Consider the following 61,868-nt stretch of genomic DNA (forward strand, 5'->3'; position numbering starts at 1 on the left):
CAGGGCACTGGTCAAGCTACACACATCTGTGAGTGATATCAATGAGCCATTTTGATATGGCTTATAATGCTACATATCGACTCTTATAATGCTACATATCGACTGTACTGTCAACAATGTGTTATGCTACTGTAGCTGTGAAACTCAACTAGCTCTCACAGTCTCACGTCACAATTAGACTTGCATCCATGTTTCTCAAACGTCACGTGAGTTGTGGCGTGTTTTTATTTTTCCTCAGACATGGACGGACGTCGAATACTGACTTGTATCACAGGTGACCTGGCTGGTAACAGGGTAGAACTGTAGTGTATTATATGCTTAACTTACTTACTGACTTTATTGTTCCCATGGGGAAATTTTGTTGCAGTGTCAGGTATATGTTTAAAGGGATGTTTAAATACAAAAACAAAATTGACAGTAAAACTCTCATAACAGTTACATACCAATAAAACGTAGGTAGGTAATAGGTAATAACCACTCTTCTGTCCATGAGGAGGACAGGTAGAACAGAGATACCAAGTGTTTCCTTGAGACAGTATTTTTTTAGATACTGAAATAATAAAGATTTACTTAAGAGTTGTACAAATGATGGATGGTCACCTTTTTCTTTTTAAAGGTCCTTTTATATATCAAATAGTGTCTGTTATGTAAGAGTTTGGAAACGGCCTTTAGAATGAATAGGATGGTAACAGGACTTAAAGTCACAATCAGTAGACAGTGCAGCAGGGACCGGAAGCCGGTAGGAAGCTAGACTACGAACTGAATAGTAGCCTAGTGGAGGGAACTACCTCTAAACTGCCCTGAGTGACAATAATTATCCTGTGAGAGGACAATTGGCTAACAGTTCTCAAACGAGTCAATGATAAAGTCCATATGTTAGGACAAACTTTTTTCAACACATCTTATTTTGCAACTTGGACTTCTACACTTCTATTTCAAGCCTTGTTACAGCAGGCTCTGTACGCTCAATCAATAAGCAATTACCTTCAAGTCCATGAGAATTCATTACAGGACCAGTCATTGGAGATGGAGCTGTACATCAGTGTTTTATTGGCTGATATTAAACAGCTTACAGCACACTGGAAGAGGGACAGGCTAGTTTTAAAGTATCTGGAGTAGGCCTACAACTTGGGAGTATTTACTAGTAACCAAACAGAACCAAACAGAACCAAACAGAACCAAACAAAAGCGAGCAGAACCGAGCAGAACCAAACAGAACCAAACAGAACCGAGCAGAACCAAACAGAACCAAACAGAAGTGAGCAGAACCAAACAGAACCAAACAGAACCAAACAGAACCAAACAGAAGCGAGCAGAAAAAACGGGGGAGTGACCTACCTTTGAAGTAAACTGTTTCCGTTGCAAAATGTTTTGCAACTGTTTGATACGGTCTTGGTCTAATGAATACACCCATTGTGTATGGTATCTGTGTGGTTTTTAGAGACGACCAGCAAGGTCATTATTGTGTTGTGATACTAACAGTGCCTTGCAAAAGTATTCATCCCCCTTGGCGTTTTTCCTATTTTGTTGCATTACAACCTGTAATTTAAATAGATTTTTATTTGGATTTCATGTAATGGATATAAACAAAATAGTCCAAATTGGTGAAGTGAAATTAAAATTAAAAAATTAAAAAATTAAATTCTACTGAAAAGTGGGGCGTGCATACAGTGGCTTATGAAAGGACGCACCCCCTTGGCAGTTTTCCTATTTTGTTGACTTACAACCTAGAATTTAAAAAAAATTATTAAGGGATTGTATCATTTGATTTACACAACCTGCCTACCACTTTGTAGATGCAAAATATTTCGGATTGTAAAACAAACAAGAAATAAGACAAAAAAAATGAAAACTTGAGCGAGCCATAATATTCACCACCCCCCCCCCCCAAAGTCAATACTTCATATTTAAGAACACTATACCAATATGGAAGAAAATTAAACAGAATATATAAGAACAAATATCACTCCCTAAACAACCCAACCTTATGGAACAATCATTGGATAACAATCCTTGGATAGCCCTAACCCTTGGATAGCCATAACCCTTGGTTGGATAGCCCTAACCCTTGGATAGCCCTAACCCTCAGATAGCCTAACCCTTGGATAGCCCTAACCCTTGGATAGCCATAACCCTTGGATAGCCCTAACCCTTGATAGCCATAACCCTTGGTTGGTTAGCACTAACCCTTAGATAGCCCTAACCCTTGGATAGCCCTAACCCTTGGATAGCCCTACCCTTGGATAGACCTAACCCTTGGATAGCCCTAACCCTTGGATAGCCCTAACCCTTAGATAGCCCTAACCCTTGGATAGCCATAACCCTTGATAGCCCTAACCCTTGGATAGCCATAACCCTTGGATAGCCCTAACCCTTGGATAGCCCTAACCTTAGATAGCCCTAACCCTTAGATAGCCCTAACCCTTGGAGAGCCCCTAACCCTTGGATAGCCATAACCCTTGGATAGCCCTAACCCTTGGATAGCCCTAACCCTTAGATAGCCCTAACCCTTGGATAGCCCTAACCCTTAGATAGCCCTAACTAGATAGCCCTAAACCCTTGGATAGCCCTAACCCTTGGATAGCCCTAAACCCTTAGATAGCCCTAACCCTTAGATAGCCCTAACCCTTAGATAGCCCTAACACTTGGATAGCCCTAACCCTTGGATAGCCCTAACCCTTAGATAGCCCTAAACCCTTGAAAGCCCTAACCCTTGGATAGCCCTAACCCTTGGATAGCCCTAACCTTAGATAGCCCTAACCCTTAGATAGCCCTAACCTTAGTAGTAGCCCTAACACTTGGATAGCCCTAACCCTTGGATAGCCCTAACCCTTAGATAGCCTAACCCTTAGATAGCCCTAACCTTGGATAGCCCTAACCTTGATAGCCCTAACCCTTGGATTAGCCCAACCCTTAGATAGCCCTAACCCTTGGATAGCCCTAACCATTGGATAGCCCTAACCCTTGGATAGCCTAACCCTTAGATAGCCCTAACCCTTAGATAGCCCTAACCCTTGGATAGCCCTAACCCTTGGATAGCCCTAACCCTTGGATAGCCCTAACCATTGGATAGCCCTAACCCTTGGATAGCCCTAACCCTTGGATAGCCCTAACCCTTAGATAGCCCTAACCCTTAGATAGCCCTAACCCTTAGATAGCCCTAACCCTTGGATAGCCCTAACCCTTAGATAGCCCTAACCCTTGTTGGATAGCCCTAACCCTTAGATAGCCCTAACCCTTGGTTGGATAGCCCTAACCCTTAGATAGCCTAACTATCAACTATCAACCCTTAGATAGCCCTAACCCTTGGATTAGTCCCTAACCCTTGATAGCCCTAACCCTTGGATAGCCCTAACCCTAGACCCTTAGAAGCCCTAACCCTTGGATAGCCCTAACCCTTGGATAGCCCTAACCCTTGGAAATAGCCCTAACCCTTGGATGCCCTAATCCTTGATAGCCCTAACCCTTGGATAGCCCTAACCCTTAGATAGCCCTAACCCTTAGATAGCCCTAACCCTTGGATAGCCCTAACCCTTAGATAGCCCTAACCCTTGGTTAGATTGGCCCACTTGGAAAGCTAAAAGCATAGAAACTGTAAATGATGTGGGACTAGGAAATAATTCCATTATATCATTAATTAAAAAGCAATTCTGGACTGAACAATGTAGACATTTTAAAATGTTTGCAACTTCAAAGTCTTATATCACAACATGTTGATCTGTTCCAATTTGTGTCAGAAAAGATACTGAGACTAGATTTTTTCTTAACTATTGGAACCAATACCGGAAAATAATTAATACTAGCACAAGGTGGAGGGAGTGTTGGAACATAACAGACAAAATTACAGTTCATGAAAACGTAACCTTAATCCAGTATAAATTAATGTATAGAATGTATAATACTGATGCCATTTAACTCTGTCAACGTGTCTGCCTGATGCCATTCTAACTGTCACGTGTCTGCCTGAATGCCATTTCTAACTGTCAACGTGTCTGCCTGATGCCATTCTAACTGTCAACTTGTCTGCCTGATGCCATTCTAACTGTCAACGTGTTGCCTGATGCCGTTCTAACTGTCAACGTGTCTGCCTGATGCGATCTAACTGTCAACTGTCGTGCTGCTGATGCCGTTCTAAACTGTCAACGTGTCTGCCTGATGCCATTCTAACTGTCAACGTGTCTGCCTGATGCCGTTCTAACTGTCAACGTGTCTGCTGATGCCTTTCTAACTGTCAACGTGTCTGCCTGATGCCATTCTAACTCTGTCAACGGTCTGCCTGAATGCCTTTCTAACTGTCAACGTGTCTGCCTGATGCCATTCTAACTGTCAACGTGTCTGCCTGATGCCGTTCTAACTGTCAACGTGTCTGCCTGATGCCGTTCTAACTGTCAACGTGTCTGCCTGATGCCGTTCTAACTGTCAACGTGTCTGCCTGATGCCTTCTAATGTCAACGTGTCTGCCTGATGCCTTTCTAACTGTCAACGTGTCTGCCTGATGCTTCTAACTGTCAACGTTCTGCCTGATGCCGTTCTAACTGTCAACGTGTCTGCCTGATGCCATTCTAACTGTCAACGTGTTCTGCCTGATGCCATTCTAACTGTCAACGTGTCTGCCTGATGCCGTTCTAACTGTCAACGTGTCTGCCTGATGCCGTTTCTACTGTCAACGTGTCTGCCTGATGCCGTTCTAACTGTCAACGTGTCTGCCTGATGCCATTCCAACTGTCAACGTGTCTGCCTGATGCCATCCAACTGTCAACGTGTCTGCCTGATGCCATTCTAACTGTCAACGTGTCTGCCTGATGCCGTTCTAACTGTCAACGTGTCTTGCCTGATGCCATTCTAACTGTCAACGTGTCTGCCTGATGCCGTTCTAACTGTCAACGTGTCTGCCTGATGCCGTTCTAACTGTCAACGTGTCTGCCTGATGCCGATCTAACTGTCAACGTTGTCTGCCTGATGCCATTCTAACTGTCAACGTGTCTGCCTGATGCCATTCTAACTGTCAACTTGTCTGCCTGATGACGTTCTAACTGTCAACGTGTCTGCCTGATGGCCATTCTAACTGTCAACCGTGTCTGCCTGATGACGTTCTAACTGTCAACGTGTCTGCCTGATGACGTTCTAACTGTCAACGTGTCTGCCTGATGACGTTCTAAAAACTGTCAACGTGTCTGCCTGATGACGTTCTAACTGTCAACGTGTCTGCCTGATGCCAGTTTTGAGCACAGGACACAGTCTGCTCCTAATCTGCAGCTTGGTCGGTCTATAAACCTGCATGTTTACGAGTATGGCCAGGTTGCCACACGGTCACGCCCCATAATAACACACTGAATCTGATAGGCTTAACGAGGTGCCCTGACAGTGCGTTCCGTAGAGCGGGTATTTGGAGGCTGAGACACCAAGAGTTAACACATTAACACAGACATTGCGACTGAAGAAAGGATTTGCCAACTGTGACTGGAGGTTGGTTGGCCTGCTAGGTCTGGTGGGGAACTAGGAGACAGTAGCAGCTCTGTCGATTGGATGAGTCCCAGCTTTTCTTTTCTCCCAGACGTAAGGATTGTTATTGATTAGGAAATGCACCACCATTTTGTAGGAAAACAGGTGAAGGTGCATTCTCGTCACACCTGCTGAAACTAATGAGAGAGCACAAAACGTTTACTATAAACAGGCCAATAGGAAAGCATACCCAGTTCACGTGATTACCATAGTTACTTTATTACGAGCGCACTTAGCCTGTTACATTACAGAGCAACTGATTCTCTCTAAACTTCCTGTAGTTACATTTAACATTACAAATAACATTGAATGTTCAGATCACATTTTTTTGTAGATTCAGAATGAAAAGTCTGTGATGGATATGTTCGCTCGCTGTGTTCCGTCCATTTTGAAGGATACAAATTCAAATGTGAAACAAAAATCCATATTTTCTTCTATAAAATTGTAATAAAAAAACATCACGCACATACAGATGAACACAAAACAATAACAAACACAGGGTTTTAATTTCCCTTTTCTTTTTTAATTTAATTATACTGAATTATATCAACAAGTCATCTGCAACCTCAGGTAGTACTGCAATACTTCCACTAGATGGCGGTAGATACAAAGTAATGCGACTGAATCTGACGCTGCTTTGTCAGGGATTGTTCTGTTGTCTACTTGTTAGATAACTCGTACATTCACACCATGTTGTGTGTATCACGACAACTTTGTTAATGAAGACTTAAATTGAGCTGTTATACAATTCACAATGTGACACGTAGATAATGACCAATTGAGGTATTATACATGTATACTGTGAAACAGAGAATTACCAAATAAAGAGGGAATCACTAAACAGCAAAACATTTAAATTCTATTCATTAAATCGCTTTTTTTTCTTCTTCCAGAAGGACCTCCCCATAAATGGATTGCTTGTCCATGATTTCCATAGAAATACATGATATTCCCATTGTGTTCCGCCACATTAAAGCCTGGGTACATAGCCTGTCACGAGATAATGGTACGGGGCATTATGTGTGGAGCATTTAAAAGACCCAGCCACCCACATTTCCAGAAGTTCATCTGGCCTGGGTACAAAATATCTCCAATCACCATTTCAACACAATTAAAGACAGGAGATTAGAAAAGACAGACACCAAAACCACAGAAACAAACAAACCAACAAAATGTTAGTTGGCCATAAAATGTACGAGCCTCTATAGCGTAGAATCCCATTCCTCCCAAAGCACAGGGATCAAACTAGAACAAGGCTCATATAGAACCCAATTAAAGATACAAAGCCTGGTTCTCTGGTTCTCTCTACATCCCCTCGGTTCTCTCTACATTCCCCTGGTTCTCTGGTTCTCTCTACATTCCCATGGTTCTCTGGTTCTCTCTACATACCCCTGGTTCTCTGGTTCTCTCTACATCCCCCTGGTTCTCTCTACATTAACCTGGTTCCCCTGGTTCTCTCTACATTACCCTGGTTCTCTGGTTCTCTTTACATTCCCCTGGTTCTCTGGTTCTCTATACATTCCCATGGTTCTCTGGTTCTCTCTACATTCCCCTGGTTCTCTGGTTCTCTATACATCCCCTCGGTTATCTCTACATTCCCCTGGTTCTCTGGTTCTCTCTACGTTCATTTGGTTCTCTGGTTCTCTCTACATTCTCCTGGTTCTCTGGGTTCTCTCTACATTCCCCTGGTTCTCTCTACATTCCCCTGGTTCTCTCTACATCCCTCTGGTTCTCTGGGTTCTCTCTACATTCCCCTGGTTCTCTCTACATTCCCCTGGTTCTCTGGGTTCTCTCTACATTCCCCTGGTTCTCTGGGTTCTCTCTAACATTCCCCTGGTTCTCTGGGTCCTGCTCTGACATTCCTCTGGTTCTCTAGTTATCTCTACATTCCCCTGGTTCTCTCTGTTCTCTCTACATCCCCTGTTCTCTGGGTTCTCTCTCCATTCCCGTTCTCTAGTTCTCTCTACATTCCCCTGGTTCTCTGGTCTCTACTACATTCCCTCTGGTTCTCATACTTCTCTCTACATTCCCCCTGTTCTCTGGGTTCTCTCTACATTCCCCTGTTCCTATTATCGGTTTCTCTCTACATTCCCCTGGTTCTCTACATCGGTTCTCTCCTCACATCCCCTGTTCTCTGGTCTCTCCATTCCCCTGTTCTCTAGTTCTCTCTACATTTCCCCTGGTTCTCTACGTTCGTCCTCACATTCCCCTGGTTCTCTGGTTCTCTCTACATCCCCTGTGTACTCTAGTTCTCTCTACATTCCCCTGGTCTCTATTACCCTCTACATCCTGTTCTCTATGGGTCTTCTACATTCCCGTGTTCTCTGTTCTCTCTACATTCCCCTGTTCTCTGGTTCTCCTAACATTCCCCACTGGTTCCTTCTCTACATTCCCCTGGTTCTCTAGTTCTCTCTACAGTTCCCTGGTTCTCTGGGTTCTCTCTACATTCCCCCTGGTTCTCTGGGTTCTCTCTACATTCCCCTGGTTCTCTCTACATTCCCCTGGTTCTTCTCTGGGTGTCCTCTACATCCCCCTGGTTCTCTGGGTGTCTCTACATTCCCTGGTTCTCTGGTTCTCTCTACATCCCCGTTCTCTGGTTCTCTACATTCCTCCTGGTTTCTCTCTACATTCCCCTGGTTCTCTGGTTCTCTCTACATCCCCCTGTCTCCTGGGTGTCTCTACATTCCCCTGGTTCCTCTGTTCTCTCTACAATCCCCCTGTTCTCTGGTGTCTCTACATTTTCCCCTGTCTCTCTACATTCCCTGGTTCCCTCCACACAGATGTTACTATTTCTGCAGAATGGCCTCCCTTCCATCAATTAGAATGTTTCCATCTCTGCCTCTCCAGATTCAGGCACAGTTTCCTGCATCATCAGCCACGTGCCTCCACAGCCCTCACACTGTCAGGGAATACGCAAGCAGGAAGACACATACAGCTCATTGCCCTATGCAGCTCTTCCATGCAGTTCAATGCCCCATTGCAGCTCATTGGCCCATGCAGTCATTGCCCCTGACTCATGCCATGCAGCTCATTGCCCCATCAGTCATTGCCCCATGCAAGTTCAATGCCCATGCAGCTCATTGCCCCATGCAGCTCATTGCACCATGCAGTTCATTGCCCCATTCAGTTCAATGCCCCATTGCAGCTCATTGCCCCATGCAGTTCATTGCCCCATGCAGCTCATTGCCCATGCAGCTCATTGCCCCAAGCAGTTCATTGCCCCATGCAGTTCAATGCCCCATTGCAGCTCATTGCCCCATTGCAGTTCAATTCCCCATTGCAGCTCATTGCCCAATGCAGTTCATTGCCCCATGCAGCTCATTGCCCCATGCAGCTCATTGCCCCATGCAGCTCATTGTCCCATTGCAGTTCCATTGCCCATGCAGTTCATTGCCCGTGCTTGTAACTGTTTCGGGTAATGCAAGTTCTTGTGCTGTTAGGGGAATAACCTATGTGTAATGTAATAATCTGCTGCTGTATTTTAGATTCTACAAGTAGCCACCCTTTGCCTTGATGACAGCTTTGCAAACGCTTGGCATTTTCTCAACCAGCTTCACCTGAATGCTTTCCAACAGTCTTGAATGAGTTCACACATATGCTGAGCACTTGTTGGCTGCTTTTCCTTCACTCTGCGGTCCAACTCATCCCAAACCATCTCAATTGGATTGAGGTTGGTGTGATTGTGGAGGCCAGGTCATCTGATGCAGCACTCCATCACTCTCCATCTTGGTCAAATAGCCCTTACACAGCCTGGAGGTGTGTTGGGTCATTGTCCTGTTGAAGAACAAATTATTGTCCCACTAAGTGCAAACCAGATGGGATGGCGTATCGCTGCAGAATGCTGTGGTAGCCATGCTGGTTAAGTGTGCCTTGAATTCTAAATCAATCAATGACAGTGTCACCAGCAAAGCACCCCCACACCATCACACCTCCTCCTCCATGCTTCACAGTGGGAACCACACAAGCAGAGATCATCCGTTCACCTACTCTGCGTCTCACAAAGATACGGCGGTTGGAACCAAAAATCCCAAATTTGGACTCATCAGACCAAAGGACAGATTTCCACTGGTCTAATGTCCATTGCTCATGTTTCTTGGCCCAAGCAAGTCTCTTCTTCTTATTGGTGTCATTTAGTAGTGGTTTCTTTGCAGCAATTCAACCATGAAGGACTGATTCACACAGTCTCCTCTGAACAGTTGATGTTGAGATGTGTTTGTTAATTGAAGTCTGTGAAGCATTTATTTGGGCTTCCATTTCTGAGGCTGGTAACTCTAATGAACATATTATTTATCCGTTATTTTTACCAGGTAAGTTGACTGAGAACACATTCTCATTTGCAGCAACGACCTGGGGAATAGTTACAGGGGAGAGGAGGGGGAGGAATGAGCCAATTGTAAACTGGGGATTATTAGGTGACCGTGATGGTTGAGGGCCAGATTGGGAATTTAGCCAGGACACCGGGGTTAACACCCCTCTCTTACGATAAGTGCCATGGGATCTTTAATGACCTCAGAGAGTCAGGACACCCGTTTAACGTCCCATCCGAAAGACGGCACCCTACACAGAGCAGTGTCCCCAATCACTGCCCTGGGGCATTGGGATCTTTGTTTAGACCAGATGAAAGAGTGCCTCCTACTGGCCCTCCAACACCACTTCCAGCAGCATCTGGTCTCCCATCCAGGGCCTGACCAGAACCAACCCTGCTTAGCTTCAGAAGCAAGCCAGCAGTGGTATGCAGGGTGGTATGCTGCTATCCTCTGTGTAACAGTATAACTTTAGTGCGTCCCCTCGCCCCGACCCGGGCGCGAACCAGGGACCCTCTGCACACATCAACAACGGTCGCCCACGAAGCATCGCGGCCCTTGCAGAGCAAGGAGAAACACTACTTCTAGGTTTCAGAGCAAGTGACGTAACTGATTGAAACGCTATTAGTGCGTACCCGCTAACTAGCTAGCCATTTCACATCCGTTACATCTGCAGCAGAGGTAACTCTGGGTCTTCCTTTCCTGTGGCGGTCCTCATGAGAGCACTTGAAGAAACGTTAAAAGTTTTATTTTAATTTTTTTTAACGCCTTAACACAACTGCCTCTTCAGAAGAGGGTCTACACCTAACAGGCTGACTACACCGCTCGCGTCGCGTGTGCGAGCGTTGCAAAATACATTTAGAAATCTACATTATTCAATTATTGCGAGTGCCAACGAGCAACTGTGTTGCCAATGGCTAAAATAGAAGTCAGTTCTATTTCTGACGCAGATCGCGCTGCAAGTCCTGCCTCTCCCATCTCCTCATTGGTTTATCGAAGCAGGTACCTACGTGCCATCTCCTCATTGGTTATACCCATGTGGGTGACTGAAAGACGAAATAGGTCGGTGGCGGTAATCAACCTAATTTATGAAAGTTGCCAATAGCAATATAATGTCAAGAGAAGAAAAAGCCTAAAGGAGGAGAGATGACTAGAAACGATTCGGTTGACCGTTTTATGTATGGATTCATTGTAGGAGTAGAGGACCTTGTGCATTTCAGGTAAAATAACAACTCAATGTTTATATCCCAGGACAAATTAGCTAGCAACTGCAAGCTAGCTAAATAGGACAAATTAGCTAGCAAGCTAGCTAGCTAAATTGTCATAAATGTTTAATTATTTTAATGCAACATGTCCCCAAATTAATATAATTGGTTCAGAGTTTGTTTTGATATTTTAACCTGCGTGTCGTGATCGCGTTTGGTGTGGGGGGACAAAATACATTTATGCACGATGGCGCACGCAGCCGGTTTGGGTTCCGTGTAAACCCTTGACAGAGCTGCAGAGAGTTAACTCTATCCACAAAAATAAAATCCTGAAGTGAGGAATTTTTGTTTGGAGGTCAATGAGAGTGTCAAATTCGGTCAACAAAAAAATGAAATTGCTCATTTTCTTCAGTACGTGGTCCTTATTTGATCTAATTTAAAAATTTAAAAAACTGAAGTGAAATGTTGTTTTATACTGGATATTTGGTTATCTCTCATCAAAAGATATTGAACCAAGCATGCAATGACTATTTATATAGCCTTTTCTGAATCAGGTTAGAATGGAAAGCAATCCACACCTTTTTGTTGTTGTTACATTTTAAAAAACTAAAATAATCTTTAGATTTCAATAGTTCAATAGCGTTTAAACAATAGTGCACATAGCAGTATTAAAAAGATAGAAACCTTTTTTTCTTCAGATTATTGATTTTATTATTAAATAAAATAAGAGAATGTCACATAGCACCTTGAAAGATAAAATCACAAATCGATGAAATAAATCAAAATGTTTAGAAAAAAAGGTGTGAATTGTGCTCCATCCTACCCATAATCAGAATATATTATTTTAATAGTCATGGCACACTTTGTTTAAGCACTATTGAAGATTGAAATCCGGAACAAAAATACAAATAACATCTATGAAAAAAAAAGGTATTGATTGTTCTCCATCTTCCGTGATTCAGAATATCTAATTGTCAAAGTCATAGCAGGCTTTGTTTAAGAGCTAGTCAAGATCGAAATCCAAAATGTTAATTTAAAACCAAAAACAATTAAAAAACAAAAAGTTGTGGATGGTTCTCCATGCTCCCCTGATTCACAACATGGCATTTTCATCGTTATGCCATGCATGATTCAATAGCTATTGACAAAATAACCGAATATTCACATAATATCATAATACTATTTTTACCTCGCTGAAAAAAAACGTATTCATATCGGATTTGTTTCTGTTGTTCACACGCGTATCTGCTCTCTCTTTGACTAGAATGGTTCCACCTGATCTCGCCTCCTCATGCATGCCTTCCATCTTTGAGGACCGTGTATTTCCATTGGTAGAGGGGTCACTCGACTATCTTGTCAATATAATAGATATTCTTTGGCATTAGCAGCCATGTCGCAAAGTGACAACCACTGTCGGAAATACTAAACGTTTGGTGTTGAAAAAGTCGGAACAGAATCTATTGTGGTAATGTTGGAGAGGAGTGAACGAGCTGGCTACAGAGACAGGAGATATATTGTGAGTACGCCGACCAACACGCGGAAACCGGATGAATATGGATATTAATGCACATCGCAGATATTATTACAGTTTGTGAAAAAGGACCGCGGCGGCCAATCTGAAAGGTCCGGTATACGGAAGAGTTAAGAACCAAAATCACAACTGTTTATTTCACTAGCTAGCAGGCTAGCTGGCTAGTTCCAATGCGGGTCTGGAGTGGGAAGCTCGTCCGAAATTTACTCAGTAGGGATTTATATCGTGCACGGAATAAACATCTTGTACTCGTTGTCGTTGGTTTTACAAAGTAAGTGATCTCCCGTGGAGACCGTAGCGGCAACTTTAAAGAAGAATGATACATACAAACTGAACACTAGGCGATCCGCCGCTCAGAGTAAAAACGGAAGAAAGTCGTACAGGTTTGTAAAGCTGATTTTATACAATCTTTTTCAAAACATTACCTTTCCAAATGAACAGTAGAGTAGACATATAATGTTGTTTTCCGGGGACATTTGACAGGAGACTGCCTCTTGTGCAAAGATTAACTTCCATAGTAAACATTATTCAGTGTCCTTATCCTGAAATGGACTAACTAAATAACTAAAGGTCTTCCAATCAATTAGCCCAATTTGCTTTTAGGGAAAAATAGTTAATTTACTAAATTATCCTGTAGCCTAATGTCATATATTAATCAATGGTGTATACTGTTGATGCCGTGCGGTTGCAACTTCTTCAACGTTAACGTTGTCTAATGGTGTCCGCATACATAGGTTTGGTTTGCTCCTAGCAAAACTCGGCTAGGCGAAGTGAATATCTGTGCTTGCATTACCCCCTGAAAAATACCTTGGCTTGAAAAATGTGGAAAAAAAGTGACAATATTACTGTTAGTCCCTCGTGAGACACCGTAGCAACAATATAGCAGTGTACACTTCATTAAAATAGTCTAGATTAATCTCAGATAAATCAAGAAATCTGTAATTCATTTTTTATCTGTAAAGGTCTTGGTTGCACAATTTTACATGTAAAGATGTTTGGTGCAGTATTTCTCAAGTGAAAAATGTACAGGAAAACTCGTCATTCCTCCATAACTAGTGCTAACCGTGCACATTACACTGTTTCTCTAGAGATACATCTGATCAAGCCTGAACTGTGCAATGTAGAGTTGTAGCTAGTTTCCAACAGCCCAACATTCAACATAGTTTAGCGCAGAAAAGTGGCAATTAACTAGACTGCCCATAATTCGTTGCGCTCCTACTTGTACGGTCTGCTTCTTTTACCCCTACTTGGTAAAAGAAGCAGAATGTTTTATTTTATCTTTATTTAACTAGGCAAGTCAGTTAAGAACAAATTCTTATTTTCAATGACGGCCTAGGAACAGTGGGTTAACTGCCTTGTTCAGGGGCAGAATGACAGATTTTTACCTTGTCAGCTTGGGGATTTGAACTTGCAACCTTTCGGTTACTAGTCCAATGCTCTAACCACTAGGCTAATGATCCCATCGAGAGGGGATGGAGAGTTGTTGCTTCGCGACGTATCTCTACCTGAAAATACATGATTTAAGTGATTTGATAGTTGGTATTCAGCAGTCATAAAAGTATGTCTTACTTTAAAGAACTACTAAAATAGTGATGTTGTCAGACAGCGTATGCAACAGCTCTACAGAGATTCGATGATGACTTGGAATTAAATGATAAAGTCATCAGATAAAACAAATCTAATATACGCAACTGAAATAATGTATTAAAGTAATGTGAATAGTGATGGTTAATAAGTGATAAGCAGTAATGGGCCGTTACTACCATCATGGGATTGTATATGACTTGTTTTATTCTGTGTTACAACATTTCAAGCCACAATGCAAAGTGCATTTTTAATGTAAACCCCCGAAACCAAACTCAAAAAAGCACTAATCGTACAGCGCTACAGCAAACAGTTAATTGAAGAGTCCCGTCCATAGTTCCTTCCATTAGGGAAAGGCATTATATATTATTATTACTGTTCCGGTACTCGTATGATTTCTGAGTTCTTCAGAATGGAAAGAAACTCTATTCATAGAACAAGGTCGCTGGATGGGAAAAACATGTGTGCTCATTTATCTAAATGCCAACAGTGCACAACTATACTTGAGTTATCAGAACCATTACAGATTAAAAAATCATAATTGCCTCATATATTATTCAGTCAGTAAAATACAATTGCCATTTAAGATTCATTTATTGAAACCGTAATCTCAACTGGTTATATTATATCATGGAACACAATCTGTCATATCAACTGGTTATATTATATCATGGAACACAATCTGTCATATCAACTGGTTATATTATATCATGGAACACAATTGCAAATCAAATTTTATTTGTCACATGCACCGAATACAACAGTGAAATACTTACTTGCAAGCCCTTAACAAACAATTCAGTTTTAGAAAATATCCCCCAAAAAGTAAGAGATAAGAATAACAAATGATTTAAGAGCAGCAGTGAATAACAATAGCGGGGCTATATACAGGGGGTACCGGTAATGGGCCGTACGCACTACCCTCTGTAGTGCATTGCGGTCGGAGGCCGAGCAGTTGCCATACCAGGCAGTGATGCAACCAGGCAGGATGCTCTCGATGGTGCACCTGTAAAATCTTTTGAGGATCTGAGGACCCATGCCAAATCTTTTCAGTCTCCTGAGGGGGAATAGGCTTTGTCGTGCCCTCTTCACGACTGTCTTGGTGTGCTTCGACCATGTTAGTTTGTTGGTGATGTGGATGCCAAGGAACTTGAAGCTCTCAACCTGCTCCACTACAGCCCCGTCGATGATAATGGGGGCGTGCTCGGTCCCCCTTTGCCTGTAGTCCACAATCATCTCCTTTGTCTTGATCACGTTGAGGGAGAGGTTGTTGTCCTGGCACCACCCGACCAGGTCTCTGACCTCCTCCCTATAGGCTGTCTCATCGTTGTCAGTGATCAGGCCTACCACTGTTGTGTCATCAGCAAACTTAATGATGGTGTTGGAGTCGTGCCTGGCCGTGCAGTCATGAGTGAACAGGGAGTACAGGAGGGGACTGAGCATTCACCCCTGAGGGGCCCCGGGTTTAGGATCAGTGTGGCGGATGTGTTGTTACCTACCCTTACCACCTGGGGGCGGCCCGTCAGGAAGTCCAGGATCCAGTTGCAGAGGGAGGTGTTTAGTCCCAGGGTCCTTAGCTTAGTGATGAGCTTTGAGGGCACTATGGTGTTGAACGCTGAGCTGTAGTCAATGAATAGCATTCTCACATAGGTGTTCCTTTTGTCCCGGTGGGAAAGGGAAGTGTTGAGTGCAATAGAGATTGCATCATCTGTGGATCTGTTGGTTCTGTAATATCAACTGTAGGCGTGCACGATATTTCGGATCGGCTGATGTCTGCACGTCAAAGCTGACGTGCATACCTATATAACGCAGGTTCATGACGTAATGACGCCACAAAATGTTGCGCCACACGTGCAACGTAGCATTCCTAACCTAGCCCACAATGTCTGCTGTGTGGATCGAGCAGTCAACAAGTCCAGCAGTCATTTGAAAGAGTCAGAACATTTCAGAGAGACAACTCAAAGGTGAAATCCATTAAAGCCAAGATAATGGAATTCATTGCCCTTGACGATCAATGGTTCTCTGTCGTGGGTGATGTTGGGTTTCGCCAACTGGTTGAGCACCGGTACACAACTACCGGAAGTGCGCATTGTTCAAGATTGCCTACGAGTGCCTACAGTAATAGCGTCACCTGCTATTAGCGTTCACGAACATACATACTACGGAACGTGCCGTCGTTGGGTCCTTGGCGTGTCAAAAAACATACAGTGCATTGTCAAGCTGTAAAAAAGTCTGCAAACCCCACAAACGATGTGTTTAACATTACCGGCATTGTAAGTAAAGCGCCATTGGTGCTCTCGACGCAACTCTGGGGTAGCTCAAGCTTAGCTCATTACCTAGCTAGCACCAAACTACACCAGCCTGAAAACAGACTGACGTAGTCAGAAACTGCAGTACATTTCATTATTCTTAACAAGATATTAGAAATCCCTGTGAGTAAGTATTAGCACAGGTTGCCACTTTTTGTCGTGCTATTGAAATTGAACTTCAGTTCATGAAAATAAATAGCTGCCAGTCTACTTAACCCTGTTGCCCAAAGCTACGTTATAAGCCAGCCAGCCTTACTAAACCCTGTTGCTGCCCAAAGCTAACCGTTATAAGCAGCCAGCTTACTCACACCCCGGTTGCCCTAAAGGCTAACATATCATAACAGGCCACTCACTTAACCCTAGTGCCTCAAAGCTTCAGACGTTATAAGACTGCCAGCCTACTTAACCCTGTCTGCCCAAAGCTAAATCGTATCACCAGCCAGCCAGCTACTTAACCCTGTTGCCCAAAGCTAACGTTATAAGCAGCCAGCTACTTAACCCTTTGCCAAAGCTAACGCTTATAGCGAGCACGCCAGCCTACTTAACCCGTTGCCCAAAGCTAAACGTTTATAAGCAGCCAGCTAACTTTAAACCCTGCGCATTGCCAAAGCGCTAACGTTATAAGCCTGCCAGCTACTTAACCCTGTTGCCCAAAGCTAACGTTTATAAGCAGCCAGCTACTTAACCCTGGTGCCGCACATAACACGCTAACCGTTATACGAGCGCCAGCTACTTAACCCTGTTGCCCAAAGTAACTTTAAAGCAGCCAGCTACTTAAACCCTGTTGCCCTACAAGCTAACGTTATAAGCAGCCAGCTACTTAACCCTGTTGCCCAAAGCATAACGTTATATGCCCACACCAGCAGCTACTGGCTATGAGCGCTCAACCGCACCAGGGTTGTGTGTTGTGAAGCTAGCCACAATAAGATTAGGCACAATAGTGAATTTGCGGTTTGCCTTCAAAATAAAATTGAGGGATGTCAAATGAAATAATAGTAGCATTAATGCCACCAAACTTTTATTTTGAAGTCTATCTGCAAAGTCCACTATGTGGCTAATCCTTATCTGGCTAGCCTCACATAGATGGGTCCGACCACCATTAATCAAATATGAACTGTCTTTATAAATTAGGGTTATTTTAGATGAGCGTGCTAATGCTGATCTGACACCTAGCTAATATAGTCTAGATCCAGCTAACTCTATACCTAGCCTACTGAACACAGATGCGTATTGTCGTTTGGATAAATGTTTCTTGGGTTGAAACATTGTTTCATCTACCCGCGCTCAGCTAGCTTTATATACACGCATGTAGGTGCGCCGAGACAACTTTACCCCGCATCATAGCAACGTTCGATGAATCGTGTGCTATATGAAAGACGAGTGATGGTGTAATCATTGTGTACAAACTACACGTAAAAAAATCCATGAACGTTAATTTTCATTGTGACCCTGCAGTCATATTCAGGTCCTGATTGGTCAACAAGCTTATTTGACGTATATCTTTTTTGACGCGCAAAGACCCAAACCGGGCGTCCGTAGCGGCGACCCAAACGGGTGTTCGTAGCGACGACCCAAAGGGCGTCCGTAGCGACGACCCAAACGGGCGTTTCGTACGCGACGACCCCGACAAACCGGCCGCGTCTCCGTAGCGACGACCAACGGGGTTCCGTAGCGACGACACAAAGGGCCCGTTCCGTAGCGCACCCAAACCGGCGTCCGTAATCGCCGCGACCCAACATCGGGCAGCGGCTCCCGTAAGCGACGCCCCAACCGGCGTTCCGTAGGCACGACCCAAACGGGCGTTCCGTAGAAATCCTGGTTGAGAATGAGATAACTGAACAAATGAACAATGCAACAGCACAGCAAGTAAGTGAAAGAAACAGGTTTTGATCATGTTTTACTGGTAATGGGGACATAACTTTTTGGTCAGTGTGTGTGTGTGTGTGTGTGACTTTATCTAGGCAAGTCAGTTAAGAACAAATTCTTATTTACAATGACGGCCTACCCCGGCCAAACCCGGAAGACGCTGGGGACTGGGACTCCCAATCACGGCCGGTTGTGATACAGCCTGGAATCGAATCAGGGTCTGTAGTGACGCCTCTAGCACTGAGATGCAGTGCCTTAGACCGTTGCGCCACTCAGGAGCCCAGGTTACTGAACTTCAACTTGCATCAAGGACAAATGTGTGCGCGAACAGCCGAAAACCTGCCGAACACCAACATGACAAACGTCACAATGTTTTCATAATACACGTGCGAAAGGTTTCGACTGGGAAGCATGCGGCTGGGAAGCATGCGGCTGGGAAGCATGCGGCGGGCTTCCGGCTGCCGTTTGAAGAAGCAGCCGTGCTTGCATGGCGAGAAGGAGCAGACAGCCTCACAAATTGCTTTCCAATTTCTTGGCAGGGGTTTCAGACGCTTAGGACAACGTAACAGGATTCCACAGAGCCGACCTCGAATTCGATTGCAGATGAGCTTTTATGTTAATCTCTTGAGCGTGTCTCTGTGTGTTTTTCGTGCGTGCATTTGGGCTCCGATCAGACAGAAAATCTCACTTTTAACTGCAATTACCAATATCAACGTAAGTGCATGTTTACCAGTAATTTTCTTCTGTAATCGCCTCCCAGATTAATAAATAAGTGCACATTTCTGTCTAATTTCTAAATAGGAAGGAACATTGGTTGCTGTGCTTATTACAAGTCATTAATCTATATTGGGAGCCTTTAAAAATGTGTCTTAACAGCTCAGTGGGCAGAGAACTAACAATAGTTATTCCATAACAAGGAGGGACAGAGAGCTTTTTGTGTTGCTGGGTTCACTGGCCAGTCAACATTAAAAGTACTTTGATGTGTTCTGCTAAGTCTGGTGCTGCTCTCGCTCTCTCTCTCTCTCTCTTGCCCTCACTCTCGCCCTCACTCTCTCTCTCTTTGCCCTCACTCTCTCGCCCTCGCCCTCACTTCTCTTCTCAGTCGCCCTCACTGCTCTCTCTCTTCTCGCCCTCACTCTCTCTCTCTCCTCGCCCTCAACTCTCTCTCTCCTCGCCTCACTCTCCTCCTCTCCTTCGCCCACTCCTCTCTCCCTCGCGCTCACACTCCCATCTACCTGCCCCACTCTCCTCTCCCCGCGTCTGCCTCCTACTATCCTCTCTCTCGTCCCCACCTCACTTCTCTCCTCTCGTCCCTTCCTCTGATCTCTCTCTTCCCCTCACTCTCCTCCTCTCCTCTGCCCTCACTCTCTCCCTCTCCTCTCGCCTCACCCTCTCCTCTACGCCCCCACCTCTCTCTCTCTCGTCGCGGCCTTCACTCTCTCTCCCTCTCGCCCTCACTCTCTCTCCTCTCGCCCTCACTCTCCTCGTCGCCCTCCACTCCGTCTCTCTCTCGCCCTCAACTCTCTCTCTCTCTCTCTCGCCCTCACTCTCTCTCCTCCTCCCTACCGGCCCTCACTCAGTCTCTCTCCGCTCTCAGCCCGTCACTCTTCTCTCTCTCTCTCTCGCCCTCACGCCTCTCTCTCTCCTCTCGCCCTCCGTCTACTCTCTCTCTCCCTCTCTCTCTTCGCTCCTCCGGCTTCGCTCGCCACTCTTTGACCCTCTCTCCTTCGCTGTTCCCCCACGCCATCGGGCCGTTTGTTCCTTTCCCCTGCGGCTCTGTCTCCCCCCCCGCTGGGCATCTTGTCGGACTCACGCTCTCTGGCCTCTTCTGCGCCCGGCGGGCGGGCGCTCTTTTTTCGCGGGCGTGGGCGACCCCGTCGTTCGTGCCCTCTGTGGCTTTTTTTGCCGCCCTTCCCCGTGGGTTGGTTTTATGTGTTTGTTGCCATCGCTGCTTAGTTTGGTTGCCCTTGGTTCACTCCGCCCCCCCACCCCCGTCACCTCCCGCCCCACCCGCGGGCTGGCGGCACCCGGCGCACGCACCGTCCCTTTCTGTGCCCGCCCTCTCCCTTGTTCCCGGTCCCGGCCACACCCTCCGCCCCAGTGTCCCGCCCCACCCCGCCCGCCCCACCCCCCGTTGGTACCATGTTGCGGGCGCGGCCCCCGCCTTAGTTACACCCCCACTTCCACGTTCCGTGCCCCTCCCGCCCCCTTCCCTTTTTTCTATCATGCCTGGTTTCCCCCTGTTCTGGTTCCCTCCTCTCGCCTGGGTTCCTGCCCGCCTCCGCGTGGGGCCCTCTCGCCGCTTCTCTCCTGTTGTCGGGCCCTGCCTCCACCCTGCCGCGTGCCCCGGGAGCTGGCCGGAATGCCGCCACCTCCTCCCACTCCACTGTCCACACCCCCTCCCCCCACTTTGCGCCCCCACCCGGAGCAGCACCGACACGCCCCTCCCCCCCCCACCACCCCATGCCCCTCTCGCCCGGGTTTCTTGGCCCCCGGCTGGTCCCGAGTTGCCCTTCCCCATCCTCTCCCCTTCTTCGGGGCCCCCTCCCCTTTCCTCCCCCCCACCTCCCACTGGGTCTTTTCGACCGCCCCCCCTCCTCACCCCTCTCCTGCATACCCCCTTCACCCGTGCCCCCGCCCGCCCGCCCCACCCCCGCCCGCCCCACGCTGTAGCCCGCCCCAGGTTCTTAGGGCCCCCACAGGCCCATCCGCCCTCGCCGCGCCAACGCCACGCGGTTGGCCCTCCCTCTCCGCACCCGGTGGCCCCTGGCCCCCCCCCTCTTCCACCCTCTCCCCTCCTCCCCACCCGGGGGTGTGCCGGTGCCCCGGCCACCCTCCCAGCCCCCGTCCTCACCCCGGGCCGGGCCTACGCCCGCCCCCGCCCCTGCGCCCCTGCGCCCCCACAGCCCCGCCCCTCCCCGGTGGACGGCCGCCGGGCTCACCCCGGCCCCGGGCCTTTCCGCCCCGGTCCAGGGGCCCTCCACTCCACCCCGCCGGCGCCCCCCGGCGGCCTGCGCCCCCGACGCCCCGGCGCGCGCCCCACCTCCCCTCCCTCCGCCCCCCGGTGTACCATCCCCGCCGCCCAGCCCGGCCCCCTCTGCGTCTCCCCCCCCGGCGAACGCGGGTCCACGGCCCGGTTCGCCCGCCTTCCCAACGTCCACCGGCATCCCGCCTCCCCCTGCTCCCCCGGTCCCGGGGTCTGGTCTGACGATTCACCGCCCCCCACTCTCCATACCCTCTCTTTCCTCCGTCCCTACTCTCACTCATCAGCCACTCCTCTATCTCTCTCTCTCGCCCGCTCTCTCTCTCTCCTCCATCGCCTCAACTCCTCTCCTCACCCTCTTCTCCTCTCTTTCTTCTCCTCACCTTCTCTCTCTCCTCTCTCCCTCTACTTCCTCTCTCTCTCTCTCTCTCCTCTCTCCTCTTCTCCCTCGTCTCGCACTATCTTTCTCTTCGTTCTTACCTCTCTCTCTCTCTCTCTCTCCTCTCGCCTCCTTTCCCTCTCTCTCAATTTAATTCAAATGCTTTATTTGCACGGGAAACATATGTTACATTGCAAAGCGAACGGAATAAGTCCAGCAAACAAAAGAGAAATAAACATTTGTAAACATTACACTCCCCCTGACAACTAGATACTCAGATGTTTTCCCCTGGTAAGAGTTCTGACAAGCTCAGAACAGGTAGTGTTTCCCCCTGGCTAGAGTCTCTGACAACTCAGAACAGGTCAGTGTTTTCCCGGCCTGAGAGTTCTGACAACTCAGAATAGGTCAGTGTTTTCCCCTGGTAGAGTTCTGACAACTCAGAACAGGTCAGTGTTTCCCCTGGTAAGAGTTCTGACAACTCAGAACAGGTGCAGTGTTCTTTCCCCTGGTAGAGTTCTGACAACTCAGAACAGTCAGTGTTTTCCCCTGGTAGAGTTCTGACAACCAGAACAGTCAGTGTTTTTCCCCTGGTAGAGTTCTGACAACTCAGAACAGGTCAGTGTTTTCCCCCTGGAAGAGCTGACAACTCAGAACAGGTCAGTGTTTTCCCCTGGAGAGTTCTGACAACTCAGAACAGGTCAGTGTTTTCCCCTGGTAGAGTCTGACAACTCAGAACAGGTCAGTGTTTTCCCCCTGGAAGAGTTCTGACAACTCAGAAACAGGTCAGTGTTTTCCCCTGGGAGAGTTCTGACAACTCAGAACAGGTCAGTGTTTCCCCCTGGTAGAGTTCTGACACCTCAGAACAGGTCAGTGTTTTCCCCCTGGTAGAGTTCTGACAACTCAGAACAGGCACAGTGTTTTTCCCCCTGGAGAGTTCTTGACAACCTCAGAACAGGTCAGTGTTTCCCCCTGGAAGGAGTCTGGCACAACTCAGAACAGGTCAGTGTTTTCCCCCTGGCAAAGAGTTCGTCTGACAACTCAGAACAGGTCAGTGTTTTCCCCTGGAGAGTCCTGACAACTCAGAACAGGTCAGTGTTTTCCCCCTGGAAGAGTCTGACAACTCAGAACAGGTCAGTGTTTTTCCCCCTGGAAGAGTCTGACAACTCAGAACAGGTCAGTGTTTTCCCCTGGAAGAGCCTGCACAACTCAGAACAGTTCAGTGTTTTCCCCCTGCGAAGAGTTCTGACAACTCAGAACAGGTCAGTGTTTTCCCCCTGGAAGAGTCCTGACAACTTCAGACACAGGTCAGTGTTTTCCCCCTGGAAGAGTTCTGACAACTCAGAACAGGTCAGTGTTTTTCCCCCTGGAAGAGTTCTGACAACTCAGAACAGGTCAGTGTTTTCCCCCGGAAGAGTCTGACACTCAGAACAGGTCAGTGTTTTCCCCTGGAAGAGTCCCTGACAACTCAGAACAGGTCAGTGTTCCCCTGGAAGCAGTTCTGACAACTCAGAACAGGTCAGTGTTTTCCCCCTGGAGAGTTCTGACAACTCAGAACAGGTAGTGTTTCCCCCTGTAGAGTTCTGACAACTCAGAAGGTCAGTGTTTCCCCCTGGAGAAGTTCTGAACACTCAGAACAGTCAGGTTTTCCCCCTGAAGAGTCTGACAACTCAGACACAGGTCAGTGTTTCCCCCGAAGAGTTCTGACAACTCAGAACAGGTCAGTGTTTCCCCTGGAAGAGTTCTGACAACTCGAAAGGTCAGTGTTTTCCCCCTGGAAGAGTTCTGACAACTCAGAAACAGTCAGTGTTTTCCCCCTGTAGAGTTCTGACAACTCAGAACAGGTCATGGTTTTCCCCCTGGTAGAGTTCTGACACTCAGACACAGGTCAGTGTTTCCCCTGGTAGGGTCTGACAACTCAGAACAGGTCAGTGTTTTCCCCCTGGAAGAGTTCTGACAACTCAGAACAGGTCAGTGTTCCCCTGGAAGAGTCCTGACACACTCAGAACAGGTCAGTGTTTTCCCCCTGAGAGGTTCTGACAACCAGAACAGGTCAGTGTTTTCCCCTGAAAGTTCTGGACAACTCAGACAGGTCAGTGTTTCCCCCTGGAGAGTTCTGACAACTCAGAACAGGTCAGTGTTTCCCCCTGGAAGATTCGTACAACTCAGAACAGTCAGTGTTCCCCCTGGAGAGTTCTGACAACTCAGAACAGGTCAGTGTTTTCCTCGCCCTGGAAGAGTTCTGAACAACTCAGAACAGGTCAGTGTTTCCCCCTGGTAGAGTTCTGACAACTCAGAACAGGTCATGTGTTTTCCCCCTGGTAGAGTTCTGACAACTCAGAACAGGTCAGTGTTTTCCCCCTGGTAGAGTTCTGAACAGCCCAGAACAGGTCAGTGTTTTCCCCCTGGAAGAGTTCTGACAACTCAGACACAGGTCAGTGTTTCCCCCTGGTAGAGTTCTGACAACTCAGAACAGGTCAGTGTTTTCCCCCTGGAAGAGTTCTGAACATCTCAGAACAGGTCAGTGTTTTCCCCCTGGAGAGTTCTGACAACTCAGAACAGGTCAGTGTTTTCCCCCTGGTAGAGTTCTGACAACTCAGAACAGGTCAGTGTTTCCCCCTGAGAGAGTTCTGACATCAGAACAGGTCAGTGTTTTCCCCCTGGAAAGTTTCTGACAAACTCAGAACAGGTCAGTGTTTCCCTGGTAGAGTTCTGACAACTCAGAACAGGTCAGTGTTTTCCCCCTGTGAAAGTTCTGACAACTCAGAACAGATCAGTGTTTTCCCCTGGAAGAGTTCTGACAACTCAGAACAGGTCAGTGTTTTCCCCCTGGAAGAGTTCTGACAACTCAGAACAGGTCGTGTTTTCCCCTGGAAGAGTTCTGACAACTCAGAACAGGTCAGTGTTTTCCCCTGAAGAGTTCTGACAACTCAGAACAGGTCAGTGTTTTCCCCCTGAGAGCTCCTGAACTCAGAACAGGTCAGTGTTTTCCCCCTGGAGAGTTCTGACAACTCAGAACAGGTCAGTGTTTCCCCCTGGAAGAGTTCTGACAACTCAGACACAGGTCAGTGTTTTCCCCCTGAGAGAGTCCTGACAACTCAGAACAGGTCAGTGTTTTCCCCCTGAGAGAGTTCTGACAACTCAGAACAGGTCAGTGTTTTCCCCTGGTAGAGTTCTGACAACTCAGAACAGGTCAGTGTTTTCCCCTGGAAGAGTTCTGACAACTCAGAACAGGTCAGTGTTTTCCCCTGGAAGAGTTCTGACAACTCAGAACAGGTCAGTGTTTTCCCCCTGAGGAGTCCTGACAACTCAGAACAGTCAGTGTTTTCCCCCTGAGAGAGTTCTGACAACTCAGAACAGGTCAGTGTTTTCCCCCTGGTAGAGTTCTGACAACTCAGAACAGGTCAGTGTTTTCCCCCTGGTAGAGTTCTGACAACTCAGAACAGGTCAGTGTTTTCCCCCTGGAAGAGTCTACAACTCAGAACAGGTCAGTGTTTTCCCCCTGAGAGAGTCTCTGACAACTCAGAACAGGTCAGTGTTTTCCCCCTGGTAGAGTTCTGACAACTCAAGAACAGGTCAGTGTTTTCCCCCTGAGAGAGTCTGACAACTCAGACAGGTCAGTGTTTTCCCCTCGGAGAGTTCTCGACACTCAGAACAGGTCAGTGTTTTCCCCCTGGTAGGTTCTGAACAACTCAGAACAGATCAGTGTCCCTGGTAAGAGTCTCGCAACCAGAACAGTCAGTGTTTCCCCTGGTAGAGTTCTGACACACTCAGAACAGATCAGTGTTTTCCCCCTGGAAGAGTTCTGACAACTCAGAACAGGTCAGTGTTTTCCCCCCTGGTAGAAGTTCTGACAACTCAGAACAGGCAGTGTTTTCCCCCTGGAAGAGTTCTGACAACTCAGACACAGTCGTTCTTCCCTGGTAGATACTGACAAACTCAGAACAGGTCAGTGTTTCCCCCTGGTAGAGTTCTGAACAACTCAGAACAGGTCAGTGTTTTCCCCCTGGAAGAGTTCTGACAACTCAGAACAGATCAGTGTTTTCCCCCTGGTAGAGTTCTGACAACTCAGAACAGATCAGTGTTTTCCCCCTGAGAGAGTTCGACACTCAGAACAGTCAGTGGTTTTCCCCTGAGTAGAGTTCTGACAACTCAGAACAGGTCAGTGTTTCCCCCTGAGAGAGTTCTGACAACTCAGACAGGTCAGTGTTTCCCCCTGTAGAGTCTGACAACTCAGAACAGGTCAGTGTTTTCCCCCTGGAAGATTCTGACAACTCAGAACAGGTCAGGTTTTCCCCCTGAGAAGAGTTCTGACAACTCAAACAGGTCAGTGTTTTCCCCCTGGTAAAGTTCTGACAACTCAGAACAGGTCAGTGTTTTCCCCCTGGAAGAGTCCTGACAACTCAGAATAGGTCAGTGTTTTCCCCCTGAGAGAGTTCTGACAACTCAGAATAGGTCAGTGTTTTCCCCCTGAGAGAGTTATGTTGGTTTTACTGTTATCTCTTCATATTCCATTTCACTGTACCTACCTTGGTGCAAGTATGAGCTTGACATGCAGGAATGTAGTGCATGTCCGTGGTACATGGAGATTGAAATGCATAATACAAAGCCTATGTAATGTATTATCTGGGGAATGAATGCTGATGATCTTCCAAGAAGAAGTTTAATTCCCTGATTAGACTATAATGTATTAAGGAAAGCTCCCTAATACTGTCTGTCAGACGGATGTTTTAAGGCTACAGATGCAGTTGATTTGTAATGACAGATTAAAACAGACGTTTGACTGGTAGTCCGGCTACACAGCTACAATATCACAGATTGGGGTACTGATATTCATCTAGATGAACAAACTTAAACAATGACCCTTCTTAGTTCATCTGCAGGCCTTTCCAACTGTTGACGTATCCAAATCAATAGGCTACCACTGTATCGGCAATTACAGTTGAAGTCGGAAGTTTACATACACCTTAGCCGAATACATTTAAACTCAGTTTTCACAATTCCAGTTCTTAGTAACAATTCCCTGTCTTGGGACAGTTAGGATCACCGCTTTATTTTAAGAATGTGAAATGTCAGAATAATAGTAGAGAGAATGATTTATTTCAGATTTTATTTTGTTCCATCACATTCCTAGTGGGTCAGAAGTTTACATACACTCAATTAGTATTTGGTAGCATTGCCTTTAAATTGTTTAACTTGGGTCAAATGTTTCGGGAAGCCTTCCACTAGCTTCCCACAATAAGTCGAGTGAATTTTGTCCCATTCCTCCTGAAAGAGCTGGTGTAACTGAGTCAGGTTTGTAGGCCTCCTTGCTCGCACAAGCTTTTTCAGTTCTGCCCACACATTTTCTATAGGATTGAGGTCAGGGCTTTGTGATGGCCACTCCAATACCTTGACTTTGTTGTCCTTAAGCCATTTTGCCACAACTTTGGAAGTATGCTTGGGGTCATTGTCCATTTGGAGGACCCATTTGCGACCAAGCTTTAACTTCCTGACTGCTGTCTTGAGATGTTGCTTCAATATATCCACATAATTTTTCTTCCCTCATGATGCCATCTATTTTGTGAAGTGCACCAGTCCTCCTGCAGCAAGCACCCCCACAACATGATGCTGCCACCCCCATGCTTCACGGTTGGGATGGTGTTCTTAGGCTTGCAAGCCTCCCTCTTTTCCTCCAAACATAATGATGGTCATTATGGCCAAACAGTTACATTTGTTTCATCAGATCAGAGGACATTTCTCCAAAAAGTACGATCGTTGTTCCCCATGTGCAGTTGCAAACGTAGTCTGGCTTTTTTATTGGCGGTTTTGGAGCAGTGGCTTCTTCCTTGCTGAGCGGCCTTTCAGGTTATGTCGATATAGGACTCGTTTTACTGGGATTATAGATACTTTTGTACCTGTTTCCTCCAGCATCTTCACAAGGTCCTTTGCTGTTGTTCTGGGATTGATTTGCACCTTTCGCACCAAAGTACGTTAATCTCTAGGAGACAGAACGTGTCTCCTTCCTGAGCGGTATGACGGCTGCGTGGTCCCATGGTGTTTATACTTGCATGCTATTGTTTGTACAGATGAACGTGGTACCTTCAGGCGTTTGGAAATTGCTCCCAAGGATGAACCAGACCAGAGGTCTTGGCTGATTTCTTTCTTTTGATTTTCCCCGACAGCCCCCACTGCACCCGACAGTGCTTCTTTTTCTTCTTTTCTTTTGATTTTCCCATGATGTCAAGCAAAGAGGCACTGAGTTTGAAGGTAGGCCTTGAAATACATCCACAGGTACACCTCCAATTTACTCAAATTAGAAGAATCAGAAGCTTCTAAAGCCATAATTTTCTGTAATTTTCCAAGCTGTTTAAAGGCACAGTCAACTTTATGTATGTAAACTTCCGACCCACTGGAATTGTGATACAGTGAATTATAAGTGAAATAATCTCTCTGTAAACAATTGTTGGAAAAATGACTTGTGTCATGCACAAAGTAGATGTACTAACCGACTTGCCAAAACTATAGTTTGTTAACAATATATTTGTGTAGTGGTTGAAAAACGAGTTTTAATGATTCCAACCTAAGTTTATGTAAACTTCAGACTTAAACTGTAGACAAATTCAGGATCCTCTGTAAGCACTTTGTAACGCCAACGTCTAAAAGATGAAATTTTGCTCACTGGGTCCTCCATCCCAAACTGCTAAACAGTCCCAGTTTTAAAGCAGCAGATGCCATGAGAGCCAATGGCTACAATGATATTCTCATTAAATCTGCTGTTATTTGAGTTCAAGCGGGAGATGAATGAAACCTTGTTTGTTTGGGACGTTGCTAATTGCTGTTTATATTTTGGAGGACTCAATTTTCAATTAGGCGTGTGTTCCCGTCTCCTCCTCCCATCCATCAGTGTTTGAGGCTAGGAGGCTAGCTGGAGGAGCGGACTGGGGGTTTCTCTCTCGATCTGTCTGTGCTATGGATTCATTTTGTTGTTGTGATCTAACCTTATTGATTACCCAAATCGATAACCTTGGCAACTGTAGTTTTTCATTCCAGCTCTCGCAGCACAATGTGATTGAAGCTAGGCAGGGGGCGTTGGGACCATTAGTGATAGGTGGGGGGAAAAAATCCATAGTTATATTTTGCAATAAAAAAAATGTATGATGTTATATTGATATTTGACTCAAGTATCGATTTGTGTATGAATATATATTATAATATATATAAGCACCTGTCAAAAGTTTAGAACACCTACTTATTCAAGGGCTTTTCTTTTCTACTATTTTCCACATCAAAACGATGAAATAACACATATGGAATCATGTAGTAACCATAAAAGTGCTAACCAAATCAAAACATATTTTATATTCTTAGTAGCCACCCTTTGCCTTGATGACAGCTTTGCCTACTCTTGGCAAAGGCAAAGCGTGGCTACTCTCCATCTCTCTCTCGTGCTCTCTCCATCTCTCTCCATCTCTCTCGCGCTCTCTCCATCTCTCTCGTGCTCTCTCTCCATCTCTCTCGTGCTCTCTCTCCATCTCTCTCGTGCTCTCTCTCCATCTCTCTTCGTGTCTGCTCTCTCCATCTCTCTCGTGCTCTCTCTCCATCTCTCTGTGTGCTCTCTCTCCATCTCTCTCGTGCTCTCTCTCTCCATCTCTCTCGTCTCTCTCTCATCTTCTCTCGTGCTCTCTCTCCATCTCTCTCGTCGCTCTCTCTCATCTCTCTCGCGCTCTCTCTCCATCTCTCTCGCGTCTCTCTCCATCTCTCTCGCGGCTCTCTCTCCATCTCTCTCCGCGCTCTCTCTCTCATCTCTCTCGCGCTCTCTCTCATCTCTCTCGCGCTCTCTTCTCCATCTCTCTCGCGCTCTCTTCCACTCTCTCGCGCTCTCTCTCTCCATCTCTCTCGCGCTCTCTCTCTCCATCTCTCTCGCGCTCTCTCTCTCCATCTCTCTCGCGCTCTCTTCTCCATCTCTTTCTCGCGCTCTCTCTCTCCATCTCTCTCCGCGCTCTCTCTCTCCATCTCTCTCGCGCTCTCTCTCTCATCTCTCTTGCGCTCTCTCTCTCCATCTCTCTCGCGCTCTCTCTCCATTAGAGGTTGACCAATTATGATTTTTCAACGCAGATACCGATACCGCTTATTGGAGGACCAAAAAAGCCGATACCGATTAATCGGCCGTTTAAAAAAAAAAATATATATATATATATTTTGTATTTTATTTATTTGTATTAATGACAATTACACAATACTGAATGAACACTTATTTTAACTTAATATAATACATATATTATATAATAAAATCAATTTAGCCTCAAATAAATAATGAAACATGTTTAAATAATGCAATAACAAAGTGTTGGAGAACAAAGTAAAGTGAATTATTTGCCATGTAGAAAGCTAACGTTTAAGTTCCTTGCTCAGAACATGAGAACATATGAAAGCTGGTGGGTCTTTTAACATGAGTCTTCAATATTCCCAGGTAAGAAGAAGTTTTAGGTTGTAGTTATTATAGGACTATTTCTCTCTATACCATTTGTATTTCATTAACCTTTGACTATTGGATGTTCTTATAGGCACTTTAGTATTGCCAGTTAACAGATATAGCTTCCATCCCTCTCCTCGCTCCTACCTGGGCTCGAACCAGGAACACATCGACAACAGCCACCCTCGAAGCAGCGTTACCCATGCAGAGCAAGGGGAACAACTACTCCAAGTCTCAGAGCGAGTGACGTTTGAAACGCATTAGCGCCCACCCGCTAACTAGCTAGCCATTTCATCGGTTAACCAGCCTAATCTCGGGAGTTGATAGGCTTGAAGTCATAAACAGCAGAAGCTGCTGGCAAAACGCACGAAAGTGCTGTTTGAATGAATGCTTACGAGCCTGCTGGTGCCACCATCGCTCAGACTGCTCTATCAAATCATAGACTTAATTATAACATAATAACACACAGAAATACGAGCTTAGGTCATTAATATGGTCGAATCCGGAAACTATCATCTCGAAACAAGACGTTTATTCTCAGTGAATACGGAACCGTTCCGTATTTTATCTAACGGGTGGCATCCATAAGTCTAAATTATTCCTGTTACATTGCACAACCTTCAATGTTATGTCATAATTACGTAAATTCTGGAAATTAATTCGCAATGAGCCAGGCGGCCCAAACTGTTGCATTTACCATGACTGCTGCGTGCAATGAACGCAAGAGAGTGACACAATTTCACCTGGTTAATATTGCCTGCTAACCTGGATCTCTTTTAGCTAAATATGCAGGTTTAGAAATATATACTTCTGTGTATTGAGTTTAAGAAAGGCATTGATGTTTATGGTTGGTACAGTCTTTCAACGATTGTGTTCTTTTCGGCAAATGCACTTTTGTTAAATCATCCCCCGTTTGGCGAGTTGGTTGTCTTTGTTAGGAAGAAATAGTCTCACACAGTTCGCAACGAGCCAGGCAACTGCTGCATATACCCTGACTCTGTTGCAAGAGAAGTGACACAAAGAAATTCATGTTAGCAGGCATATTATACTAAATTTGCAGGTTTAAAAAAATATTACTTCTTTGTATTTATTTTGAAAGCATTGATGTTTATGGTTAGGTACAGTCGTGCAACGACAGTCCTTTTTGCGAATGCGCACCGCATCAATTATATGCACACGCAGGACACGCTAGATAAACTAGTAATAATCATCAACCATGTGTATTTAACTAGTGATTATGATTGATTGTTTTTTTATAAGATAAGTTTAATGCTAGCTAGCAACTTACCTTGACTTCTTACTGCATTCGCGTAACAGGCAGGCTCCTCGTGGAGTGCCAATGAGAGGCAGGTGGTTAGAGCGTTGGACTAGTTAACCGTAAGGTTGCAAGATTGAATCCCGGAGGACTGACAAGGTAAAAATCTGTCGTTCCGCCCCTGAACAAGGCAGTTAACCCACTGTTCCTAGGCGCGTCATTGAAAATAAGAATTTGTTCTTAACTGACTTGCCTAGTTAAATAAAGGTGTAACATTTTTTTTGTGCCAAATTGGTGTCCAAAATTCAGATTATTATGAAAACTGGAAATCGGCCCTAATTAATCGGTCGACTCTACTTCTCCATCTCTCTCGCTCTCTCTCTTTCTCCATCTCTCTCTCTCTTTCTCCATCTGCCCTCTCTCTCTCTCTCTCTCTCTCTCTCTCTCTCCTCTCTCTCCTCTCTCTCTCTCTCTTTCTCTCATACTGTACCAATGAAATTAATCAAGCATGTTCCCTTCTGCCCTGGTTCTATGATATAATGATGAAGTTCACCCTCAGGTTGTGACTGCCTGACTCTGTGAGGGGAAATGGTTAGTCTCAGGTTGTGACTGCCTGACTCTGTGAGGGGAAATGGTTAGTCCCAGGTTGTGACTGCCTGACTCTGTGAGGGGAAATGGTCAGTCTCAGGTTGTGACTGCCTGACTCTGTGAGGGGAAATGGTCAGTCTCAGGTTGTGACTGCCTGACTCTGTGAGGGGAAATGGTTAGTCTCAGGTTGTGACTGCCTGACTCTGTGAGGGGAAATGGTTAGCGAAACAAGGAGTAGCACTGCATGCTGTTATCTGATCCTGTGGTCTTTCTCATTCACACAGCCCTTTCACTTCTCTCTATTCAGGTCACACTGTCTAACTTAAATGTTTGGTTTCTTTAGACAGGAAGTGATTATGCACCTATTCTCTCCTTCTTTTTCATCGTTGTTACCCTGTTGTCGTTCTGTTTTTAAAGCCGTCGTGACATGTCGCCTCTCTGTTCTTCTGGTGTCTTGTCTATCTCGGTAATGAGACGTTTTGTGTCTCCTAACATCCGCCAAACTCTCTGACTCAGACTCTCGCTCTGAACACTCGGCTCATTTTCTCTGTGTGAGGAGTCAGGCTCTTTGATTCCGGGTCTTTCTCTCCCGCATTCTGTTCTCAGCATTCATTCAGCAGCACCGTACTTCAGAGAGCCGGTGTGCTCTGAAACGGGTCTTCTTTTGGGCAGCAGTTCTGTTAGAGGTAATTTAGCACTGACTCCAAACAGTAATGCACACTAATGTAAGAGCCCTTAAAGTCCAGGTAGCAGATAAAGGACCCTATCAGGTATGTAAGTAGTTGGTGCTGTATATTAACTAACTAACTATTATTTAACTGGGGGTTCTAACTTGAATAATTCTTGGTTAGTTTACAATCGTACAATTTCTGCTCCCCACACATAAAAATAATATATATATATATAATAAATATAATATATAAAAACTACGAAGACTGACGGAAAGGCCTGAACTCAAGATCGTAATTTTGATGACTCACACTTTTTATTCATTCTCTCTCTGCTGCTGCTCGTTGTGTTACTTCATATCCATGTTGTTGGTAGGGACGGCATCCACTGAAGCCCTGTATCCATTGTTGATAGGATGAAATGTGCCCAGACTAGCCCGATTTGCCCACCTCATTCTCACACATGTATCCCACATTTAGTGTTTCATTTCATACTCCATAATGACAAAATATCACATTTACTTAAGTATACAGACCCTTTTACTCAGTACTTTGTTGAAGCACCTTTGGCAGCGATTTATAGCCTCGAGTCATCTTGGGTATGACGCTACAAGCTTGGCACACCTGTATTTGGGGAGTTTCTCCCGTTCTTCTCTGCAGATCCTCTCCACAAATACAGGTGTGCCAAGCTTGAATACTTATGTAAATAAAGTATTTCTGTATTTTTTTTTTTTTGTAATACATTTGCAAAAAAGTATGCATTAATCAGAGGTGGGCAACTCCAGTCCTCCAGGGCCAGATTGGTGTCACACTTCCCCCCCCCCCCGTCTCTAACAAACACAGTTGATTAATCTCATTGCATTCTGATCTGAAGATCATGATTAGGTGATTGTTGGAGACAGGTGTGTTAGCTGTGTCTGGGGGAAAACTGTGACACATTTTGGTGTCTGTAATAGAATAAAACGTGGCAAAAAGAATGTAGACATTTAATAAAATGTTTTTCTATAGCTTCCAAAAGATATATTTTTTGCAATGGTGGGGGAATTCCAAGATGGAGGCCCGGTGGGTACAACACAATGGTGGGGGAATTCCAACATGGAGGCCCGGTGGGTACAACACAATGGTGGGGGAATTCCAAGATGGAGGCCCGGTGGGTACCACACAATGGTGGGGGAATTCCAAGATGGAGGACCGGTGGGTACAACACAATGGTGGGGGAATTCCAAGATGGAGGCCCGGTGGGTACAACACAATGGTGGGGGAATTCCAAGATGGAGGCCCCGTGGGTTCACCACAACTGTCATCTAGAGTACATATATAAATTATTGCCTCCATCCCTCCATCTTGGGGCTTTGGAGCCTCTAATTTGAAACCCAATTTCTGTGGGCAGGATGAGGTCGGTCCGAATGAAAACTTTGAGTTAAGTTTCACTGCCAGTTATATTAAGAGTACATCTGCATTACAATGAGCGGGGTCTGCATCAACCATGTCTACGCTGAAATAGGAGTGCTTTTACAGGATTCCCATTGGAGGCTAGCATCCATTTTACTCTCTCGTCAGCAGGTTAATCGTGTGACTGTAGGTCCAGCAGGTTAATCGTGTGACTGACTGTAGGTCCAGCAGGTTAATCGTGTGACTGACTGTAGGTCCAGCAGGTTAATCGTGTGACTGACTGTAGGTTCAGCAGGTTAATCGTGTGACTGACTGTAGGTCCAGCAGGTTAATCGTGTGACTGACTGTAGGTCCAGCAGGTTAATCGTGTGACTGACTGTAGGTCCAGCAGGTTAATCGTGTGACTGACTGTAGGTCCAGCAGGTTAATCGTGTGACTGACTGTAGGTCCAGCAGGTTAATCGTGTGACTGACTGTAGGTCCAGCAGGTTAATCGTGTGACTGACTGTAGGTCCAGCAGGTTAATCGTGTGACTGACTGTAGGTCAGCAGGTTAATCGTGTGACTGACTGTAGGTCGCAAGGTTAATCGTGTGACTGACTGTAGGTCCAGCAGGTTAATCGTGTGACTGACTGTAGGTCCAGCAGGTTAATCGTGTGACTGACTGTAGGTCCTGCAGGTAATCGTGTGACTGACTGTAGGTCCAGCAGGTTAATCGTGTGTGACTGACTGTAGTCCAGCAGGTTAATCGTGTGACTGTAGGTCCAGCAGGTTAATCGTGTGACTGACTGTAGGTCCAGCAGGTTAATCGTGTGACTGTAGGTCCAGCAGTTAATCGTGTGACTGACTGTAGGTCCAGCAGGTTAATCGTGTGACTGACTGTAGGTCGCAGAGGTTATCGTGTGACTGACTGTAGGGGGTTGGGGTCCAGCAGGTTAATACGTGTGACTGACTGTAGGTCCAGCAGGTTAATCGTGTGACTGCACTGTAGGTCCAGCAGGTTAACTCGTTGACTGACTGTAGGTCCAGCAGGTTAATCGTGTGACTGACTGTAGGTCCAGCAGGTTAATCGTGTGACTGACTGTAGGTCCAGCAGGTTAACCGTGTGACTGACTGTAGGTCCAGCAGGTTAATCGTGTGACTGTAGGTCCATATTTGTAACACAAATGGGCAATTCCACTGTAACCGAATTTCACTGTGACTCAGATTTTTCACTTTTAAAATGTATGCCAAAAACAACATTGATTTCAAAATTTAACAAACCATAAAACTGCATGCACAAGGACTAGCCTAATTTTAAACAATCTGCAACATATTACAAAAACACATTTATTGGAGCAACAGATGCATATTTTACTGGTATCAGTAAAAACACAAACTAATTGGTAGGTCTTTTTTTATTTATTTAAAACAATTTGTTTAACCAGGTAGTTAAGTTGAGAACAAGTTCTCATTTACAACTGCGACCTGGTCAAGAATAAAGCAAAGCAGTTAGACACAAACAACAACACAGAGTTACACATGGAATAAACAAACATACAGTCAATAACACAATAGAAAAATATATATACAGTATGTGCAAATGTAGGGAGGTAAGGTAATAAATAGGCCATAGAGGTGAAATAATAAGTGAAGAGTATCTTTATTTACCTTCAGTAAACAGTCTGGTGGTGTAATTGGGTTGGGAATGATTTCCTGGCACAAGTTCCCTCCCTTGATACCACTTAAACAACGTTTGAATGGAATACCTTGTAGAATCGATGCCCCGAAGAACTCAGGCTGTTCTGGAGGTAAAGTGCGGGGGGGGTCAGACACGGCACTAGATGGGTGTACCTAATAAACTGGCCGGTGAGTGTATGTTGCTAAATTCGTCTTAACCTTTTATCCTCGCGTTTATCTGTGTGAGGCTACCAGGTGGTTGAATGTCAGTCTCAGTCACATTGAATTCAGGCTTTTAGGCTCAAACAGACTTAACCTTCAGAAGGAATTAAGGGCCATGGATCAACTGGAGTCCATCACCAACCGCACGTTTCACATTAAACCTGTTTCTTTTTTTTTACAGTTTAATACGTCTTCCTATTAACAGAGAACAGATGAGGGATTTTCACAGATTAGGCTTGTAAGCATGTAATTTTAGTAATTAGTAGCAACGGTCAAGCTCGTTATAAAGGTGAACCCCCCCCCCCCACCGAGCCTCATTGATGCCTGACTAGGCTACATCCTAATCCTAACCTACCTTTTTTATGTTCTGTAATGTTCCATCGCTGTACCAGTTCAAAAACGGGGAGGGGTTGGGGAACGCTTGGCCACTCCCTCTTTAAAAAAAAAATGTTTAATATTTTTTTTATATAAATACGTCACTCAGTGCTTCAATTTACACCCACCAAACGGAAGCAAACCTCAGTCTGTTCAAGAACGTACAAGAACATTTTTGAGAAATGTGTCATTCAGTACAAATTGTTTCCGCAACGTTGAAAAAACGTTCAAGCCAACTGAACGTACCTCAGATCTCCCTCCTGATCTGGGCCTGCGTTCATGTCTAGACGGGATACAGCGTTCATGTCTAGACGGGATACAGCGTCCATGTCTAGACGGGATACAGCGTCCATGTCTAGACGGGATACAGCGTTCATGTCTAGACGGGATACAGCGTTCATGTCTAGACGGGATACAGCGTTCATGTCTAGACGGGACACAGCGTTCATGTCTAGACGGGATACAGCGTCCATGTCTAGACGGGACACAGCGTCCATGTCTAGACGGGACACAGCGTCCATGTCTAGACGGGACACAGCGTCCATGTCTAGACGGGACAACAGCGTCCCATGTCTAGACGGGACACAGCGTCCATGTCTAGACGGGACAACCACACTCTCTCATACCCTGCTGTGTAAATTCTTCTTAACCTGTACGAAAAGTCAATTTTGACGGAAGAAGTTGTATCCCTTCTAGACAACCCTGCTGATGTTGTTCAGGGGATGTTCAGTTGTTCCGCTGCAGCAATCGTGTCTCTCACTCTCTCACTCACTCTCACACACACCTCACACACTCTCTCATCTCTCTCACTCACTCACTCACTCACTCACACAGTTTTTACCTCTTGTGATCCTTTCTCTATCGTCAATATAAAGAAAACACTAAAAACTAAATGGATGTGAATGCTGTAAGTACAGATGACTAGAACTAGGCAGTGATAACCATGTTGGATCTTATTACAGTATCATAGATCCTATGTCCTGGGATTTTACTATGATATGTAGAAGAGGGCTTACAGTATTATAGACACTATGTCCTGGGATTTACTATGAATGTAGGAGGGGCTTACAGTATTTATGAAACACTATGTCCTGGGATTTACTATGATATGTGAAGGGCCTTACAGTATTATAGACACTGTGTCCTGGGATTTACTATGATATGTAGAAGAGGCCTTACAGTATTATAGACACTGTGTCCTGGGATTTACTATGATATGTAGAAGAGGCCTTACAGTATTATAAGACACTGTGTCCTGGGATTTACTATGATATGTAGAAGAGGCCTTACAGTTTTATAGACACTGTGTCCTGGGATTTACTATGATATGTAGAAGAGGCCTTACAGTATTATAGACACTGTGTCCTGGGATTTACTATGATATGTAGAAGAGGCCTTACAGTATTATAGACACTTGTCCTGGGATTTACTATGATATGTAGAAGAGGCCTTACAGTAATTATAGACACTGTGTCCTGGGATTTAACTATGATATGTAGAAGAGGCCTTACAGTATTATAGACACTGTGTCCTGGGATTTACTATGGTCTATGTAGAAGAGGCCTTACAGTATTATAGACATATGTCCTGGGATTTACTATGATATGTAGAAGAGGCTTACAGTATTATAGACACTATGTCCTGGGATTTACTATGATATGTAGAAGAGGCTTACAGTATTATAGACACTGTGTCCTGGGATTTACTATGATATGTAGAAGAGGCCTTAACAGTATTATAGACACTATGTCCTGGGATTTACTATGATATGTAGAAGAGGCCTTACAGTATTATAGACACTGTGTCCTGGGATTTACTATGATATGTAAAGAGGCCTTACAGTATTATAGACACTGTGTCCTGGGATTTACTATGATATGTAGAAGAGGCCTTACAGTATTATAGACACTGTGTCTGGGATTTACTATGATATGTAAGAAGAGGCCTTACAGTATTATAGACACTGTGTCCTGGGATTTACTATGATATGTAGAAGAGGGCTTACAGTATTATAGACACTGTGTCCTGGGATTTACTATGATATGTAGAAGAGGCCTTACAGTATTATAGACACTGTGTCCTGGGATTTACTATGATATGTAGAAGAGGCCTTACAGTATTAATAGACACTGTGTCTGGAGATTTACTATGATATGTAGAAGAGGCCTTACAGTATTATAGACACTATGTCCTGGGATTTACTATGATATGTAGAAGAGGGCTTACAGTATTATAGACACTATGTCCTGGGATTTACTATGATATGTAGAAGAGGCCTTACAGTATTATAGACACTGTGTCTGGGATTTACTATGATATGTAGAAGAGGCCTTACAGTATTATAGACACTGTGTCCTGGGATTTACTATGATATGTAGAAGAGGCCTTACAGTATTATAGACACTATGTCCTGGGATTTACTATGATATGTAGAAGAGGCCTTACAGTATTATAGACACTATGTCCTGGGATTTACTATGATATGTAGAAGAGGCCTTACAGTATTATAGACACTGTGTCCTGGGATTTACTATGATATGTAGAAGAGGCCTTACAGTATTATAGACACTGTGTCCTGGGATTTACTATGATATGTAGAAGAGGCTTACAGTATTATAGACACTGTGTCCTGGGATTTACTATGATATGTAGAAGAGGCCTTAACAGTATTATAGACACTGTGTCCTGGGATTTACTATGATATGTAGAAGAGGCCTTACAGTATTTATGACACTGTGTCCTGGGATTTACTATGATTAGTAGAAGAGGCCTTACAGTATTATAGACACTGTGTCCTGGAATTTACTATGATATGTAGAAGAGGCCTTACAGTATTATAGACAACTGTGTCCTGGGATTTACTATGATATGTAGAAGAGGCCTTACAGTATTATAGACACTATGTCCTGGGATTTACTATGATATTAGAAGAGGCCTTACAGTGATTATAGACACTATGTCCTGGGAATTTACTATGATATGTAGAAGAGGCTTACAGTTTATAGACACTGTGTCCTGGGATTTAACTATGATATGTAGAAAGGGCCTTACAGTATTAAGACACTGTGTCCTGGGATTACTATTGATATGTAGAAGAGGCCTTACAGTATTATAGACACTGTGTCCTGGGATTTACTATGATATGTTTAGAAAGAGGCTTACAGTATTATAGACACTGTGTCCTGGGATTTAACTATGATATGTAGAAGAGGCCTTACAGTATTATAGACATGTGTCCTGGGATTTACTGTATGTTGAGAGGGCTTACAGTATTATAGACACTGTGTCCTGGGATTTACTAGATATGTAGAGAGGCTACAGTATTATAGACACTGTGTCTGGGATTTACTATGATATGTAGAAGAGGGCTTACAGTATTATAGACACTGTGTCCTGGGATTTACTATGATATGTAGAGAGGCCTTACAGTATTATAGACACTGTGTCCTGGGATTTACTATGATATGTAGAAGAGGCTTACAGTATTATAGACACTGTGTCCTGGGATTTACTATGAATATGTAGAAGAGGCCTTACAGTATTATATGACACTATGTCTTGGGATTTACTATGATATGTAGAAGAGGCCTTACAGTATTATAGACACTGTGTCCTGGGATTTACTATGATATGTAGAAGAGGGCTTACAGTATTATAGACACTGTGTCCTGGGATTTACTATGATATGTAGAAGAGGCCTTACAGTATTATAGACACTGTGTCCTGGGATTTACTATGATATGTAGAAGAGGGCTTACAGTATTATAGACACTGTGTCCTGGGATTTACTATGATATGTAGAAGAGGCCTTACAGTATTTATGAGACACTGTGTCCTGGGATTTACTATGATATGTAGAAGAGGCCTTACAGTATTATAGACACTATGTCCTGGGATTTACTATGATATGTAGAAGAGGCCTACAGTATTATAGACACTATGTCCTGGGATTTACTATGATATGTAGAAGAGGCCTTACAGTATTATAGACACTGTGTCCTGGATTTACTATGATATGTAGAAGAGGCCTTACAGTATTTATAGACACTGTCCTGGGATTTACTATGATATGTAGAATAACCCCTTACGTTCTAATGGCTCTTGTGTGGCTTTGTAATCATCGTAGAGCGCACCATGTTAGACGAGTATGTTCACGAGTCTCAGCTTTTTCATAGATATAATGGTTTGGGCTCCTACAGACATTTTGGTCAAACGGACATGGACCCGGGCTTCCTCCCGAATCCAAACGCAGAAGACCAATCCGATGTTACAGCCCAGAAGTCTATAGCTCAAACACACACACACCGTTTTAAAAGGAGCTCGAAGTCCTAAATCATGCACGCTCGACGGTGGGACTCATCGAGTTAAATCACTGGTGTGTTGATATTATGGAAATACCTGAACTAATAATTGTGTTGTTGTTCCATGTCAATTGAAATACCTGAACTCTGATTGGTTTATTGTTCCGTGTTATGGAAATACTTGAACTATGATTGGTTTATTGTTCCGTGTTATGGAAATACCTTAACTATGATTGGTTTACTGTTCCGTGTTATGGAAATCCCTGAACTCTGATTGGTTTATTGTTCCGTGTTATGGAAATCCCTGAACTCTGATTGGTTTATTGTTTCGTGTTATGGAAATACCTGAACTCTGATTGGTTTATTGTTCCGTGTTGCTGAAGGCACTGGTTCCAACTGATCTCAACCTTCACCCAGGAATGGATTTAGATTCATTCAGCATTGAACTTAGAAAATTGTTCATTTTGTTTGGGGCTTGAACGCTAAACGGTTGTATTTTATGTGGAGGAAGGAGGAACGCCAAGGTGGAGCTAGATGGGTGCATCATTTCTTTAATCAGTCATTGTAGTTTGTTTTTAGCTAGTCTGGTAGAATGAGGGTTGAGGAGGACAAGAGAAGTGCTGCAGGGTGAATGCCTTTTTGGTAGGCTCTTTTACACGGCGTTACAGTTTCCTCTCTGTAATGGACTCGGCATACTGCTGCTACAGTCTGCCGACACAGAGGTGTGACGTTTCCACTGACTGGTGTGTGTGTCTCGGCTCTCTCCCACTCAGCCAGCCACTATGCCGCTGCTCTTTCCACTTCTCCCTCCCAGCCCTATGCTACTTCCCATCTTTGCCACGTCGGGGGACAAAAAAGCTTTCGGAGGCCGTCGGGACGCGCAAATAACGCTAGCTGCTAACTCCTCTCCTGCTCGTTAGCTAGTTCCCCCCTCATGTCTGTGGCGGCCATTTTTTTTTTAAATAGCCGTGTATTAATGAGCTCTAATTGAGAATGGGCAATTTGCATGGTCATTGTGAATCTAACAAAGACACTCGTATATCGTATGGTCGTTGAGCTGCTGCATCATGGTTCTATTTAGACATGTGGTTTGTGCGGAGTCTTTGATAGGGCAGTCGTTCCATGTCATTTCAACAACCAGTTTCAGTATCAGTTCTACATGTTTGACAAGTAGTATGAAGCTGCGGCTTGGAGTATTGCTTCTCCATACTATGATATGTTTTCCCCTGTTCAGTGAGATTTGTGATTTGAAGTCTCTTGCATTATTTACCATTAAAGTAGTGTGAAAGTATCAGGCTTTGACTACTGGATGCTGCTGTTTTATTTACTTGTGTTTATTTAATAGATCACATTTCCTTTGCAACTTTGGGAAAAAAAGAAAAAAAAAAGATTTAGCTAATGATGAAAATAAATTCAGTTTCTCCTTGAAATGTATATTTAAACCAAAAAATGTTCCGGAATGCTGATCATTCATATGTTACTAATTGCAGAAATAATTTCGGAGCAATCTGACATGGTGGGTGTCAGTCCTTTTCGTCTGCTTTAAAAAATAAAGTGAAACGACCCAGGGGAATTTATTGCTGTGCTTCTCCCCCTCTTCTCTCCCTCTTCTCTCCCTCTTCTCTCTCTCTCTGGTGCTGAGTTCTTATCAACCCTCTTGGCTCTGCATGGCCGGCTCCCTCTGAACCCACTAACAGATGCATTCACGCTATGCCTCAGGACCAATGATCTCTTCTCTCCCCCTTTTCTCTCCCCCTTCTCTCCCCCTTCACTCCCCCTTCACTCTCCCTTCTCTCCTCTCTTATTCAATGTGACTTTATTGTTATTGGAAACGTGTTTTACGTTTGCCAAAGCATGTGAAAAAACAACTACAAAAACCAACAAAGCGAATTAAACAAAAAACAATCACACATTAACGCCAAACATTACACACACACTAACGCCAAACATTACACACACACTAACGCCAAACATTACACACACACTAACGCCAAACATTACACACACAAACGCCAAACATTACACACACACTAACGCCAAACATTACACACACACTAACGCCAAACATTACACACACACTAACGCCAAACATTACACACACATTGGATATTTTAAGAGAATAACAACCTATTTAAAATATTATTTGAGGGAGAAAAAAAATGTAGCATAACATTATTTAAAATGTTACATAAATATGTTATATTACATTGTTGTTTCTGACTCTGTAATGGACTCAGTGGGTCATTGACCTCATCTTGCTGCTGTGTGGTATTTTACAGATATGGGAGTTAATGTTGGATTTTTTTTTTAATTCTTTGTGTAATCTGAGGGAAATATGTATCTGTAATGTGGTCATACATTTGGCAGGAGGTCAGGAAGTGCAGTTCAGTTTCCAGCTCAGTGGGCATATAGCCGGTCTACTCTCGAGGGACAGGTCTGCCTTTTGGCAACCTCTCTCAATAGCAAGGCTACGCTCACGGAGTCTGTACATAGTCAAAGCTTTCCTTAAGTTTGGGTCACAGTGGTCAGGTATTCTGCCACCGTGTACTCTCTGTTTAGGGCCAGATATCATTCTAGTTTGCTCTGTTATTTTTTGGGTTGTTTCTTTCCAGTGTGTCAAATAGTTATCTTTTTGCTTTCTCATAATTTGGTCTAAATGTTGGTGTCCTGGGGCTCTGTGGAGTCTGTTTTGTGTTTGTGAACACAGTCTCAGTACCAGATGGCTGAGTGGACTCTTCTCCACGTTCATCTCTCTGTAGGCGGGGGCTTTGTGGTGGAATGTGGTGGGCATCACTTCCTTTTAGGTGGTTGTAGAATTTAACAGCTCTTTTCTGGATGTTGATACCTAGCAGGTATACTTCTAATTCTGCTCTGCGTGAATTGTTTGTGGTTTTGCATTGTACACAAAATATGTATTTTTCTCTGAATTCTTCATGCAGAGTCTCAATTGGGTGTTTGTCCCATTTTAGTGAATTCTTGGTTGGTGAGTGGACCCGCAGACCTCACAACCACAGCGGTTCAAGTATGTTTTTTTGCCAGATCCTAATTGGGATGTCGAGTTTTATGTTCCTTTTGATTCCTTTGATGACCCTTCTCGTCTCTTAGATGGTTCACAGCCTTTTGGAAGCGCTAGGTATAGAGCTATGTGTGTGTTTTAGGGCAACATTGTCTATATATCATCTTGTATTTGTTGTCCTGGCTACTGGACCATTTCTGGAAAAAAACAAACATTATTTTTGTGTAACAGATTCACTGTCAGGGCCTACGTCTGACAGAATCTGTGCAGAAGATCTATGTGCTGCTGTAGGCCCTCCTTGGTTGGGGACAGATCTAGGTGCTGCTGTAGGCCCTCCTTGGTTGGGGACAGATCTAGGTGCTGCTCTAGGCCCTCCTTGGTTGGGGACAGATCTAGGTGCTGCTGTAGACCCTCCTTGGTTGGGGACAGATCTAGGTGCTGCTTAGGCCCTCCTTGGTTGGGGACAGATCTAGGTGCTGCTGTAGGCCCTCCTTGGTTGGGGACAGATCTAGGTGCTGCTGTAGGCCCTCCTTGGTTGGGGACAGATCTAGGTGCTGCTGTAGTGCCTCTCCTTGGTTGGGGACAGATCTAGGTGCTGCTGTAGGACCTCCTTGGTTGGGGACAGATCTAGGTGCTGCTGTAGCCTCCTTGGTTGGGGACAGATCTAGGTGCTGCTGTAGGCCCTCTCTTGGTTGGGGACAGATCTAGGTGCTGCTGTAGGCCCTCCTTGGTTGGGGACAGATCTAGGTGCTGCTGTAGGCCCTCCTTGGTTGGGGACAGATCTAGGTGCTGCTGTAGCCCTCCTTGGTTGGGGACAGATCTAGGTGCTGCTGTAGGCCCTCCTTGGTTGGGACAGATCTAGGTGCTGCTGTAGGCCCTCCTTGGTTGGGGACAGATTAGGTGCTGCTGTAGGCCTCCTTGGTTGGGGACAGATCTAGGTGCTGCTGTAGGCCCTCCTTGGTTGGGGACAGATCTAGGTGCTGCTGTAGGCCCTCCTTGGTGTGGGACAGATCTAGGTGCTGCTGTAGGCCCTCCTTGGTTGGGACAGATCTAGGTGCTGCTGTGGCCCTCCTTGGTTGGGGACAGATCTAGGTGCTGCTGTAGGCCTCCCTTGGTTGGGCAGAATTAGGTGCTGCTGTAGGCCCTCCTTGGTGGGAGCAGATCTATGTGCTGCTGTAGGCCCTCCTTGGTTGGGGACAGATCTAGGTGCTGCTGTAGGCCCTCCTTGGTTGGGACAGATCTAGGTGTGCTGTAGGCCTCCTTGGTTGGGGACAGATCTAGTGTTGCTGTAGGCCCTCCTTGGTTGGGGACAGATCTAGGTGCTGCTGTAGGCCCTCCTTGGTTGGGACAGATCTAGGTGCTGCTGTAGGCCCTCCTTGGTTGGGACAGATCTAGGTGCTGCTGTAGGCCCTCCTTGGTTGGGGACAGATCTTAGGTGCTGCTGGTAGGCCCTCCTTGGTTGGGACAGATCTAGGTGCTGCTGTAGGCCTCCTTGGTTGGGGACAGATCTAGGTGGCGTGCTGTGGCCCTCCTTGGTTGGGGACAGATCTAGGTGCTGCTGGGCCCCTCCTTGGTTGGGGACAGATCTAGGTGCTGCTGTAGGCCCTCCTTGGTTGGGGACAGATCTAGGTGCTGCTGTAGGCCCTCCTTGGTTGGGGACCGAAGCACCAGATCATCGGCAAATGGTAGTCATTTGATTTCCCAGTCCAGTAGGATGAGGCCGGGTGCTGCAGACTGTTCTAGTGCCCTCGCCATTTCATTGATATATATATATATACAGTATGTTGAAGAGGGTGGGGCTCATGCTGCATCCCTGTCTCACCCCACGGCCCTGAGGAAAGACATCTGTGTGTTTTATTGCCAATTTTAACCGCGCGCTTGTTGTTTGTGTACGTTGATTTTATAATGCCGTATGCTTTTCCCCCAGCAACACTTTCTTTCAATTTGTATAGCAGACTCTCATGCCAAATTGGGTCAAGCTTTTTTTTTAAATCAACAAAGCATGAGAAGACTTTGTTTTGGTTTGTTTGTCATTTTAAGGTGTGCAGGGTGTATTCTTGGTCTGTCGTATGGTATTTTGGTAAGAAGACAATTTTGATAAATTTTGATAATGACATGTTGGGAGTCTGCTGTTGTTAATACTGAAGAGGATTTTTGTTGACACAGATTTCACTGTCATTGTTGTGGAGAAGTGGTTCGTCTCCATTTTGAATGAATACTTCTTTGTTGTTTGTTTAGTGTTTTCCATTTTTCCCAGAAGTGGTTAGATTCTATGGATTCTTCAATTACATTGAGCTGTTTTCTGACGTGCTGTTCCTTCTTTTTTTTCTTTGTGTATCTCTGTACCATTTTTAGTATTTCACTATGGTGAACCTCTTGTCAGTCTGTTTCTTGTCTTAATCTCTCTTCTCTTCTGCTGTTTCTGTAGTGACACCAGGCTTTTTTCATAGCGTCTACTTCAAAGCTAGATTAAAGCCAATCAGGGCAACTTTGCTGATGAAAGGTTAAACTCCTCTCAGCAGGGTTCTCTTCAGAATGCACAGAGGGGCCTGTTCCATTTGAAGGGAGACCAAGAATGACTGACTGGATTTGTGAGGGGAGGGGGAGAGAGAGAGGTGGCTGGGGAGGGAGAGGAGAGGGAGAAGAGGAGAGAGAGGGATGCGGGGAGAGGAGAGAGAGATTTGGAAGTATGCGGGAGGGAAGGGAGAGGAGAGAGAGAGAGAGAGGGAGGAGGAAGAGAGAGAAGGAGGGAGGAGAGAGAGAGAGAGGGAGGAGAGAGAGAGAGGGAGGAGAGAGAGGGAGGAGAGAGAGAGAGGGAGGAGAGGAGGAGGGAGGAGGGAGAGAAGGGGAGGAGAGAGGGAGGAGGGGGAGCGAGATGGAGAAGAGGGAGGGGGAGAGAGGAGGAAGGGGAGGGAGAGGGGGGAGGGATGCGGGGAGAGGAGAGAGAGAGGGAAGAAAGAGGGAGAAGAGGAGAGGGGAGAAGAAGGGAGAGGGAGGAAGGGGGAGAGGGAGAAGAGAGAGAGAAAGGGGGAAGAGAGGGGGGAGGGAGAGAGAGGTAGTGGGGGGAGAGAAAGAGAGAGAGGGGGAGAGGGAGCTCAGCTCTCCTCTGCTGTTGGTGGTCCAGAAGGTAAAGTGATGGCTGCTTCCACAGCCAGGCTATATATATATATCGGGATGAGAAATCAAGATGAAGATGCACTATATTTTCTACACACTTTTATTGTTCATAAACAAATGATTTATCGGAGGTTGTGAGAAGTTATATACCAACGAAAGGAGTGAGCGAGAGACGTACAGGGAAATACATTTCCTGCAAGCTCTTTCCCAACAATGCTGTAATCACCATCAGTAGTAAAACATATTATACTATAAAGTAGAATTAAAATCACACGAAAAATACGAAATAAGATGAACACGGGAAAAGTAAGACGGAGATATATATATATATATATATATATATATATATATACACAGGGTGAATTCCAGGGTCGGTACCAATACCGTATTTACAATGTGGGATACTTGTGGTACTTGAGTGGTAGGGGTAGATATGGGGAAGGTGACTAGGCATTAGAATACAATATTAAACAGAGTAGCATCACTATATATATGAAGATTGTGTGTAGAGTCCTGTGAGTGAGCATGGAGTCGGTGCATTAATAGTAAAAGGGTTAATGCAGATAGTCCGTGTAGCCATTTTGTTATCTGTTCTGCTGTCTTATGTCTTGGGGGTAGAAGGTGTTCAGGAGCCTGTCAGACTTGTGGCGTCGGTACCACTTCCTGTGCCGCCGGCAGAGAGAACAGTCGGTGGCCTGGAAGGCTGGAGTCTTTAAAAATATATATTTTTTAAAACAATTTTCCGGGCCTTCCTTTCACTCCGGCTGATATAGAGGTTCTGGATGGCTGGGAGCTGGGCCCCAGCGATGTACTGGGCTGTACCGCACCATCCTCTGTAGCGCCACGGGATCGAGGGCGGTGCAGTTGCCATACCAGGCAGTGATGCAGCCAGTCAGGATGCTCTCAATGGTACAGGCTGTAGAACTCTGTTTCAGGATGTGAGGGCCCATGTCAAATCTTTTCAACGTCCTGAAGGGGAAGAGGCGCTGTCGATTGTCTGTGTGTGGACCGATTTGATGTCCTCATTGATTTGGACATGGAGGAACTTAAAGCTGTGTACGTGCTCCACTACTGCCCCGTCGATGTGGAGGGGGACTCCTCCTTTCCTGTGCGGTATGACAGTATTTGGAGTAATACAAGTTTAAGTGCGTGACCCTGGAGTGGCAAATCATTCCAATGGGTCTTTCTCCATTCTGACAACAAACATCTAGGCTTTATTTTTAACCAAAATGTTGTCTTGATTTTTAGATCGAAACATTTGAGTGGAATCGGGGAAACAATGTGTTTTATTGTAGTTCTATACTTTGAATATGAATAATAATGGGCACTGAGTGTTTTGACATGACGACGAATGAAAATGCCAGGGAGGAGTTATTGTGACAGCATAGGAACCAAAGTGTTGGTCAGTATTTCCAATCTTTGGCTGCATTAAATGTTTCTTGATGTAGCCAACATATTCATGGTTCTCCTATTCCTCGTGATTTTACAAGATATTCTTTAACAAACATGCTGATTTAGGCCTAACCCATCACTGGTATCAGGTAGCATTTCACTAATGTCTATACATGTTGTATTCGGCACATGTGACTAATACAATTTGATTTGATTTAGCTACGTTTGCTCTGACTCGGTACATGTATTAGCTAGTTAGCCAGCTAACTAGTGATTCGCATCAACGACTAACACAATTTAGCTAAAACTTGCAAAGAATAGACAAACTAGCTGTTTGCAGATGTATGAAACAAACTAATACTGTAATTTATAGAACGCTTCCTGATTTTATATTAAGAAGCAAAGTGGAAACAGCGTTGTTGTCATCATGACCATGTAGACTGAACGCAAGCGTCTCGTGGTTGAGCAACAACTAGCTCCTTAAGAGCGAGGTCTGTGTGCAACAGTATCTTCTAAATCAAAGAGAAATCGGCGAAGCATGAATATGTTGGCTATATGAAATAGCTAAGAGAGCATTTTAATGTAGCCACAGATTACAGGGTCCCCTAGGCAACACTGACCAACACCTTGTTTCTTACCCACAACTCCTCCCTGGCATTTTCATTCGTCATCATGTCAAAATTCCCACTATTATCTTCTATCTATAGTATTTAGAATATTCATTCAAGTCAAATAACAATTGCAACATTTGGTAAAAAATAAGGCCTAGATTGGCAGTGTGGAAATGATTTCAAATGAGTGCAGAAAAAAATAAATGAAAATGCAAAAAGAAAAATTGAAGTTTAATTGAACTGTATAAAACAATAGGAATGGAGAGAGACCCATTGAAATCACTTGGCGTGATGTATGTGTTGCCGCCATCACCACCTGGGGGCGGCCCGTCAGGAAGTCCAGCATCCAGTTGCAGAGGGAGGTGTTCAGTTCCAGGGTCCCAAGCTTGTTGACGTGCATGTGGGGGGACTATGGTGTTGAACGCTGAGCTGTAGTCAATGAAAACCATTCTCACATAGGTATTTCTCTTAGCTAGGTGGGTGAGGGCAATGCGGAGCACAATTTAGATTGCGTCGTCTGTGGATCTGTTGGGCTTGGTATGCAAATAGGAGTGGGGTCTGGGATGATGGAGTTGATTTGTGCCATAACCAGCCTTTCAAATCACTTCATGATTACAGATGTGAGTGCTACAGGGTGGTAGTCATTGTGGCAGGAATCCTCAGAGTTCTTATGAACAGGAACGATGGTGGTCAGTTTGAGACGTGGGGATTACAGACGGGGACAAGGAGAGGCTGAAAATAACTGAATAAGCCTTGCCAGCGCCCTGGATTAACGTCCGGCCCTGCAGCCTTGCGAGTCTTGACCTGATTTAAAAATAAAAATAAACTTTCTCATGTCGGCCTCAGAGCGAGAGTCCTCTGCGTTGGCGGGGGGCCTCATGCACGGCTTGGTGTTGTTTTTGTCGAAGCGTGCATAAAATGCATTGAGTTAGTTTGGTAGAGAGGCATTGTTGGGCAGATCACGGCTGGGTCTTCTTTTGTAATCCGTAATGGACCGTAGTGCGTTGGGCATCAAGGTATTCTACCTTGTTCCTGTAGTGTCCTTTTTGATGGCTCTGCGGAGGTCAAAGTAGGATTTAATGAAATTGTTCCTGTCCTCAGCCGTAGACACGTGGTTTGCTGTAGTTTAGCGCCAACCTCTGTGTTAATCCAGGGCTTTTGATTGGGGAAGCAGCGACCTTTCACTGTGGGGACAACGTCAGTGATGTATTTCCTAATGAACCGGGGACTGAGGTGGTTAACTCGTCAACGGTATTGGTGTAGTCCCGGGACATATTGCAGTCAGCGCTAGCAAAGCAGTCCTGTAGCTTGGCACAAATGGTATTTTAAGTTGGAAGCCCAGAGATGAAAAAAGTAAAAAAAAATGTTTTCATTGGTTATCCATAAACCAAAGGGCTATATGTTGGGTGATTCTCACGAAATCTTGGTTTCAAAGATTTCAAACATGACATCTTTAAAAAGACTTGCATCAACAAATTTCCGGTTTAGGCATTAATAACAAGGTCTGAAGTGTTTGTGCATTAATAATAAAAAAAACATTACTGACAATTTAACATATTTTTTGAACATATTTTCCAAAACAAGTTCTTAAAAATCTCATTACCGCAACGGTCTGAAAACATCAAGATCATTAGGAAAGCTAATACATTTTAAAATATATATATAGCATGGATTATTAACAGTCATCCAAAGTTACTTGAAACTCTGTAATAATATATATTTTTTAATTAACATTTTTATTTGATTTTGACTGACTTCTCTCATTACCGTAACACCTTCTGCATTTTACAACATCATATTTTTGATATTTCTGACATATGTTCAAAATGAAGCCTGAAAGAAGGTAAAGGTAACATATAGATTGTTCACATACATTTAAAAGCAAACTACTATTTTTCCATTTGTTAAAAAAATTAACATTTAATATAACACCTGTTGCGGTAATGAGGTCGATGATTTCGGTAATGATAATAAGTATACTAAGACTGAGGTATGATTTTTTTTTTAACATTTTATAAAATTGAATGTAGAAAATAAATGAGATAATATTGGCAGAATCGTGGATTTTCAAGTTAAATCAATTTCATTTTGCAATTCTTCAAAAGTACATAACATACAAAACCAACCCATACAAACACATTAGAACAGCACACGTCATCGTCACTACACACACTGGCCTGTACACTGTCCCTCGGGGAGGATGTGTCTACCACCCCAAGCTGGTGCAGCTTCTTCAAGCCAAAAGTTTTCATTCCGTTTTGCAAGCACATGTAATCTCTGTCTGTGACTCTTCCGCCGGCCCATTCAAAATGGCTTAAAGAATTTAGCCTTGGAAAGGTTGTGCCTTTTTGGATTCTCGGGACAGAAATCTTCTTTGAAGATTTTGCGATAGTGTCCGTTATAAGGCTCTCTTTTTACGGGAATAGCTGGTCCTTTTTTATCTCCAGAGTTTCTCCTGATTTCCCATTTATTACAGTAGAGACTTCATCTTGATGAAGGAAGCGGTTAACAAGTGTGCGTTTTAGTCTTCTCTGGCTGTTTATGTTCTCTGATGACCTCTCTTTGTAGTGCTGGACCTCTCCGCCTTCCATGTTGACAGTTACCTGCTTCCTCTTGGCCATCGCCAAGTATCTTCAGTCTTTTCTTTAGGTTGATCATCTCTCCACAATCTTCTCTTCTTTGTAGCACAAATTTAACCTCCATTTTGATTCGTGTTTTCTTTCTGCTGTTCCTCTTTTTGTGGTGGGGTAGATGTCTTCATTGGTCCTGGTGTCTGTAGAGATGTCTCGCTCTTCTCTTTAGGAGTTGAGTTGATGTCAGGGACATTTTACCTGCTGAGGTGTGAGAATGGCTGTTCTTCTTGAGGAGGCGGCTGTGTCTTCAAGATTTTGAACAACTTCTTCAGTTTGCTTCTTGAAACATGTTGATGTGTATCATCTTCCGGGCTTGATGGTGTCAAATACAGCTTTTTACCTGTTTCCGTCTTCCGTAATACCTTTTTTGAGTTTTTCCCGACACTGTTTTTTCCCCTTATTTTCATGTTGCTTCTTTGTCAGATCTTGAGTTTTCTTGGTTTTACAATTTTGCTTTTTGTTTTTGATATCTGGAAATGGAAAGGAAGCATGTCTGAAAACATGGGAAACATCTTACTGTTATGGACACGTCATCCTATAGTAGAGACGGAATGGCTTTGTGTGTGTGTGTGGAGGGTGTGTGTGTGTGTGTGTGTGTGTGTGTGTGTGTGTGTGTGTGTGTATTCAATTATAGTGACTGTATGGGTGTGTGTGTGTGGAGTACGTGTGTGTGTGTGTGTGTATCCAATAGTAGAGACTGATTGGCTTACAGACTGTGTGGACATCCTATAGTACAAACTAAATGGCTTACTGTGTGTGTGTGGTGTGTGTGTGCGTGCATGTGTAGACTTCCTAACACTGTAGGGTATTGACTTCCTATAGACACAGTATGAGGACATATGCTTCCTCTATATATATATGTGTGTGTGTATATATTCCTCTATATATATATATGTTGTGTGTCACTGTAATTAGCATATATATATGCTAATTACTGTTGCTGTAACCTCCAACCCCTGACCTCTCTCTCTCTCTCTTTCTCTTCCAACAGTTCTGGGTTGATGTAAACTTTTGTTCTCTGAAAATTGTCAGCCTTCGCTAAAGCTTTATTTTTGTCACTTGCTCACTCTCTGCAATTAAACAGGACATAAAGCAACATATCAACAGTTTGTAACATTTAAATAAATAGTTCATTTATATATATATATTTAAAAAATATAGTCTGTATGATTTTAAATTGTCATAACCGAAACAGTAGTTCTCTCTACCACAACCGGCCTTAAATTGCAGCAGTAAGTGAGAATGGTGGAGGAACCGTGTGTTGCTAACAAAAGAGAAGACATGATGACTAACCACATTTTTACTCAGTGTACATAATTAGACATTAAGTATATTTTCATAGAACATTTTTAATCTGACGTTTTCTAAATGTGAAAAACTACCTGTCTCAGTAATGATAGTCAATACTGTCGTGTACGCAGTCTGACAAGAGAATGTTTAACTTTTAACTGGAGAAAATATAAAGAGATCTGCTTACCTGGTAGCCATCTTGGAAGGCCGATGTGTTGCTTCATTCAAAATCAAACTTTATTTAAAATGCTCTGCGAGTGTAAACAGTCCTTCAAAGCTGTTGTGGAGGGGGAGAACATCAGTCATGGGGACACTTCATTTTAACACCATTTCTTTCATTATTATTATACATGAATATTCAGTTAATTATTTTTCTGTCATTTGAAAACATCTATTAGAATAAACATGTCATTTTTTGTTGTTGAATATTTTCAATTTACTCTGTTTAAATTACAACATGACACATTCAGACAGAGCTGGACACGTTGCGGTAATGAGAATCTCAGCAGAAAATGCAACAAAATACAAAAATAATTCATTCCTATGTTGAAATGACTCTTTGTGCAAGGTAGAGAACACTTACTAGGCTGGGTTTCTGTACAGCACTTGAAGATATTAGCTGATGTACGAAGGGCTATATAAAATAAACTTGATTTATCTTTATTATGATATTTTGTTATATGAATAAATTACATGTTTTATATTTAAAATCATTACTACCATGGTATTTTAATGTTTTCATGAGTATAACCAATTCCATGCTTCAACTATTGTTAAAATAATAATTTTTGTATTTCGCTATGTAATGTTTTTTTCTCTCTCCCCTTTCCCCACTCTCTCTCTGTCTCTCTCTGTGTCTCTGTCTCTCTCTGTGTCTCTCTTTGTGTCTCTCTCCTCTCTCTCTCTGCTTGGATGCAGGCTCCCCGGTCGAGGCTCCAGGTTCCACAGACGGGGACTCGCAGGCCTGTGTCAGAGTTCGGCATGGGGTTACTGTGCCAGCCTTGCCCCTACCAGGCGCTCTAGATGATGGTTCCCCAGCGCAACATGACAGAGAGGCAGTGAGGCTCGGCTAGCCCCCCCACCCCCACCCCCGACCCGACGATACTCTCAACACTCCCTTGTTCTCCCCTAACCGCTGCCCTCCACATCCCGTCCCACCATGCTGCGTTTCCTGCCTCTGAAGCTGGGTCGTCTCTACCGTTGTCTGAAGCTTCTACTGGTGGTCGGTCTGTTTGTTATCCTCCTGATGAACACCCACAACCTGTTCGCCTCCTTCCAGAAGAACGAGCTGACCGACCGCCGCTTCATCAACCTCAACAAGTGTCCCGCCTGCTTCGGCACCAGCTGGTGCAGGAAGTTCATGAACGGCCAGGTGTCCTTCGAGACCTGGGGCCGCCTGCGCTTCCTGGATGTCTTCAACGTCAAGAACGTGTATTTCGCCCAGTACGGAGAGCCGCGGGAGGGGACGAGGCGCGTGGTGCTCAAACGCCTGGGATCCAACCAGGAGCTGGCGGACATCGACCAGAAGATCTGTAAGAGAGCGACTGGCCGTCCGCGCTGCGACCTCATCCAGGCCATGTACAAGACGGAGTTCGCTAGGCTGAACGGTGACGTGAGGCTTCTGACCCCTGAGGTGGTAGAGGGCTGGTCTGACCTGGTGCACTGCCCCTCCCAGAGGCTGCTGGACAGGGTGGTGCGGCGCTATGCCGAAACCAAAGACTCTGGCAGCTTCCTGCTGAAGAACCTGAAGGACACAGAGAGGATGCAGCTACTGATGACCCTGGCCTTCAACCCCGAGCCCCTCGTACTACAGGTAGGACCTAAAGCCTTTTAATACCCTGCCCTCTTCTACAGCGATGCCTCTGTATTGTTATGCGTGTTTGAGATTGACCACATTGTTCTTCAGGTCACTTTTTAATTTCCCTCTTCGACTTTGTTTCTTGTTAATAGCCCTCCCTTCGTTTGTTTTGTCTGGTGTTATTAACTTCTATGTGATACACTATAGAGGACTGCAGACACTGACATGTCCAAATGAAACCAGTGGAATCCCAACAGGCCTGTTGGACTGGTAGCCCCCCCTTTCTGCCACAGAGCCGTCTATATATGCCTTCGTAAAATGTTTCACACCCCTTGACTTTTCCACGTTTTGTTGTTACGGCCTGAATATAAAATTGATTTAAATTGAGCTTTTCTTTGGTCAATAGCCGACACACAATAATAACAATACCCCGTCATGTCAAAGTGAATTATGTTTTTCAATCTTTTTACAAATCAATTAGAAAAGAAAGTGTGGAGTGTCAGTAAGTATTCAACCCCTTTTCGAGTTCAGGAGTAGAAATGTGTTTAACAGGTCACATAATAAGTTGCATGGACTCACTCTCTCTGTGTAATAAGTGTTTAACATGAATGTTGAATGACTGCCTCGTCTCTCTACTCCACACGTACAATTATCTGTAAGGTCCCTCAGTCGAGTAGTGCATTTCATACCACAAAGACCAGGGAGGTTTTCCAATGACTTGCAAAAAAAGGCACCTATTGGTAGATGGGTGAAAATAAACTAAAACGTAGGCATTGAATATCCCTTTGAGCATGGTGAAGTTATTAATTACACTTTGGATGGTGTATCAATACACCCGGTCACTACAAAGATACAGGCGTCCTTCTTAACTCAGTTGCCGTAGAGGAAGGAAATCGCTCAGGGATTTCACCATGAGGTCAATGGTGACTTTAAAACGGTTACAGAGTTGAATGACTGTGATAGGAGAAAACTGAGGATGGATCAACAACATTGTAGTTACTCCACAATACTAACCTAATGGACAGATTAAAAAGAAGGAAGCCTTTACATAATTAAAATATTCTAAAACTTGCAATAAAAAATGTAATTAATACTGAAAGTGGCAAATCAATTATGTTTTTGTCTTGAATACAAAGTGTTATGTTTGGGGAAAATCCAATACAACACATTACTGAGTACCCCTCTCCATATTTTCAAGAATAGTGGTGGCTGCATCATGTTATGGGTGTGTTTGTTATCGTTAAGGACCGAGGTGTTTTTCAGGAACAGAATGGAGCTAAGCACCGATCACACAATGCCAAATCTACGCTGGAGTTGCTTACCAAGAAAACAGTGAATGTTCCTGAGTGGCCGAGTTACATTTTCAAGTAGATTTAAATCAAAACTGTATGACAAGGCCTGGAAAAATGGTTGTCTAGCAATGATCAGTAACCAATTTGACAGAGCTTGAAGAATACTGAAAATAATAATTTGCGAATTTTGCACTATCCATGTATGGAAAGCTCTTAGAGACTTACTCAGACTCACAGCTGTAATTGCTGTCAAAGGTGATTCTAAAATGTATTGACTCATGGGGTTGAATACTTACCTAATCAATAGACACTATATATATACAAAGTATGTGGAGATCCCTTCAAATTTGTAGATTAGACTATTTCTGCCTCATCCGTTGCCGACGGGTGTATAAAATTGAGCACCTAGACAAACATTGGCAGTAGAATGGCCTTACTGAAGAGCTCAGTGACTTCTTCAAACGTGTCACCGTCATAGGATGCCACACGAGTGGAAACGTCTAGGAGCAACAACGGCTCAGCCCCGAAGTGGTAGGCCACACAATCTCACAGAGCGGGACCGCTGAAGCTCGTAGTGCATAAAAGTCATCTGTCCTCCTTTGCAACACTCACTACAGAGTTCCAAACTGCCTCTGGAAGAAACGTCAGCACAATAACTGTTCGTCGGGAGCTTCATGAAATGGGTTTCCATGGCCAAGTTGCCGCACACAAGCCTACGATCACCATGCGCAATGCCAAGCGTCGGCTGGAGTGGTGTAAAGCTCACCGCCATTGGACTCTGGAGCAGTGGAAACGCGTTCTCTGGAGTGATGAATCACACTTCACCATCTGGCAGTCTGATGGACTAATCTGGGTTTGGCGGTTGCCAGGAGAACGCTACCTGCCCCAATACATAGTGCCAACTGTAAAGTTTGGTGGAGGAGGAATAATGGTCTGGGGCTGTTTTTCATGGTTCGGGCCCTTTAGTTCCAGTGAAGGGAAATCTTACTGCTACAGCATACATCGACATTCTAGACAATTCTACCCTGTGGCAACAGTTTGGGGAAGTCCCTTTCCTGTTTCAGCATGAATGACAGTGTACCAAGCAAGGTCCATGAAGAAATGGTTGGCGAGATCGTTGTGCAAGAACTTGACTGGCCTGCATAGAGCCCTGACATCAACCCCATCGAACACATTTGTGATGAATTGAAACGCCGACTGCAAGCCAGACCTAATCGCCCACCATCAGTGTTCACTTCATGGCCTGAAACGCTCCATAATTCAATTCGCGATGATTGTACATCCGCTAAGAAAAGTCCGCCAAAACTTAACTCAACGTCTGGCTCAAAATGGCCAGAAACAAAGTACTTTCTTCTGAAACTCGTCAGTCTCTACTATTGTTCTGAGAAATGAAGGCTATTCCATGTGAAAAATTGCCAAGAAACTGAAGATCTCGTACAACGCTGTGTACTATTCCCTTCACAGAACAGCGCAAACTGGCTCTAACCAGAATAGAAAGAGGAGTGGGCGGCCCCGGTGCACAACTGAGCAAGAGGGCAAGTACATTAGAGTGTCTAGTTTGAGAAACAGACGCCTCACAAGTCCTCAACTGGCAGCTTCATGAAATAGTACCCGCAAAACACCCGTTTCAACGTCAACAGTGAAGAGGCGACTCCGGGATGCTGGCCTTCTAGGCAGAGTTCCTCTGTCCAGTGTCTGTGTTCTTTTGCCCATCTTAATTTTTTTATTTTATTAGCCAGTCTGAGAAATGGCTTTTTCTTTGCAACTCTGCCTAGAAGGCCAGCATCCCGGAGTCGCCTCTTCACTGTTGACGTTGAGACTGGACAGAGGAACTCTGCCTAGAAGGCCAGCATCCCGGAGTCGCCTTTCCGCTGTTGATGCCAAACCCTCTGTACATTACAGGGTATGAATCCTCTTCCTTCTTCTGCCATAGATCTTTAATCACTTAGTATCGATCAGACCCACCCCAAAACCAACCTGCACATTCTTCAGGCTGGCCTATTCAACCTCAGGAGGCTGAAGACATTCGGCTTGGTCAAAAAATGTCCCCCCAAAAAGTGTGCTTATTATTATTATTGTTATTTATTATTAGACAGTAGTTTACATATTTGTCTTGTTACTAAGTAGATTTGTTGTGTTATTTTTTGGACAGTTTTGAAAAGGAGAAGGTAAAGACTTGATGCTGCTGAGTTGGTGCAGAGTTTTCTCCAATATGGATGAATGGTAAAAGTGCTGTGGCGATGACATCCCTCAAAGCTGAGAGATTTACCTCGTGTTACTGAGTTACTACATATTTAACATTCAAGGCAGGTTTAAATTATTCAAAGTGCATCTGTGTGATGGTCTTTTGGAGAAAAAAAAAATATTTTGGGGGGTGGAGTCAAATCTGTTTCATCCTTGAGGTATCAGACATTTTTAGGAAGTGAAAGTAACTACTTTTGAAATGGAGGTTTTACAAAAACTATTTATGTCTCTTCCCTTTAACCATTATTCAGTTAGTGTTTCTTAATACTGGTCCTAGGGACCAAAAGCGCATTTTTGTTTTCACACGTTAGTCATTTAGCAGACACTCTTATCCAGAGAGACTTCCAGTAGTGACTGCATATTTTTTCGTACTGGTCCCCCGTGAGAATCAAACCCTGGGTGTCGCAAGTGACATGCTTAACGTTTTCTTTTCCTAGCGAGTGGAATCAGGTGTGAAAGCTACACCGCTGTAGGTCCCCGGGTGAAGAAACACTACCGTAGCGACCACTTTCTCTCTGACCAACCCAGAGTCCTTTTTCCACCCAATTTGTTATACTTGAGTAAAAGTTAAGAAACCTTAATAGAAAATTACTTAAAATAAGTCACCCAGTAAAATACTATTTGAGTAAAAGTATTTGGTTTTAAATATACGTAAGTATCAAAAGGAAATGTAATTCCTAAAATATATTTAAGTAAAAGTATAAATACATTTTAAAAAAAAATCCTTATATTAATCAAACCTTATGGCACCATTTTACGTTACGGATAGCCAGTCACACTCCAACACTCAGACATCATTTACAAATTAAGCATTTGTGTTTAGTGAGTCCTCCAGATCAGAGGCAGTGGGGATGACCAGGGATGTTCTCTTGATAAGTGGGTGAATTGGACCATTTTCCTGTCTTGCTAAGCATTCAAAATGTAACGAGTACTATAGGTTGTCAGGGAAAATATATGCAGTAAAAAGTACAATATTTTCTTTAGGAATGTAGTGAAGTCAACGTTGTAAATAATATCAATAGTAAAGTACAGACACCACATAAGTAATACTTTAAAGTATTACTTAAGTACTTTACACCACTGGTTATCCCTGTACCATCCTCTGTCATCCCTGTACCATCCTCTGTCATCCCTGTACCATCCTCTGTCATCCCTGTACCATCCTCTGTCATCCCTGTACCCTCCTCTGTCATCCCTTTGCCCTCCTCTGTCATCCCTGTCACCCTCCTCTGTCATCGCTGTCCTCCCCTGTCATCCTCCTGTCATCCCTGTGTCATCCTCTGTCATCCCCTGTGTCATCCCTCTTGTCATCCTCTGTACCATCCTCTGTCATCCTGTACCATCCTCTGTCATCCTGTACCATCTCCTGTCATCCCTGTACCCTCTCTGTCCATCCCTGTACCCTCCTCTGTCATCCCCTCTGTCATCCCTCGTGTCATCCCTGTACCTCCCTGTGTCATCCCTGTACCATCCTCTGTCCGTCCTGTACCATCCTCTGTCGTCCCGTACCATCCTCTGTCGTCCCTGTACCATCCTCTGTCGTCCTCTGGCGTCCTGTACCCTCCTCTGTCATCTGTACCCTCCTCTGTCATCCCTCCTCTGTCATCCCTGTACCTCCTCGTTGTCATCCTCCTCTGTCATCCCTCCTCTGTACCACGATCCTCTGTCATTCCCTGTACCCTCCTCTGTCACCCCTCTGCCATCCTTCCTCCCTCTGTCCTCTACCCCGCTACCTCCTTTACCTGTCCCTCCTCTGTCATCCCTGTACCATCCTCTGTCATCCCTGTACCCTCCTCTGTCATCCCTGTACCCTCCTCTGTCATCCCTGTACCCTCCTCTGTCATCCCTGTACCCTCCCCTGTCATCCCTGTATCATCCATGTACCATCATGTCATCCCTGTACCATCATGTCATCCCTGTACCATCCCCTGTCATCCCTGTATCATCCCTGTACCATCATGTCATCCCTGTACCATCCCTGTATCATCCCCTGTAACATCCCTGTATCATCCCTGTATCATCCCTGTACCATCCTCTGTCATCCCTGTACCATCCTCTGTCATCCCTGTACCATCCTCTGTCATCCCTGTACCATCCTCTGTCATCCCTGTATCATCCCCTGTACCATCCCTGTATCATCCCCTGTATCATCCCTGTATCATCCCCTGTATCATCCCCTGTATCATCCCTCATGTCCAGATGTCCGTAATATACAGTGCCGTGAAAAAGTATTTGTCCCTATTCAAATGTTCTGTACTTTTGCACATTTCTGCTCCTGAATGTTATCAGATCTTCAACCAAACCCTGATATTAAGATAAAGGAAGCCCGAGGGAACTAATAACCACAAGAAATACCGACTTATTTCATGAACAAAGTTATACAACACACAATGCCCCTGTGTGAAAATGTAATTGCCCCCCTTGACACTCAATAACTGGTTGTTCCACCTTTAGCTGCAATGACTCCAACCAACCACTTCCTGTCGTTGTTGATCCACTTCCTGTAGTTGTTGATCCACTTCCTGTAGTTGTTGATCCACTTCCTGTAGTTGTTGATCCGTCTCTCACGTCGCTGCGGAGGAATTCTGGCCCGCTCTCTTCCATGCAGAACTGCTTTAACTCAGAAACAGTTGTGCGTTTCCCAGCATGAACTGCTCGTTTCAAGTCCTGACACATCTCTACTGGGTTTAGGTCTGGACTTTTGACGAAGCCATTTCAAAACATCAAATGTTTCATGTAGACTTGTGTGTTTTGGATCATTGTCTTTCTGCGTGACCCAGCTGAGCTTCAGCTTCCAGCTCAGAGACGGACGGCCTGACATTCTCCTGTCCCCAAACCATCACACTACCACCACCACCATGCTGACCCCAAACCATCACACTACCACCACCATGCTGACCTCTAACCATCACACTACCACCACCATGCTGACCCCAAACCACAAGAATCATTCCACTTCAGAACAGAGAAAGATTTATCGAACAGAAAAAATGAGTATTCACAGAAGGAAATAAATGATAGTTCCCAAAACAGGAAAGATGAATTCCACATTAAGGCAAGTGCATGTGAGCTCTCTCGTCAGTCACACAGTTTGCAACAACAGGTGTACATAGTTTTGAATAGTCCAGCATGCTCAGCTTGCGGGTTTAGTACATGGCTTAGATAGTAAAAGAGGCGAATGCGACTCAGAATGTGCGTAAACATTTGGCTTTTTGAAAAGGGGACCTGATAACAGTCATATACCATTCTCCCCCAATAAACACTAAGAATTATTGGAAAAATAACCGCATAAGGATGGAAAGACAGGGAGAAGAGAGAGTAGAGATGTAGCAGGAGGAGACAGAGAGAGACGACGTAGAAGCGAGAGAGACAGAGAGACAGACAGAGAGATCAGAGGACAGCAGAGAGACAGACAGAGAGAGACACTGAAGAGACAAGACACAAGTATAGCACCACTGAGAACAGAACAAGACGACAAGGATGATCAAGACACCTAGAGACGGAGTTGGAGAGAGGGAGAGGGAGAGAGACGAGAGAGAGAGGGAGAGGGATAGAGGTGCAGCAGTGGGCGAGGGGAGAGAGAGACGCGAGGACAGAAAGAGAGGGCGAGAATGGGTGATGCGGCGAAGAGAGCGAGACAGAGAGAGAGGGGAGTAGGCGGGTAGTTCCAAGGCTAAGTAGAATTTTATAATTGACTGGACTAAACGCGGCTGATTTTGCTCCTCTTGTCTCCCACATGCCTTGGAGGTATAGGGACCGTGTGTGTGGTCTTGTATTAGTTTTGGACTGAGGGTCACTGCCACAATATCGACGTCTATACATGCTGGGCTCATTGTTGTCCTGACCTTTTCACACAGACACGTCATGTCACATTGAATATGTGCAATTGATTGGTTTGGTTG

The 61,868-nt window shown here is 44.7% G+C and overlaps 1 protein-coding gene across 1 annotated transcript; it reads left to right on the top strand.

Annotated features, from left to right (window-relative positions):
* The first annotated feature begins 12,357 nt into the window (after positions 1-12,357).
* Positions 12,358-54,466, top strand: LOC112073883 (divergent protein kinase domain 2A). The gene is made up of 2 exons (XM_070440312.1): positions 12,358-12,527; positions 53,551-54,466. The coding sequence occupies exon 2, from the start codon at positions 53,792-53,794 to the stop codon at positions 54,464-54,466; it is 675 nt and encodes a 224-aa protein (XP_070296413.1). The 5' UTR covers positions 12,358-12,527; positions 53,551-53,791.
* The last annotated feature ends 7,402 nt before the right edge of the window (positions 54,467-61,868 follow it).

Source organism: Salvelinus sp. IW2-2015, unplaced genomic scaffold (assembly GCF_002910315.2).
Source record: "Salvelinus sp. IW2-2015 unplaced genomic scaffold, ASM291031v2 Un_scaffold2407, whole genome shotgun sequence".
Classification (NCBI taxonomy): domain Eukaryota; kingdom Metazoa; phylum Chordata; class Actinopteri; order Salmoniformes; family Salmonidae; genus Salvelinus; species Salvelinus sp. IW2-2015.

What these genes read in the sequence shown, in the direction of transcription:
- LOC112073883 (XM_070440312.1), top strand. Translation starts at nt 53,792, where the DNA reads ATGCTGCGTTTCCTGCCTCTGAAGCTGGGTCGTCTCTACCGTTGTCTG.